At 37.9% G+C, this 66,169-nt stretch overlaps 1 protein-coding gene across 9 annotated transcripts; it reads left to right on the top strand.

Moving 5' to 3' along the window:
- The first annotated feature begins 24,325 nt into the window (after positions 1-24,325).
- LOC129062295 (membrane cofactor protein-like) lies at positions 24,326-61,924 on the top strand. 9 transcript variants are annotated; one of them, XM_054563159.1, is made up of 14 exons: positions 24,326-24,543; positions 34,551-34,739; positions 35,830-35,923; positions 42,557-42,645; positions 43,411-43,605; positions 45,410-45,592; positions 45,965-46,009; positions 48,053-48,094; positions 51,321-51,362; positions 52,630-52,662; positions 54,008-54,043; positions 54,549-54,606; positions 59,818-59,903; positions 61,726-61,924. In XM_054563159.1, the coding sequence occupies exons 1-13, from the start codon at positions 24,390-24,392 to the stop codon at positions 59,867-59,869; spliced, it is 1,212 nt and encodes a 403-aa protein (XP_054419134.1). In that variant the 5' UTR covers positions 24,326-24,389; the 3' UTR covers positions 59,870-59,903; positions 61,726-61,924. The 9 variants fall into 9 exon arrangements, with proteins under 9 accessions (XP_054419134.1, XP_054419138.1, XP_054419133.1 ...); XM_054563163.1 differs by lacking the exon at positions 59,818-59,903 and adding an exon at positions 55,167-55,205; XM_054563158.1 differs by lacking the exon at positions 59,818-59,903.
- The last annotated feature ends 4,245 nt before the right edge of the window (positions 61,925-66,169 follow it).

The raw sequence follows: 66,169 nt of genomic DNA, 5'->3' as shown, positions 1-66,169 counted from the left end.
AATCTCATTCATGAGGGCTCCATCCTCATGATCAATACCCCTCACCCTCAAAGGCTTCTTCTACTAATACCATCACCTTTGGAGGTTAAGAATTCAATATGAATGGCATCAGGGAAAGGGGGATGGGACACAAAAATTCAGACTATTGAAGACGCTGTAGAGAGAGTGGAAAGACAACTCACAAATGAAGAAAAAATTGCAAATCCGGCATCTGACAAGGTGCCGAATATATAAAGACACTTGCAACTCAACAATAGAAAGACAAATAACCCAATTTAAAAATGGGCAAAGGACTTAAATAGACATTTTTTCACAAAAGATATCCATAATTCATCTGGGAAATGCAAAACAAATTTACTTCACACCTCCTAGGATGGCTTTAATTTTTTTTTTTAACAAACAAAGTACTGGTGAGAATGTAATGTAGAGAAATTGGAACTCTTGTACATTGCTAGTGAAAACAAAGTTGTGCAGCCACTAGAGCAATAGTAAACTGCCTACACTATCGATTATTTTGCAGCAATCAAAAATACTTAACTTGATCCTATATTCAGTCTACTGGGTGGATGTGATATTAATTCAGAAAACAATTTGCAGAGAAGCAGGTAGAGTTGTTCTCAACTGGAAAAGTAATGACAAATTTGGAGGAGGTATTCTATATGCATTTGTGTGTTTGAATATCTTGGAAAAAGTGGAGTTATCGGAGGTGGGGTGAAAGTGACGAAAAATAGTTGGTATTCTATGTGATACATATATTCTAAAATTTTGTTGTTAGATTACTGAAAAATAAATTAAACTTAAATAAGTATGTAGTCAAAGAGTGAATATTAACCTGGACAAATAAAATATACATTATTTTTTAGCAAATCATGGATAAATTTTTCTGTCAAGATGAGGCAGAAAACAGCATAGGAAAAACTCTGAGACTGCACTGCTCTTACTGGCCAGCGTCTAGCATCCTGGTTACCAGGAAACACCTTTTAGTACTTAGGTAGAATGAATAGTAAGCCAACCACGGAGGAGGAGGAAGTCACATCTCACCCCCTAACTCAGCAGTCCGGAGCCTCATCCAATAATAATGCAAGTATTCCAACATCACAAGAAACACTATGTTAGCAAGGGATGAAGACGTCCTTGAAATTCTATGTGGCGTTTCCACTCTCTGGGAAAGAAGGCCTGGACTCTGTGCTTTCATCTCAATGCCTAAAATGTGGGAAAGGGTCCACAGTGCCCATAGAAGCAGCCCATAAATGACTTAGGGTGACTGCCCCAACTTTAATTAACTGCCTCCTGTCACATATCTGTTTTACAACAAGATGACCAAATAGATTCTGGAGCAAGATAAGGATTCAGGCCTGCAGACTCCCACACATACTTAGTCATATCCCCCCAGGAAAGCTGGCACCACACTTACCCGTTAATCAATATGTAGCTTTTTTACTCCCATCCCACCAACTACATGAGTCTTCAGAACAAAGCACTCACTCTCTCAGTGCTCTCGGTGCTCTTGGCTCTCTGACCACCCGGCCTCAGGCCACCCAGGGGCTTGGCGCCCTGGCCTTCAGCCCTCCTTATTTTTGCCTCCCTGCTTTGCCCTGAACCCCTGCCTTTCACCCCCCACCCCCACCTTAGCTAGGTCTGTTCTCTTCCATGGGAACGGATCACTTATAATAAACTCTGATTGCATGGTAACAGATTTGCTGATATATAATTCTTTACATGCGTCAGCAAGAAGAACCAGGTCTCTCCCATCAACAAAGAGACAGATAATAATAAACACAGGGGTATATTTATCCTTATAAATACTGTGTCTCTATTTGTAAATTCTACCAAAACACTTGTAATTTCTCAAATTTGGGGGGACATATCCAGAAGAGGGATTGCTGGGTCATATGGTAGTTCTATTCTTAATTTTTTGGAGGAAACTCCGTACTGTTTTTCATATGGATGCACCAATTTACATTCCCACCAGCAGAGTCCAAGGGCTCCTTTTCACCATATCCTCTCCAACACTTGTTATTTCTTGTCTTATTAATAGATTTCAGGTGGTGAGGACACCATAGTGTATACAAGAAGTCATAAAGTTGTACACCTGAAATTTATGTAATGTTGTTAACCAATGTTATGTCAATAAGTTTTTTTAAAGAGAGCGGGACAGATAGTAAATACACAGGTGGGCAAAATTAGGTTTACAGTTGTTCATATGGAAAAAGACATGCAGGTTATGGTTATTAAATAAATCATAAAGTGGCTTTATTAACTGTAAAGAATGTGAGTTACCTTCACCATGCACTTAGGCACACTTGATACAGAGAGATCTGATCAGGTCACTGGGGAGGAGAAAGGAGGGGGCGTAGGAGGAGGTTGCCTGAGGCAATGGTAAACAGTCTAGAATGGGATTGGCTGACAAGCTGAATGCCTCCAGAGCACAGGGAATTGTAGGTGAGAAGACAAGATATAAAAGTAGGGCTCTTGGGAGGGCGGGCGCAGGCTCTGGGGCTCTCTGGCTCTCTCCTTCCTTGAGGACGCCTGCATGATGGTGCTGCAGCTGCCTATGTTTCCCAACAGACTGTATTTTGGATGGGAAGGAATGCTAGGTGCAGCCTCGGGTCGGGCTGGCCTGGCCCAGGGTGGCAGATTTATTCTTCTTTGGATGTTCTAGAGGGGACGACCTCTGAAGAAGGAGCCTGCCATTTTCCCAAAACTGTGTAGCTTTTATAACTTACCTTGTTTTAATCTGTGAACTAACCCTATAGAAATAGTATAATTAACACTAACAGGTGGAATGCTAGGAGAACTCAGGTGTTAGAGTTTAGCCTTATTGATAGGTTTAGGTGACTAATGTATGTAGAAAGCTGTTATTCCAAAATTGTGAAGCTTTTAAATAAAGACTGCTTCCCTTTATCACCAAACCTTTGCCTTTGGAATTTTGCCTAGGGGGTGGCGGCTGGCAGCAGGCCCTCAGCAGCTGTTTGGTAACACAATGTCGAAAATGCTCAAATTGTCAGCCTTCATTGCTAATAATACAAGAATAAACTGTGTTCTTATACTCACAAGTGTAAACCTACTTTTGCTTACCGCTGTATTTTCAGTTTTGTGGTCCATGCAATCTGTGCGGTTACTACTCTGCGAGCAGCAGGGCGGGGAGTAGCCCTGGACAACAGATGAGTGAATGTGTGACTATGTTCCAATAGAACTTTACAAATACAGGCTGTAGGATTTATTTGGCCTGAGGACTTAGTTTTCCAATGCTTGGTTAGAAGAAAGAATTTTTCAAAATCAGAGAAATTGTGAAAAGAAATAAAAAGATAAATTGGTAAAATAACAGTTGAAAACTTTATATTGGGCAAATAAAGATAAAAAATAAGATGTTGAGGAATAAGGCGGCTTTGGCATATGTGTTGAACTTTGCACCTTATACAAAATGTAAAATTTCGCCCTGGCTGGTGTGGCCCAATAGATTGCGCACTGGCCTGTGAACCAAAGGGTCAATGGTTTGATTCCCAGTCAGGACACATGCCTGGGTTGCGGGCTAGGTCTCCAGTGGAGGGCGTGTGAGAGGCAACCACACACTGATGTTTCTCTCCCTCTCTGTCTCCCTTCCTTCCCCTCTCTCTAAAAGAAAAGAATAAATAAAAAAATCTTAAAAAAAAGAAAATGTAAAATTTCTCTCTAGGAACTATTTATAAAAGTTCATATTGCTTCACAGAGTGTAGCCCAGTATGTATGAACACAGGAGAAATCAAAATACCTATTAACTCTCATCATAATAAAATAACACTAGAAAAAAACTGAAGAACAAATTAAAAATTCAAATGAAGGATAAAATTTTTATTTAAAAGAGGATTTAATGTTGTGGAGATTTTAGTTATCTCTGAATTAGTATGCACATTTTATGCAATTCCAATCCGAGGTCCAATGACATTTATTTTCATTTAACAAGATAATTGTAAATGTCATGAGACTAACCAACAGAATTCCATGAAATAGTAACAAGAGGGGTGTTTGATACCAGAATATATTACAAAACAGAAGCAGTGTTAGAATTTATTTAAAAGAATAAAATATCAACAATTGACATAATGCAGGAATAGAGACACAGATCCGGAGAGCAAAACAGAGAGCCCAAGAAATAGTACAAGTTTGAGGAAGATTTTGGCAGTAATAACATAACATTTCAAGGCATGGAAAACTGGCATTATATAATAATAAGGCAACTATCTGAAAAGAGAAGCTAGAGCCCTGACTCATATCATTCACCAAAGCAAAGTCCATATGGATTAAAGATTAAGTGTTAAGAACAAAACCATAAAAGAACTCAATGAATATATAGCCAAACGGACTTCTGATGTGAGACCTCTGTAGGTGTATATTAAGGAAAAATCTACTATAGACAAGATTGACAAAACTGAATTTAAAAAACCTTTGTACATATAGAAAATAGTTTAAAGATAAACAATAAATGATAAAAATATAAAAACTGCTCTTATATCTCAAAATACTAAACATCCGAGTTGAGAAATGGTAGTTACTATTGAATAATTTAAAAAAAATAAAAATAGTCAAAAAACATAGGAAAAATTCAGCTTCATTTGCAATATGAGAAATCCACTTTAAAATAAAAATGGAATGCCATTTTTGCCTATTAGATTGGCAAACTGACAAAACCTCGTAGAAAAAGAGGCTTAGAAAACAAATGCTCTGCCATGACTTACTAGTAGATCATAGTAAAAGTTTTCTAGAGGGCAATTTGGCAATCTGTACCAAAAGACTTAAAACTACAAATAGTCCTGGCTGGTGTGGTTCAGTGGGTTGGGCATTGTTCCGCGCAACCAAAACGTTGCTGGTTTGATTTCAGTTCAGGACATGTGCCTGGGCTGAGCCAGAGTCCCTGCTGGAGTGTGTGAGAGGCAATCGACCAATGTTTCTCTTGCACGTTGATGGTTTTTCTCCCTCTCTTTCTCCCTCCCTTCCCTTCTCTCAAATAAATAAATAAATAAATAAATAAGAAGCTTTAAAAAAATAAAACTGTGCATAGCCTGTTGCCCAAATCCACAAATCTCTCTGGATAGTCTTTAGAATCTGAATCATAAAGCTCTCTTTGAAGTCTTCGAAGTCAGTGAAATTTCTATCTCATTTCTTTTCATGTGTATTAAAATGTTCTTTCTAGTGTTTTCTTCTAGAAAGATGAGAAATGACTTCAATTTCCAACAACAGGATATAGGTAGATTATGGTCCATCTAAGTAATAACCAATAAACAACCACTAAAAATGCTGTGGGGAGTAATACAGAGCAACGAGGACGTTTTTCACAATATAGTTTGTAATATCAAAGAAAGTAATGCTATGCGAAGTCAGTCAGAAAAAGTCAAGAACCACATGATTTCACTTATATGTGGAATATAAAATAAAGCAACAAATAAACAAGACAAACAAACAAAAATTCAGAGACAACAGTGTGCTGGTTACCCGAGGAAAAGAGGCTGGGAGGATACTGAAGGGTCGAAGGGCTCCAGTGTAGGGTGATGAAAGGAGATTTGACTTTAGATTATGGCCACATAATGCAATATACAGATACTGTATTATAGAATTATACACTTGAAACCTATATAATTTTATTAAACAATGTCCCCCCAATAAATTAATTTAAAAGATAAACCTGAATTTGAAATGAAAAAAGAAATTCTAAAGAAAAGTACATATGAGTTTAAACATTAGTGAAATAAGCCAGTCAGTGAAAGACAAATACCATATGATCTCACTTATAAGTGGACTCCAATGAACAAAATAAACTAACAAGCAAAATAGAACCAGAGGCGTAGACACAAGGAACAGACCGACAGAGGTAAAAAGGGAGGGAGGGGGAGAGGTGGGGACTGGCTGAAAGAAGGTGAAGAGATTAGTCAAAGAACACATATGAATGACCCATGGACATAGACAATGGCGCGGGGATTAACTGTGGGAATGGGGGTAGGCCGGGTGGAGGGGAGCAAAGGGGAAGAAATTGGGTCAACTATAATAGCATAAGCAATAAAATATTTAAATTAAAAAAAACAAAAATCAACAATAAATAAATAAACTGTAGGTAAAGTTTGAAGAGGTAAAAATTTTACTCACCCTCTTAAGAAAGAAACTGCATTTGTTTGAGAAACTACTTGGAGAAAAAGTACAGGCTAAAAATGAATACGACAATTCTGTTACAGATAAATGTAAGGTATTTGTTACTCTGGGAGAGGGGGGCCCAGTTTAAGAGGCATGAAAAAAATGGCCAGAGATGCTCTTCAAAATGTGATCCCCTCCAAATATTTAGTAAAGGTAATAAAGTCATAAAATACTTGAGCGTGAGTGGAATTTTCACTGAAATCCCCAGAGGCCTTGGGCTTTGTAGCTGAGTATTGCATGAGAACCCTGAGCCATAGAGTAATAAAAACAGAGAGAAATATTAGAAAGTAGGCCCTAAGAAATCTGAGAACTCATGGCCAGTAGACAGGGGTTGGCGAGGGCAGATGGGAATTTGTACTTAACAGACTTGAAAGTATGCTCTAATTTAACCAACTCTCTCTTCTAAAGGGAAGTGAGCCTAGCTGACGTCTAGGTTATGAGTATATTTTTAGATAAAAAGACTAGATGGATTCATAGCAAAATATTAACTATGATGAATGGTTGAATTATAGATGGTGATATTTTTGGTCTTTGGGTAATTTATGACTTCTATTTATGTCTATAATAAATATTAACTTCATTTCCTATATAAAATTCAATATAGATTTCTTAAATGAAAAGAACTCTGCTGCAGAATCATAGCTGCAAGCTGCTTTTAATAATTAGCAGCCTATTGAATGTTTCCATAGATTTCCTCTACTGCTATAGCTCAACATATATGAATAGGAAAAGATAGAAATGGCACCCTATCCCAGCCCCTAATTCTCTCAGCCCTGATCTCACTTGATGGGCTCTCCAATGGCTTGGCATGCTTCTCCCCAGTGTGTATATTGGTTTTAGGGAAAGGAACCTCATGACTTTGGACAAAGGTTTCGCTTCATGGCTACCGAAATATCTAAAGCCCAGAGGAGCAAACAAGTAGGATCCACTAAAAGCACTTCACAGAGGTGGGTGATCAAGTCAGGAAAATTTACAATGTAATTGTTACTGTACCATACTAGTGTCTTGCATTACCTTCAAATCATTCAGTTTTTACAGCCAAATATAAACTGGAACCTGTTTCACATGGTTACTCCAGTGCTCTAGCTTAGTCATAGTCAGCAGGTTAAGAGCAACCTTTGTAAAGTCAAAAGTCAAATGACAGACACCATGATCCTGCGCTCTTAAGGTAACTTTAAAATGGATGATCAGAGACAGGCAGAAGGACACACTCCTTTACATGTAGCAAAGGTATTATTATCTTGGTTCTCAAATTGTTTGTTTGCAGAAATTTTGAAGATTAAGTGTTTCTTGTTGAAAAGATTTTACAACATAGCCTTAAACAGTTAACAATAAGTAAAATTCTATCTCTACCTAATATAAAAGTGACTTGATGTGTCTACAAAAATATTCACTGTCTTTGCTATACTCACATGGTTCCTGCCATCTTTATGTCACTCTCTTGGGATGAGATGATATATGAGTTAGGATTTAATTAAGCTATAAAAGATAGAGGAAAAAAATAAACAAAACAACAGGAACTTAAGATAGTAGTTTATTTCTCTCTCAGGTTAAGAACCATGGGCAGTCTAGGCCTCATACAGTGGCTCCACAATCCTCAGAAGCCTGGGGTTTTTCCATTTGAGACTCTGTCTCATCCCCTGGTCCAAACTTGAGACAGGGAAGATGAAGAATGGAAGAACAGGGACACTTTTCAGACACTCCACTTACATCCTCCTAGCAAGAAAATGGTCAGATGGATACACTGACTGTAAGGGAAGCTGAGAAATGAAGCCTTTACTGAAGGTGGCCATTGGCTAGGTAAAAATAATGAGGAAGAGGAGGGTGGATAATAGAGACCCAATAGTCTCTGCTACAAATGGTCATTGCCCTGACAAAGTGTCCTAAGTAATTATTACACAAAGTTCTGAGCCAGTCCAATAATCTCCTCACTGTTACATGACATTACATTAGACAATTTACCTTTCACTTAATCTAGTTTAGCCCTACTGTACTTTAGAATGCTTGATTAGCTTACTGAGTATCCTTTGTGACATTTCTTACAGTAACAGTATAGGGACATAATAAATAAAAAATAAGTAATGATTAAATATTCCACATTTTTGGCCTACTTTGAATGGTTTTATGACACAGTAAGTGAATACCCCTGCCTGTCATGGCTAAAGTGTACAGATGATTAACTACTTCATCTGAATTTTCAAGGTAGAGCCATCATTCTTTCCTTTACTGAATCTTCAGTGTATAGTCATCATCCTTTCCTTCAATCAACACATACTTTTGGAACACCCCATGTTTGAAAGTCTCTAAGCTAGGGCTAGAAAGGGTATGTAATTCATTAAGACCTCTACCCTGCTAATCATGAAACAAATTGTTTCCTTGATGAAAGTACATGTGGATAAAATAACTCTATGAGTTTCCCTAAAGACATGTACAAAAATGTCCCATGATGAATGGAATTATTGGGTTCAGTTGTGGGGGACTAGGAATGAAGATAGATAATGAGATAAGAATTGGAGCTTCTGCTTAGAAACAAAGGACTAAAATGCACATGTCAGTGGAGTTTCTTCTTCTAAGTATCCCATGTTTTAATCTATCCTGTAATGTGTAACATTCTCTTGCTATTACTTTCTTAAAATAATGGTAAGTCACATGAGAGTTGTTTCAGGAAATTTAAAGTTATTCAATAGTGGAATTTATAATAGTGTATGAGTGAGCACTTTTAACCAAATCATATACCTTTGTATCAGTAGTATATTTGGCATTGGGGTTAAAATAACCACAGTTATGTTTTCAGGTAGTACTACTAGTTGTTTATGTGGATCTAATACTTACAGTGGTATGCACTGTCTGTGGAAGGTAGCAAAAATATAGTAATTTCCAAAGAATCTTTGAAATTTACAGTCTACCACCCAGTAATGATGAGCAGATTTTAGAAAGACAAGAAGATCCAATAACAAGCTGGGCATTTCAGGGTAGCAAAGAACCTTCCTTCATCCTTCCCCCCCAACCAGAACACTTAGCCAGTACGCTTCTGTGAGCTTCTTTTGTACAATTACAAATGCAATGGCAAGAAAAATGATGGCAGGTCTCTGTAGATGTTCTCTGCTTTGCTCACGCAGGCAGAGAGCTGTTTTTCCTCATGACTCACTAATAAGAATAAATGGGGTCACAGGGCTGTCTGTGAGATGGGTCTAGGGTACAGGGAGGGGCCCAGCTCTGTATTCAGTGACTTCTGTAGGTGATATTGGGCTATGATGTCTGTAGGACTATTAAGTTACCAGCTCTGATTGCTTTGCCCATTCCAGTATACCATGATTCTTTAGAATAATTCGGCTACTGAGTTCCAGCGGTTACTGAATCTTGGTCTCTAATGAACAGAGACTTTTAGCTGAGCCTCAACCTAAGGACAAAACAGTATTCAGACTGAGGTGATAAAGCTGATATCAGGGATAACATGAAGGAAGAGATGGGGATTGCTCGCCTATTTGCTACCCCTTTTTCTTCTTTAGGCCCTAGAAGTTAGATAGAGAGCCCCACTGGTAGAGATACCGTAGGCTGCCAGGGCGGAGGAACTGAGGCTCTGCATTGGGTATTAAAATATTTTAAAATAAATCTCTCATAAAAACCATTTACTTTGTAAACTTGCAAAAACTTTGCAAAGATTAAGAACTACATAAAGAAACATTTTGACTGAGAAGAGAACATATGCAGCTTTTGTATTAGTTGATTTAATGAGAACAAATGCAGGTCGAAGTCAATGAGATCAATGTTATAAGCTTGATGAGCAAATTCTGTAACTCTGAAAAACAGTGTATCACTTTAAATGAGCAGTTTTCTGTAGTAAACAGTCTAAACAAATGTATTCTCCTACATTAAGCTTTACAGAAATTGACGTTTTGATATTTCACAGAGGATGCCAATAAAAACTTTTTTAAAGCAGAATATCACAGCAGAACTTCCTATAAACAATCTAGTCAGGAGCTCGATTTCATGAGAAAATGTTTAGTAGAGATTTAAATTGAGGGTAAATCTTTATCCTTCCTAACAAATGTTCTCTACATGTGTGGCTTGACATGTCTATATATGCTGCCTTTCTTCATTACAAAAAGAAAAGGGACATAGCCTGATAATTTACATTAGCAAATGTCCTGTGACAATAACCTTGCCTATTGAGTTTCTCACTTAGTACCACTAGAATTTATGAGTTCTTTTCTTTTCTTTTTAAGTTTTAGGCTTTAAAAAAGACTAGGGTTGAATTAAAGTAGTTGGGGCTTCTAATTTTTTTTTTTTTTCCTGAACCAGTCTCTATTTAAAGCCACACAGGGCAATGATTCCTTCTTCTTTGAGAAAGTCAAGATGACCTGCTGTCTCCTCCCTTCCAACTGCTTCATTCCTCACGACTATGACCTATTCCTTTTTAATGAACTGGAAGGTCCAGTTCCCAAGTCTGACCATTGATTTATTTCACCCACATAATTTAAGATCATTTTCTCACATTAGTCATCCTCAATGTTATTGAAATGTTCAATAACATTTTCAAGTTATTTAAAAAAGATTCAATAACTGTTTCATAAAGATTGTTTACACATAATTATCTTGCCTAATCTAAGCTACCTCAGATCATAGCTATTTCTTCATGTATTTGGTCTTCTACAACCTGCCTCCTGTTTTCACATGTCCTTTAAGTGCAAAGCCTATTGTGCCACCATTTTCTCTCTGATCAGGGGCAACCCGGAATGTGATCATGCTCCTCGTCACCCTGAAAGACCAGCAAGCAAAGTCCCAAACACCCAAGTATCTCCCAATAAATCCTATTATATATGTGTAATCCAAGAAGATTTCAAAACATTTCTAAATACTTATTTTGGACCTGTTTCGCTTTGACAAAATATCACTTTATTTTCATATTAGGAAAAATGCACAAATACCATTAGGGAGAGGGGGTATTAAGCTTAAATATTGAGAAGGTGGAAGTCCCTTCTTTTAGAAGCAATTGGGCTGAATAATCATTCAGTCATAGACTCATGTGTGGGGAAGGCTATTAAGCTAAGGAGGTGTGGCTACATTAGAAGGACTGATTATTCTTATCTGGAGTTCAGCTTTCCTCAGAAAAAGGGCAGGGCATAAACGTTCTCACAGTGAAGAAGGGGAAGCCATGTGAGAGACAGAATAGAAAAGTGGAGAGGACCTTAGTAGTTGTCTAGGGAGAAGAGCAGTTTATCTCAGAGCCAAAAATAACCCTGGCTGAGATGGAATAGTGTTGAACAAGATGGTATGCTCTGCTCTGTGGGAGACGCAGTATCAAACCAGGCCTGAAGGGAAGGGTGCAGGCTGAAGTCCACCTCTGACATAGGAGATAATCCAGAAACTACCCATGTTTTATAACCAAAAGCAGGTCCAGCTGTCTGCTGCTATGAAAGCCAATAGGCAGGTTCTGATGTAAAGGAAAGTGGTTTATTTTCAGGTGCCAGCCACCTAGAAGATGGGAGGCTCATGTCTCAATGCCCATCTTTTCCTCTGAGTGGAGGTAGAGATTTTCATAAGGAGGCAGAGGGGAACAAAACAAAGAGGTCAAGGAAGAGGGTTGAAAAGTTCTCTGTGTGCAGACGAGCACAATCCATTCTGATAAGGCAAGTATTGGTCTGGTGTACATCACCTTGGTTTAGTCATCCTGGCTTCATATCATCCTGGCTCCATAAATGAAGGTCATCAAATCTTGCAGAGCTGGGATTCCTGAACTTTGGAGTCTATTTCTTTTCAAGTTAGTTCCTAGGATTCTTATACAAATGTGCTGTTTATCTACAGCTACATATTAGTCAGAATCAGCGTGTAGAGAAACAATGTCAACAGAATTGTGGGGTGGGTTAGAATTCCCCTATGTTTAGCACACTCATTTTGTGTAGTAAAGATTTATTGAGCATCTCTTGGGCCAGAAAAGTTCTAAGGCTTGTTATGTATTGATCAATGAAGATAGGCTAAAACCTAAAACTCTGCCTTTTAGGAACTTTGCACTCTAGTGGAGGAAAAGTGACTATAGACAAGACACTTAATTATTTATATTAAAAGTGATAAAGATGATAAACAAATAGAAAAGAGTAAGAGAGATCAAGAATGTGGGTGTAACTTCCAATCAAGATGGCATCGTAGATAAATATGGCTTGCCTTCTCACACAGCCACATCAAAATTACAACTAATATATAGAACAGCCATCATACAGAACTACCAGATATCAAGCTGACTGCCAGTCCTACAACTATGGAATTAAAGAAGAAACCAACTATGTAATTAAAGAAGAAACCATATCAAGACTAGTAGAAGGGGGTGGAGATGTAGCATGGGCTGGTTCCATACCCATTGGTGGTAGATAAAAATTGGGATGGATGAAGGAGACACTAATTGAAATAAAGAACAATTTATAGGGAATCAACAGTATAGTGGATGAAGCCGACAATCAAATCACCAATTTGGAATATAAGGAAGCAGAAAAACAACCAATAAGAGCAGCAAAAAGAAAAAAAGAGTCCCCCAAAATGAAGATAGTGTAAGGAGCCTCTGGGACAATTTCAAGCATACCAACATTCACAACATGGGGATGCCAGAAGGAGAAGAGAGACAGCAAGAAATTGCAAACCTACTTGATAAAATAATGACAGAAAACTTCCCTACCTTGGTGAGGTCCAGGAAGCAGAGTCCCAAACAAGGTGAACCCAAAGAGGCCCACACCAAGACACATCATAATTAAAATGCCAAAGGTTAAAGACAAAGAGCGAGAATCCTAAAAGCAGCAAGAGAAAAGCAGGTAGGTACCTACAAGGGAGCTCCCAGAAGACTGTCAGCTGACTTCTCAAAAGAAACTTTGCAGCCAAAAAGGACTGGCAAAAAATATCCAAAACAATGAAAAGCAAGGATCTACAACTTAGCTTACTCTACCTAGCAAAGCTATCATTTAGAATCAAAGGACAGGTAAAGGACTTCCCAGACAAGAAAAAGCTAAAGGAGTTCATTCCCACCAAACCAGGGTTATATGAAATGTTAAATGGTGTTCTTTAGGAAGATGATAAAAAATATGAACAATAAAATGGCAATAAATACATATATAACAATTAATTCTAAAAAAACAAAATAAACAAACAAGTAGAATAGAAACAGAATCATAGATACCAGAGAGCATTTTGATAGTTGCCAGATGGGAGGGGTGTCGGGTAGATGGGCAAAAAAAGTGAAGGGATTAAAAAGTACAAATTTGTAGTTACAGAATAGTCATGGAAATGTAAATTATAGCACAAGGAACAGAGTAGCCAAAGAACCTATATGTATAACCTATATGGACATGGACGATGGTGCAGGGATTGCCTGAGCAAGCAGAGGGTTCTGGGTAGAGGGGGCAAAGGGGGAAAAACTGATGTAAGGTTTTGGGTGGAAGGGAAATAGCATCTTAAAATGTGGTTAAAGTCAGCATTATGGAGTAGTGTTTTAGAGTGAGGTCATAACTGTGTGTGCTTTTGTATGTTTTATTTAGAGAAAGGAGTAAGAATGAAGTGGCCAGAAAGTGACGTTAGCAGGGGAAATAGCTGCTACAAATACTAGGAAATGGGCTGGGTTAGTGTGTGTGTGTGTGTGTGTGTGTGTACACAGTTTCTAAAAAAAAAACAGTGTTCTGACAATTAGTGGTATCTTCTCACGGTTGTGTTGTGATCAATACAACTGTCACTCTTCTGCACCAGGGAATTCTTCCACAACTCTCTACCAAGTTAAATAGAACACCTTTAACTTGTTCTAAAATTAGTTCAGAGTTCCAGGATGTTCATTGTTTTAATATGCTAACACTGAAATTGGTGAGCAAGTCTGTTTAGACTCATACCACATTATTGACTTTATACGTCTCCTCAATCCTCAGCTTTCCCAGATTCACAACATCTCATTACTGTGTAGTTCCTCCCTTGCCCCAGCATTGGGCTTTCCCACATTCTATTAACTTATCTCTTGTTTTCTTGGTCTCTATTACACTCCTCACCATCCCCCTCCTGTGACAGTGAGGTCTTTTTAAGCAGGGACCCACTATAGGCACTCAAAATAACTTTTATTTAATGATTTTTGACCTCCAGTTGTACCGTAGTAAAGATAAATAATAAGAATAGCGACAGCTAACATATTTGTTTACAAAATGCTTTACCATTTATTGTCTTCTTCGGTCTCAAAGCAACTCTGAAAGGTAGGTAGGCCCAAAAATGTTTTTGTCTTACAGCACAGAAGACTCTGAGGTTCAGAGAAATTCAGCAACTGGCTTAAAGTCATACCTTTAGGAAGTTGTTGAGGATTAAGGTTTTAGGCCCAATAATCTGACTTGAATCCATTCATCTATTAATTTTAGTTGCTCATTTTTGTATCTGATTCTGTATCATTGAAATTCAGTATCCAGGGCTGGTATAGCACAAAACTGAAGTATTTCCTTTTTTTTTTTTTTTTTTCATATCTCCCTGCACCCCAACTCTATTTTGTTGAATGTTTTAGTTACTCAGGTATCTCCAACCAATATCCTTCTGTAGAACAGTATGCAAATAAAATTATTATATTTCTGTAAGGCCTTTGTCTATATTAAAATTTAGTGAAAACTTTCCTGTCCATTCACACTGATTTGCAAGTTGTTTCGGTGATTTAACCTCACTGGCTTGACATTTCACTAGAGAAAAAAAAGCTGTTATCTGCACATTTGATATTTCACTGTGTATTTACTACGTCAATAATTTGCGATAATGTTAAAGTAAGTCATGCACCAATATCTGAGGAATAATAATGTTAGACTGTTCCATTTGAACCTATTTGTTTTGCCTCTTGGTTCAGACTCTAATCTACTCCCATTTCTATAGAAAACAGCCTTCTTGTTCATAATCAGATAACTTTATCGTCTTCATTGGTATGATGCTTGGAGTGATAAATCTATTTTGGCCACTCTGTAAAAACTCCCTGTATTACCTTATGTTCACATTAACTACCATTAACAAACTGGATAGCCATTCATTCAACATATGCTCACTAAGGTTTTATTCTCTCACATCCGATCATTCCAGCTGACTTATAGACCATTACTCATCTGACCCCTTAGTCACTGATCCTTGGAAGCCCATCCCAGTGAGCTGTACAACTCTCAACTCCTTTATACATTGATCTCAAGTTTGCCCTTCCTCATCCTGTGAAAATTTTGGCTCCTGACTCACAGGTTTCTTCTCTGTCACAAGTGGTTACCTCATCTATTTTCCATGAGAGGGTAAAGACTGGGTAATGAGGAAGCAATGGAAAGTGGTAGAGTGCATTTACTCTTTGTGCTTCCATTCTTAAATACCTCATGCTAATACATACTTGAAATCTAAAGGTACTAGTATGATTTATCATTTCATGATTGTAAAATGAAGTACTCATTGAATAACCCCCAAAGAGGAAGGACAGCATATCACATAAGACCAAGGGCTTTGCAATCAGTTAAGACCTGTGTTCACACTCCCTTACTAGCTTCGAAAAGCTGGGCAAGATGCTTAATGTCTCTAAAGTTCATTTTCCTTGCCTGAAAAATAGGGGAAATAATAGCTCCTACCTTACTTAACAGAGTGCTTCACTTATGATGAGAGGCAGAAAATATTAGCTACTGTTATTTATACATGACTGTTAAATTATTGACATTTAACAAGCTTCTTGTAACTGTCAGCTTTCATACACCTTCATGAAAACACCAACAGTCTCTTAATTATGGGCACTAACTTTACAGAAAACAGAACTTAAGTCTTCATTGTAGGGGAAAAAGGAACCATTGTGTAAGATTGCAGTGCAAAATTATTTACATAGTGAAGGCGAAGGGTCACAATCTTGTTGAACAGTATTTACTAATCAAATTTAGTTTGAAAATAGGAAAATTTGTTGTTTTAATGCATGGGCCCTTGTCTCTAAGCAGTTCAGAGCTCTGACACAACATATAGGATGGATTTAGTATTATTTCCTAATCCAAGCTTTTACTTAATCTCGAAAAGTGGAATTTGATTGTTTTTCTTTTTACAGATCTTACAAATATTTCAGAAACATGGAGGAAATGGTGCCCTAACTTTCAAAATAAAAACTGCTGGCTAATTTTTTCAAAACTAAGCTGTACATAGTTATGTTTCCCACATTTCCCCCCTGCCAATTAGCAGTACTACAGAAGCAAAATCTAAAATGATTATCATTTTCATTCCCAAGAAGGCTGCTGTGATCATGCTCAAAGTCTGCAAACAAACCAAGAACATGGCAGGCACCTCATACACAAATAGAGTTCAAAATGTTTTCAACAACTCAAATATCGAAAATGGAAACGGGATTTAGATGTGACATTGCACCAGGTAGCTCACTGACACCAAACACATTCGGAAGTACTTCAGGAGCTGGAAACGCCATTGTTGTGGTTGCTTTTCTTGGATAACTGCTGTTTCAGTGATTGGGCGCGAGGACTCTTTCAGTGCTGTGCACGGGCACTGGTTTTCAAAGCATTGCTATATTTTTGCACATTTATGCTATGAACCTTTGAGAAGTAGTAGCTTTACTTTTCCTTGTAGAACCCAGGTGTTTGCCACTTGAGTGTGCCCCTGATTCCCCCAGCTTCCCTTTGATGTGCAGGATCTCTTAAGGATCTGGTGGAGACTTTCTCTTCCCCTCTTCCCTTGCTTTCCCACTTGCACTGACCTCGGTCCTCACCTGAACTCCTAGGACTGCTCTCTCCTTTCTCTCCTTCTCCAGCTGGGCTTGTTACCGTGTCTTATCCCTTCATTTCACCCACACAAATAGCCCTACCCCAAGCTGGGGTGTAGTAAATAAATGTCCAGCTGCTTGCTAAAGGTATGGCGTGAAATGGGAGATGACACTTCAACCCAAAGTGGCACCCAACGTAGATGTGAATATTAGAAATTACTGAACTAAAAAGTAACTTTTTGTAAATAAAGTTTTACTGGAACAGATCCACACCCCTTCGTTTACCTGTCATCTATGGCTGCTTTTGCATGACAACAGCAGAGATGAATAGAAGCCACAGAGATCCAGAGACTGCATAGCACACAAAACCAAAATATTTCCATTTTTCTTAATTATATAGAGCAATTCATTTGGCCCTTCCTTGCTCTGGCTATGCCTTGGAGTTCTAACATTTCCTAGCCATAAGATTCTCAGGGAATTTTCAGCAACAACAGCACCAAAAGCCCTGGAAAGGGACAAGGCCAGTCCTGTAGAAAGCAGAATAAAAAACACCACATTTTTTAAGTGCATTTCCTTTCTTTCTGTGCTACTTCTTTTCATATCGATGTGCACTAATCTAAACCTAGCATGTTATGACACGTGTCAGAAATCCTTAATTGAACAGAGGACAGGGAAAGTGGCCACAGGAAAAAGTAAGGGGGAGGGAGAGGCATTTATAGTTAACTAAAATGTAGGTCATTCACACTTTGCTAAACAAACCAACCAGAAAAATTAAAAAATGATTTGGTTTATACTCACTTTGCTGTTATCCAATAGCTTGTTTTTCATGACTCTTTATGGAAGCAAGCAAAATATGTATTGATTTTTTAAAAATTCAGAATTGGTAATTAACTTTTCTAGGACCTAATGATCATTTACCTTGACCTTTTTCAAATGGCATTTACATATACCGGGGGATATAGGGCCAGTACAGCAAGGGGGAAAGGGAGTCGTGAGTGAAAATGGCATGGTCACCTAGGAAAAAATTTTTCAATGTTATTCCAATAGTTTGAAGGAAAAACAGCATTATTTCTATATTAACACAAATACATTATAAGGGAGGAGAAGGCAAATAATGCAGATTTTAAAATAAAATAAGTCACAGAATGTTTTTTTCCCCAGGATGCTTAAGGTCAGCCTCCAAGGCTCACCTCCAAGTCTCTTGGAATGATGTGTTTGCTTCTCTCTATTATTAGGGCACTTTGATAGAAAAGTTGTGCAAACTGATTTATAGCAGCCATGCTGCCACCATAAACAGACTAAATAATTAGACTGTGAGGGCAATGTTTTCCTTTATAATATTTTATTTAAAAATATTCAAGAAGACTGCTTAAAATACAATTTTATTTCACCTTATTTCTACACATCTCTACCTTTCTTCTGATCTAAGTTGCATTAACCCAGCTCAGGGTTCACTGATCCAAGAAGCTCTCCCAAATAACTCCAGTTGAAAGTAATGTCTCTCTTTGGAACTCACAGCACTTCCTGTCTATTTCAATTTTAAATACACTATTTTCTTTTAAAGTAATATGTGCTTATTATTGAAAAATGGGAAATAACATAAAAAATACCTGTAATAGCCTTCTGCCACTGGTTAGTACACTTTAAGCTTCTTTGTATATTATTTTACATTTACAGGGGTACACCTTGAGATTTTGTTGACTGTATAATATTGAAGCTTGTTTCTCTTTCACCAAATGAAAACCATTTTCCTCATCATTAAAAACTGTGTATGAACACATATCATTGCCATCTAAATAAAAAATTCCTGTTATTTCAGTGTCCTTCCTTGACAAAGTACTTAAAGCTGGAGAACTCCTCAAATTAAAATGGTTGTTGGAAAGGAGCCAATTCATTTCAACAGAAAACGATCAAAGACTCATAAAACCTTTGAAGTGACTTCACAGAGATGCAGACATGCGCACTTGAAGATGCTGAAGCTCTCCCAATACCTAATGAAGCTCCATCTTCTCAGTTTGGCTACTGTCGCTCCTGCATCTTTCTTTGTGCTGAAAGCACACCCTGTGTAGTTGGGGGAAAGGCTGCACTTAGGATGCATAAATACTCTCAATTATTCAAAGGAAGAAGGTGTTGCCTAGGATTTCTGTTTACAAGTTTGCCATTTTTCTTTGTTTTTCAAATGTTTATAATATGGAATGGATTCATTATGGAGAATTTGGAAAATGCGGGAGGAATATGTAAAAAACTAATAAGCCACATTTAATTATACTACCCAGTGATAATCACTTCTAATACTTTAACTCACGTTTTGCTAATCTTTTTATGTTGTCTTTTTTTATTTTTCAGTTACAGTTTCCATTCAATATTATTATGTACTTGCTTCAGGTGTACAGCATAGCGGTTGGATAATAATGTACTTTTACAGTGGTCCTCCCAATATTTTGAGTAGCCATCTGGCCCCATACATAGTTATTATGATACTATAGACTATACTCCTTATGCTGTAATTTAAATGTCTGTGACTATTCTATAATTACCAACTTGTACTTAATCCCTTCACCTTTTTTCACCCAGGCTCTCAATCCTCCTCCCCACTGTGAACTCTCAGTCTGTTCTCCTTATAACCCTGTTTCTATTTTGTTTCTTTCTTTTTTTACGCACACATGTCTTTCTTAAATAACTTTTTTTTTTATAGTGCAGAATCCACTCCTTTTAGACAGACTGGTGTAAAATATAGGCTATATTTGTTTTCACTTCCTCAAAAAAAAAAGTAGTTTGTTTACTAAGAGAGCATTAAATGATTATAGGGAAAATGGGTCAAGATTACGTAAAAAAAAATCTGGAAAAAATCAAGCTTTGGCTATATCCTAAGCTCTATTTCAAAAACAACTTGTACTCTGTTATTTATAAAAATCATACTAAAATGGAAAGAAAAGGATAATTTTTATTATAAAATAACTAGCTTACTTTTAAATGAATTCAGAATTGCTAAATCAACTAAGGAAGCATGGATTTTAAGAACTTACCAAGTTAATAAACATGTACTGACACATTCTTACTAAGTAGCTGTAGAGTCTCTAAAAAATCCACACCCTTATAGATGAAAAATTCATTTGGTGTTATATTATGGGCCATGGTGATTAACTCTAGAAAATATCAGAATCTTTCTGAATATTTAAAAATAGATTTGTATATAACTACTGCTAACTCCTGTGCAATTCTGGTTTAAATAGTTGCTTAGAAGTGTATTCTGTCACACTTGAAAAATATAAATAGTGAGCTGGATGCCAACTTAAATTTCAATATAAAATCATGCAAGATAGAAAAAGAAAAGCAGAAGTCAAGTCAATTGACAAACTGGGGAAAAATATTGCAACTTGTATCACAGAAAAGGGTTTCAAAATTAAAGGACTAATCCTCCAGCACTTCCCCCAAAACAGTTGAAGGAGACACAACCAAATCACCAAAAAAAGAAATGTAAGTAGCCCACAAATATATGAAAATATGCTCAATAGTTTAGTTGGAATTTTAGGAACTCTCTATTATTTCTTGGGCTACTGAAGAACAAACTTTTAAAGAACTAGAAATTAATTGTTTAGTAACTGGCCTTTTTTTGAATTGAAATTCTCTGTATCAAGAAAAAATTTTCATGTTTTTCTCCCAGAATTAAGTCAGTGAGCAATGTGATTAACAAATACGTGATGTCTGTGACTTTTTAATTGCAAGAAATCAATGAGAGTCTATTTCTATTACATCAGTAGAGGAAATACCGTATATACCAACTGTGCATAAAGTATCATATTGCCTAACTTGGTTTATGTTACTGAGCAATTCTGTTAACCTCTGGCTTTACATTTTTCATCTGAACAGCAGGGGCTGGACACATTGCAGTCAAAAGCTATTGTTAGAGCTAGTATTCTAACTTGGTTTTGTTCGCCTTTTTTGTAACCTGTGATATGTAAGTTTAAGACTCTGAAGTGTAAATGAAATATTTTATATGCGCCATTATAATGAGAAAGGAATAAAAGGCTTTATCTTTGCAAATCTACTTATGGGCTATGCTTTATTACATACATACTTTCTAAAGCCAAAAGGAAACTAAAAGAAAATACATTTCTTCTGAGAAATGCTCTCCTTTCTGTGTTTGATTGGTTTCAGGATACCTGCATTGGGTGTGACAAACCAGTCTTGCTCTTGCTGATAACAGCTATTGGCTGGCAGGTGCTTACCAGGTGCAAACAAAGGAGGCATTTCTCCCAGGGCCAACATCAGAAAAGATAGCTTATCCTCCGTCTAGTCGTTCTCTTTCAGGTTTTCACAAACACCAAAGTTGAAATTCCCCAGGGTAGTGGAAGGCCTTCTCTGAGAGCACTAGGTCTGTTCATGCTGCTACCCTCATCTCTCAAAAGCATGATGTAGATATACTAATTTAGGAAGCAAAGAATCATCTAATGTTGTTTTATTTTAAAGAGATTGGCCTCTGTTTAATGACATCTACACACACTTACCTCTGTTCATAAAGCCTTAAAGAAGGTCTACCACACAGCTCAGAGCCTGGTCTACAAACATGCATATTTTCCATTCTCTCTTCATTTTCTTTTGGCAGTTTGGCAACATCTTTAGGGAAAGTTGGAGGAACCATAGTGTTTACTCTGCTGCTTCACTCAGAGCCTTGAGTCTTTTGAGTTCTATTCCTGTCAGGGCTTTAGAAAGTTCACTGTCGATGCTCTCCTGTAAAATACTCTCCTGTGAACTCAGTAACTAAAGTAATCTCAAGAGAAAGGGCTAGACACTAGGCTGCACCTTAAGGGTTGGCTTACCTGCTTGATTTAGGGGTGTTTTCTGTGCAGACAGTTAGATTCATTCCTTTTAGAGACAAATCTAGCTTTGTTCTTAGTGTCTAATTATTATTGCAATTAAAATCTCTCAGACCTTTCCCAGCATTTGGTAAATCCATGCTCATGGAGAATAGGCAGAAACATGTTAAATCACTTGACAGCAATGCCTACATATTTCATTTAGTAATTAATACATATTTATTATGCACCTACTACAGGTCTAGAACTGTCTGAGCACTGGAAAGAAAGCATGAAAACTCTTCCTCTCCCTTATGAAGCTTGTCCAGCAAAATATGGAACAAGGTTCACAACATATCTTACGGAGCCTCAGTTGAGTTAACTCAAAATAAGTTAAAGAAATCAACAAGAATACCATCAATTATATTAAGAATGGTTTGATGATTCCCAGGTATAGAAATTTCACTGATTGAAAGAAAGTTTGAGTAAAACCCAATCATTGACTCTAATTTAATACCTGTAATTTGGAAACCAAACACTAGCCATATTTTTTTCCCTGTTAAATTTTCTCATGGGAAAAAAAGAAAAGAAAGAAATTTACTTCCAAACCTAGAAATAGATGAGAAAATTTTTTTCCAGCCTTAGCGAGATACAATTGATATACAACATGATGTACAGATGGTTGTAGAGAATAGATTCTCTGTTTTCACAAATAACTGTCAACATTGAGCCACAGAACATATCTGTTATACCTATAATAACTAAAAAAAAGATAATTCCTCCTTACTGAGTTTCCTATTTGTTACCTTAATTATACCTCCTCCAGGTAAATGTCATCATTGAGTGCCTGGATTTAATAATCCAATTTTCTAAGGTCTTTATTTTATATATCTGCTCCCCACTTATTGTCATTTTGCTGGGCTGAAAATCCAAACATTGTGTTGGTCTGGGAGGAAGAGGAAATTCCATGATTGGTTGAACCCTGAAAGTCTTCAGTACATTTCAGATGCAGAATTGTTTAAATATATGTAAAATTTTGTAATCCCAGAAGATGCATTTGTATCAAATCCCAGAAGGTTTGTACTACGATCTTCCACTTCCTTACCATCCTCTTATTCCTTAACCCTTCTGATAGTTTCTATCACCATTTTATGAACAAAGTAGTTGTTGACATAAAAGCTGGGTTATTAAAATGTTTTCTTTACCCGATTCCACATATAACCTGGTCAATGTAGAAAACCGAAAGGCGCAAAAAATGAAATGTGCATAATCCTATCCACTATAAGTTATTTTGGTATATTTCTAACTAATCTCCCCTTAGGTGTATCAATAAACTACTTTTGTTTTATAAAAGAACATGTTTATAATATGTTCTTGCTCTTTGCTCTTAAGAACAAAACAGTTTCTTATATTCGTATTTTTTTACACTGCTTACTGCATAGAATTCCATCGCATTCGCCACCTAGCAAAAATTTCTTATACTTTCACTAGATACTTAAGAGCCTATATTTTTTCCCCAAAATTTTATGTCTTTGCTCACAGGTCTGATGAACTCTGTGGGATGAACTCTAAATGGAACTCTTGCTTTAAAAGTCATGTCCATTTAAAAACATCAAAAACACATGACAAAGTTATGTTAAAAACTAAACTGTTGTGGGTGCTGGTCCTCCCAATGTTTATCCACATTGTTTGACATTTTTATTCTTTGCAACTAATAGGAAGAAAATGTTAACTCTTTCTGTTCTTTTAATATTGGTCATTTTTCTTTTATTAGTCATACAGGTTTACTCGCAATTCTACAAATAAATGTTGCTCAACCTTATATTTTTAGCATTGAGAGGCAGTTTCATCAGAAAAAGTCTATTATTCATCCCTGTCTATTTCAACAATAATGGCATTCAGCGCTTCCAAGAATTTGATATTAACTTGTCCTTACCTTTTCCATTCATTTCCTCTTTTCATTCATATTTCCTCTTCAATAAAACTTTTATTCGCTCAATGGTAAGGGCCCCATATCCTTATGGCCAGGTATCAATCTACTTTTCCAGGGGTCCTCTCAAGGGGGGTAGGGGCAATCATTTACATGCGGATTTGGTGGTGCAGTGGCCAAACCATCTTTGTGGTTTTGAAATATAGCAGGCCTTGAGAGCGTTCAGTAGCGCACTTTCTAACATGGAAATCTCAAGTATTGTCCCTAATTATGTCTGATTAAGGCCAAATGTGGACCAAGGGCCCTGGCACTGCTGACAGTCTGGAGGCCCCTGGACAAAAGGGTAGTTTTGAAGGATGTGGCCCCAAGACAAAGGTGGAGCCTTGAATCTTGGTGGCACCTATGTGACCCACTGCCAAAGCGTTGGGGTTTCTATTTTCAGGTCGAAGCGCTTTATTCTTCTATCTAGAGTTCCGGAAATGGCGCAAAGATGGTTGAGCAAGCTCCTGTTTCCTCTCCGCCCTTCCTGGATCGGGGGCCTGTTGTAGCGACGCAGGGGTGAAACACCGCTTCCCGCAAAGCACAGCTGGGTTTGCGCGTAAGTAAACAGCAGTTACGGCCCAGGCCACGCCCCGTTTCTCCACTAGCAGCGCAACCACCCAGCGCGGAAACCCCGCCTTGCAGCTTGCCCTCGGCTCCTCCTCATCCCAGTTAGCTGTCACTTCCGCTCGGGCGTCGCCCATACCCAGTCCACCCCTGGCTGCAACGCTGTCTGTGTAGTGAGTCTGAGATGTGCGGGGTCTGGTACCCGCTAATCTCTCGGACAATGACGGCTTCCTGCGGGTCTCGACCGGCATTTCTCCGCCGCCCCGAGAGTCCCCTTTCTTCTTGGAGCTTCGTTGTTACGATGGGTTTAGTGTTCCTGCTTACAACACCCACCGTAGGTAAGGGTCTGGAGCGGTAATCCTCCGGGACGAACTGGAGCAGGTCCAGGAGTAGAGCGACTGGAGCCGAGGGCGGACAGGGGTTTGCTTAGTGGGTCGTGTAGGAGACGCGGGCCTTGGTCGACCCAGGTGGTGCAGAGTTGGGGTGACGGCGTGGCCCGAGCTCCCTGAGTTGTGCTGTGCGAGATTCCGGGGGGTTGGGGACCTCGAAGTGCCAGCCTTGAAGGTTGTTTCGTGATCGACCCTGAGCCTTGCGCGGTGCTGGGCGCGGCTAGTATTTGCCCTGTCAAGTACAAGTTTGCAAAAGCTTTCAGGTGTTTTCGGGACTGAGCCATGCGGTATAGGAGTGTAGACTCGGTGCTCAAGGTGACGGCTGTATCTTGAGTTCCCGGGCGCATGGGGATATTGCTGGGGCCTCACGGTGTTTCCTGCGCGGGGTGATGTTTTGGTATGTGGAGTGCTTGTGTCCTCCTGGGTTGGGTAGTGGGAGCCGACGCCCTGTTAGCGGGTGCATGCTTTAAGGAAGTGGCCAAAACAGCTAGCTGTGCGGAGTTTGGGGCTGGAAGATTACTGCTTGCTTTTGTCGGGGCTGGGGAGCGCACGTTTCGGACCATTCAGTGAGAGGTACGGTTTTGGAAAGACGCCCAGTGCTTTTGTACTGAACGTTAGCAGGTTCCTTGTTGCCCAAATTCATATTAGGATTAATTTGCAGGCTGTTGCGCACCCCGCCCACCCACCCTCCGCGCGCGCCCCGGATTGTTCTTGTTCCCATCAAGTATATGCAGTTACCCTATTTAATTACCAAATGGTTTTTTTGACTCCCCCCACCCTCATTAGGTTGAGTCATATTTGAGAGGATATGAGAAGTAACCTGAAAAAACATTGGTACACAAACCTAGTGCGAATTTAGTATCCTAAGACATGGACAATAAATAATGTTAATATGGTTTCGCCCTACAGGTTATAATCTAAGGCTGAAGGCCCATTTATTATAAATTTGTTTCCTTTTTCACTAAATAGAATAAGTACTTTATATGCTAAAAAAGACATGACATGCTTATTGTATAAAATCTACACAAAGTGTCATCAGATAGGGACCTGGGCCCGAGTGGTCTTCCTAGGGCCAGCTGTAGTGTGGAGATTCTTGACTTTGTGTGGGAAAGATTTCACTGCAGGAGTCTAGATGATTATGAGGGTACATTTTTTAAAGCTGGGGATGATGAAACACAAGGAAGAGCTTAGCATAGAAGAAGCAACAGGAGAGCCTAGGCTTGGCTGTCTTAGCTCACTCTGAAGTCAGAGAAAAGCCGGCCTTTGGGGTGGGTTCAGAGGATCAGCCTGGGACAAGCTGCCAGCAGCCCATTGCCTTAGAGTTTAGGAGACCTGTGCCTGTGAAGAAAGGAGTAGGGGAAGAAGAAGGGAGAGAAAATGGCGCAGGCTGCTCCCCAGAGGGAGAGTGCGCACTGTGTGCGTCCTTTTTCTTGAGTCTTTTATCTCATTCTTGCAAGCTGGAATCTTAGCGGACATCTCGGGGAAGGGTTTCAGTAGAATATTCATCAGTTCTCCAGGTGTGCCCTTTTAGGGTCGTGGTCCTTGCAGGTTGGTCAGTGCGGGGCAGGTCTTTAGTCATTTCAGTTGTTGGGGGTGGTCCACCTGGTTTTGCTGCTTTTCTGGGCTTGGAGCTGAACTATAACTGAGGCCTAGATGTTATCTCCAGGGAGGAAAGGTTACCCTGGGGGTGAGGTCCTTATTTTCCCAGTTTTGTCCCATGCCAGGCACTGGGGGCCTTTGCCCTGGAGACAGGCTGCACCTGGCTGCAAATTGCTTGGCCACTGTGCTCAGCTCTCTGTCTCAGTTTCCCTCTTCCACTTGCCAAGGCATTTTCCTACGTTCTCACTATCTTGTCTCAGAAGGACAACCATTGAATACTTTGGTGTATTTCCAGCTGTCTTAAATACATGTATATTTCTACACCCAATTTATTTTTAGGATCCTACTACATATACAGTTTGCATGCTTCATTCTGTCCTTAGCAGAATTCATTGAATAAATATTGCCATGAATGTGCCAGGTCCTGTGCTTGTTCTGGGGCTACACTGGTGAGCAATAACAAACCATTCTGATTTTTATGATCCTTTATCATTATTTGTCAGTTTGCACCTGCGTCTGCATGCATACACACGCGAACATAAACAGGGACTGTGTTTTGTCCACTGTTAGATCCCCAGTACCAGGCACACAACAGGCAATCAATCAATATTTGCTGAAATGTATTAGGACTGGCCGGCAGTAACCAAACTATAGTACTTGTATGTTATAACCCAAGACAAGTGCTCTGGAGGGAAGGAGCAGCATGGTTCTCTGACAGCATTTAACGAGTGGTAAAGGAAGACTTTTCTGCCCATGAGACAGGCCCGATTCTGCTGCTTTGGGGCCTCTGCACTTGCTCTCCCTCAGTCTGGGAACATTCTCCTGCCGCCTCTTGCATAATTGGCTCCTTCTTACCCTTCAAACTCAGTTGTGGCCTTAACCCTGAGGGACCTTCTGTGACCACCTTATCTCACGTAGACACGCATACACACATTTGGCTCCAGTCATCTCTATCTCATAGTCACCCTTCCAAAACTATGTCCTCTCCCCAGTAGAATATGGCGGTCTTGTGTATCTTGTCACATTGTGGTTCCAAATACTGCATTTTTTGCTTCAATGTCAGCACTCTTGTATCGATATGAAGTAGCAGGAAGTTAAATATAATATTCAGCTGAGCCTTAGAGCTCAGGAAAAAGATTCTCCTATTTCTAAGAGGAAGATTCTGTTATCTGTTTTACTTAAACAAATGGACAGCGAGGTACTAACCCAGGAAAATGGGTTTATTTGGGAACAACAAAGAATTGCATTTCAGGGTAGGTGGTCTAAAGGTAAACTAAGAACAAGTACAGAGGAAGAAAGAAGGGGAACTGAAAGTTTGATAGTAACTTTTCATTGGTGGAGTGAATGGGCCGAGAGGAATCTTCTTCCTTCTGTTGAGGCAGCAAAATAGTATCACCTACTGTGGGAGATGCATGGTAAGGTGTCTAACAGTTGGGATCATGAGTGTGTATTGATTGTTATGTGTGTGAGAGTTTTCTTTTCTAGTTTTCTGACTCCATTTTATTTATTTTTATTTTTAAAAATGTTTATTGATTTTTAGTGGTGGGGGGAGAGAAAGAAACAAACATCAGTTGGTTGTTCCTCCCATATGCACCCCAACCGGGGATTGAACTCACAACCCACTTATGTGCCCTGACCAGGAATTGAATCCCCAGTCTTTTGGTTTAGAGGATGACACTCCAATTAACTGAGCCATACCAGCAAGGGCTCCTGACTCTGTTTTAAATGTGGTATCTATTTATTAATTTTCACATACCCCCCTTAAGATGAAGATATTTCTCTGAAATCATTACTGATTAAGAGTCAGGTTTCTCTGAATTCAGTGACCTTTTTTACCTCGATGCCAGGAGGAACCTTTCCTGGGTGTTATGTTTCACGTCAGAGGAAACCGTAAAAAATTGTAAACCCATTGTGATCACATTTGAGTAATGCGGGGGTGGGCAGGAGAGATCTCTCAGGAATTACCCCTCTGAAGTTTGTATTTTAGAATAGTGAATCTGGCAGACGCTCACTCAGAACTGAAAGAATTAAACAAGAGCTTTGGGAAGACACAATGCATAAAAAAACATGAAACAATTAAATAGTATTGTTATCTCAAAAGAAACTGTTTGGAACAAAATGTATTATCAGTAGTACAGCCAGTAGGTTGCACATTCAGAGACTATGAATTGGGTAAGAATCCATGATCAGATCAGAAATAGCCTAGATGAAAGAGAGACTTCTGTGAATTTTAAACCTCCTAACTGGCCTGGTCTGAACAATCCATCAGGTGTACCCTGCATCGATTTTAGGAAATTTTTATGTTCAGGTCACCAGATGGTGTGCAGATTCAGCCAGGATCAGGTGCTTTTTATAAATGTGTTGTGGAGCTTGTTGCCTGTAATTTGGCAGCAGAAGGGTTGGTTAGCAGGACCTGATGGGGCCTTTGTAGCAAGGTTGAAAAGAGTCTTTCTGGAGGTGTCTTTTCTAGTAGATGAAGTGTCCAGGGCCCCAAGCGGTGTCTAGGGTCTTCTCCCTGGCCTGCACTGTGAAAAGACTTTTTTTTTTTTTTTTAACTAGAACATGGTTAATTTTGATAGGAGAGCTTAGGCCTTTAAACATTGAAATCTACTTCCTTTCATAAGTTGTGGATCAAAAGAGGCAGGGCCCAGGTGCATCGGGCTCTGTGTGACGGTGACAAAGAGTGAGAGTTTGAGACCCGAACGAGGTGGACCTGAGATTTAGAAGGACCAGCCACAGAGTTTTTGGCCGAGGTATTTAGAGGATTTCTGCAAACTTTCCCATGTGAGTCTTCATGCTGTTAGTGCATTTGGCTAAACCTGAGGCTTGAGTGTGGTCAGCACAGTGGAAGTGTTGTCCCGCTGGCCACGCAGCACAAACCTGTCAAAGCACCTGACTGGTAAAATGGGTTCCCTGATCCCTATGGGTTCTGGAGGGGTTTTCTGCTTAGGGATAAACTTTTCCACGAGGACTTTAGCTGCAGAAGAGGCTGTGTAGCCTGTTTACAAGGGAAAGCTTCATTCTAGTAAGAAAACATACAGGCTATGACTAAAATATATTTATATCCATGAGATGGGGAAGCTGTATGAAATCCATCTGCTGGGCAGCAAAGTGTCCAAAGCATTTGGATCAGGCTTTCCCGGATTGTACTTTGGAGAAATAGGTGCTTTTTGTGGCCTTGTTAATGGTTCCCCACCAATATGGATTCATAAATTCTATCATTTTGTCAGTGAACTGATGGTTTAATGTTTGTTACAGTACTAGGGAGCAGGAATTTTAGAGCCTCTGGTTGGACTGGGTTGTTATTTGGCCCAAGCCAGAGCTTCGTCTTTTCATCAGATCAACAATTTTGTTGCATTTCCAATTTTGTTTTTCATTTTCTGAGGCCAGTTGTTGGGCTGCTGTAGCCAGTTTTCTAAGTAATCATTTGGAGAAGTGTCCCTATCACCGTACCAGAGGTTTGACTGCTCATAGCCCCTTTTAAGGATGGCATTCCTTGTGGAAATGTCAGCAAGGTGATTTTTCTTTAGCTTCCAGAGAGTCAAGTTTAGAAAGCCCTGGGATCTTAGTGATACCTACAGCAGTAGGTAAGAGTGTAGCATCTAATAATTTTTGAACATACGGGCCATTTTTAATTTCATTTCAGCCAGAAGTAAGAAAACCCTGTGGCTTCCACAACATTCCAAGTCATTAACTACTCTGAAACACCCCTACCATCAGTAGAAAGGTCAGCAGTTCCGCCCTTGGCTAGGGTGCAGGCCCCTAGGAGCCTGGCTGTGGTAGCCAACCAGCGCAGATGCATCAAAGGGTGTTGACAACTGCATTCCAACACAATGTTTGCCATTTAAATAAGAACCATTGCTAAAACAGGAGGAATCAGTCTTACTTAAAGGAGCTGCCTCCAGATCTCATTTAAGGCTTCATCCTTTTTTGGTTAAGTCCGTGTTTTGTCTCAAAGGACTCGGTTGGCCTTTCTGCCTGACTCTTGAAATCAGGCTGTTCAATTGCAACTGGGGTGCCTTCAGACCGATTCCTTTTGGAACCAGGCTGCTTGTGTCAAAGCTGTGCTGGCCAGCAGGCTGCCTTTGCTAATGTTAAAATGCCATTTCTAATAACAGAGGTAATGGAGAATGGGTTCGTATCAAACCAAGCATAGATATTTGGACGTGAACGAAATTTAAAATGTCAACAAAGGGAAATAACTATAGCTTAACCAATGGGGAAAAAAACTGAGTACAGGCAAAAACTGAAGAAAACAATTAGGATTTGCAGATATCTCTGGAACAAGTTGGCTGAATAGTAAAGAATTTGAGTTTTGATCTGACAGTACATAGAACTGATCAACAGTGGCCATTCAGCTCTGACACTAGGTATTAGACATGCAGTGATGAGTGAGACGAGGTCCTCAAGGAGGTGACAGTCTTGTGGGGAATAAAAATAATAAAGAATTACAATATGAGAAGTAAGAAAAGTATATTGGGGTATCATGATGACATCCCAGTATTTTGAGTGAGAGATGTCAAGAGCCTCAAGGAAGATTTGGCACCTAGGATGAAACTGAAACTGAGCGGGTGGGAGGAATGACAAGGTCTCTGGTCAAAAGGGAAGGAAAATGACACATGCAGGCCTGGGTGCTGACGTAATTTAAGTAGTTTAATGGCCGCTACAAGGAACTGCACATGGCTTTAGAATAGTGTACAAGAGAAAGCAGGATTCAGATAGTGACAGATTCTATTGTAAAAGACTGTTAGCCGTGCTAAGAAGCCTTAGACGTTAACTTGAGGGCATCGGGTGTCCATTGAAAAGCGTCTGACTCGGGAGGTCCTTGGTCACTGTGTCATATCAATATTACTCTGGTAGCATTATGAAAAATGAATGAATAGTACCCAAAGTAGGTGAAGAGACCTGTTCAGAAACTCTGGTCACAATCCAGATAAATGATAGTGGCTGTAGAAGTAAAGGACAGAGCTAGAGGGATGAACAGGCATTCAGTTGTGGAAACAATATAAGTAGTTTGTTGGGTATATGTGGGTGTGAAGAATCAAAAGAGTACATTCATTATGTTATTTAAGATAGTATGACACTTTCCAAGTGGAGCTGTGTGGAGCGGCAATTGAATATGTAGACTTAGCACCCCAAGTAGGGATCTGGGATGGAGAAGGATTTGGGAGGCAGCTTTTCTCAGGGGTAATGAAGTCATGGGAGCATATCTACCCACCCAGGGGCTCTGCAGAATGAAATAACAGTGGGTCTGCAGAACGAAATAACAAGAGTTCCCAGATGGACCCATTAGGAACATAACATTCTCCCATTCATTATCCGATCAGGCAGAGAGGGAAGATGAACCAGAGGACAAGCTGAAAACTAAGGTGGTTGTGCTGTCCTGGAAACCAAAGAGAGAGTTTTTCGGGTAGAAAGGAGCGAAGACAGAGCGATCAATAGCTCCAGATACTATAGACAGGGTAACTAAAATTACTGAGGAAGAAAATGTTAAGATTCATTGAAAAGCAAGGAGGCCATTTAATGACTTTGAAAGTAATTTAAATGATTTTGTAAACCTAGAAATGAGGAAGTAAAATAAAATTGACAGTTGTAGATGCCAGAGTCTGCATTTTGAGAAGCAAAGAAAGTCTTTAAAAAGACTGTAGACAGTGGGAGAAGGAGCAGGATGGTCAGGTTTCACTGGGTTCCCATTTGGTCAGAGAACGTGATTTTCTGAAAGCGCCACTCGGGGCAGGGCTGCGTGTACTCATGTCAGGAAGTGATTTTAATTTCTGGAAGCAGGTAGAGAGTGCTTACCCAGTTTTGCCAAATGTAGAGAAGATGAGCAGTTCTCTTAGCAGAAAACTATTTTATTTTCCTGAAACTCATCTGGGACATTGGTGAATTTTCTGAATGCAGCCCGTCATATTACATAATGTCATTTATTGGTAAAGCATAGCATCACAGCCAAGTAATAATTGTATTTAAATTACCTAGAAAAAAATAAGTCAAGATGCTATGTTTGTGGGTCTGGGAATGTTTAGTTTGAACATCCTCATTGGAAGAAAATTTAGTGTTCTGAGCTAGGGTGGAAATTTGCTTAGTAAATAAGTGTAATATTGGACTCCATTATTACAGTGTATAAAGCTTGTGATCAACTGGTTTCCAAACCAGAATTTACACTCTGCACATTGGTGGAAGCATGGCTTTCATGATGCATGCTAGTGGGAAGAAACACTTTAAGTAGTTGAATGGATTAAACTGTCTTACTGATTTTTCCTTTCCCATACAGAGAATATATGTGGAAGTCATTAGGAATCCCCTTTTCTTTATTGGCTTTTGAAATAGTTACTGAGCTTGAATGCATGAAACAAAGGATACTTGTATAACTTAATTACAATCATGCTATTACTTGATTTTTTTTCTTGTTGGTTCCAGGAAATTCTAGAATGATGTTATTCATTTGTATCTGAATGGAATTGTATAGCATCTCTAGCCCATGTTTGTTTTCCCGTTGAAAGTGACAATATCTAGCTCAGAGTATTCAGTAAATGTAATGTTATAAATTCACCTCTTTTTAAACAACGCTTTTAACTACTAATCCTCTTTTCCAACAGTGTTTTTAATTACTAGGGCTTTCGGTTTGCTTTTTGCTCTCTTTTGAGCAGTTGATTGGGAAATACTGAGATACCAAGGTCAGCATACTGAAAACGTTGAAAACTTTTGATGGTAGGTGGATTTCAGGACATGATGGAAATGAAATGTTGGACTGTGTATATATAGAGAATTTTAGAATTTAGAATATGATAGGAAAGAAGAGTAAAATTTCACTTGTTTAGAGTTATCTTTACTGGTCTCTCAATCTGAAGAAAGACCAATGCAGGGAGTACGAAAGGAAAGGTGCCTCAGGGATCAAAAGAGATCTTTGTCTTTAGGTCCCTCACCTAGTAGGATAGGCCTCTACATTCTGCTAGCTCTTTAGGACTTGATGTGTCTCCATCACGTTATTTTATGTAATTGTTCTAACAGATCTGTGAGGTTTTTCAAGCCCACAGATAATTTAAAGGACAAGGAATTGCTAACGTAGAAATGATACTATTCAAGGGAATGAAAACACCTCTCCCCCAAAAAATCAGAAGTAAAAAATTCTAAAAGCATAGCAATATCGTAGCTTTACTGTAGGGGATGTATTGGATACACAGCCTAAACAGCTAGTTACCTCAGGGAGCTTCTGAGGTCATGAATGATTCATTGCTCAGGGAAGGAAGATTAAATTACTGTTGACCCTTGAACAACATGGACCCTTGAACTAGCCGCATTCACTTACATGCGATTTTTTTCCCTGTAAATATATTGTCTGCCTGCTCTCTGGGTTTCACACCTGTGGAAACAACCAACAGTATTCGCCATCTGAGGCTGGGAATTTGACAATGTGGAGAGCATACTGTGCGCATCATTCCCCACTCCATCACTTCTCATACTTGGGCACGCAGAGACTGTTGTGTCCGCAGGGAGTCCTGGAATCCACCCTGCACTGATACACAAGGAACACTCTACTTAGGTTTTGGGGAAGTCAGAAGTTATATGTAGATTTTCGGCTGCATGGGGGCCGGGGAACCTGAATCCCAGCATTTTTCAAGGGTCAATTATATATTTAAAGGAATGTCAAGAAGGCAGACTTTTGTTTTTCCATATAAAGCCTATTCAAAGTAATTAAATTGGATTCTGAATGGCATCTATTCACTTATAAAATGTTCATTTCACTAATATGAAATTATCTTATATTTTGAAGTAGTTTAGTCCATATTTATTTTGATCTGTAAAATCCGCAATGCTTAAATAATAATTACCTCTTACCGTAGTATTTCTCGAGTAGCACTGGGTGCAGAGTGTAGAAGCAAAAGAAGGCATATGACTGATCTCTGACCTCTAGGACCTTACTTCCCGAGATGAGACTGAGCCTAAAGTGACAAGTCTTCATCAGTTTGTGTTTCAAAGTGTGGAAGAGTAATCTGACCAAGGGCTACATATATAAAAGTCTTCTTAGGGGAATGAGGAGTGTGACATGACCTTTGAAAAATGGTAAAGGTTGCATACCTATAAATATATTTTAAAACCAAAAATATTGCTGCTATCTCTTTAATTTACTGTTGAATGAATATTCACTTTATAACCCCAAGAAACTGAAAGCTGATAGAATGTTACTTAAATCAGGCGAGGCACCTCGTCCGGTAAAACCACAGAACAATCACTTAAAATCTTGCCAAGGACCTTTCCATGTATTCTGTCCTGCCTGCCTGCTGCCAGGCCATAATCCGTGGTTGCTGAAAAGGAGAAAATGCTTTTCTTCCATGTTCTCATTCTGTTATACCCAGATTCCTGTGGTGCTCCACCGAGATTCAACACTATGGCGCTCAAAGGCTCTTCTCAGGATACTTACCAACCTGGGGAACAAGTAGAATATCAGTGTCGCCCAGGATACATGCGCCGTTTTCCTCCTCTTCCCTTGTCTTCTGTTTGTCAACCTGATGGCACATGGAAACCTCTCCAGGAGGCTTGCAAAAGTAAGTACACAAAACTGTTTAAATTGCACTAGAGGTTTCCTCGCATTTAGGATGCATATTCCACTATTAATAATGGTGGTTTTCTCATGTGAAAGTGTAATGGGGCACAGCCAGGACCCCCCACAAAGGGTATTTGTAATGGAGTACAAAACTTCGGGTGTCCAAGAAAAATATAAGATATTCTCCCCACCAAGACAGGCCACCATGGGGGATGGGAGACCAGGAGCAGGGCCATTGAGAGTCATTTGCATGTCAATAACAGGATAGCTTTAGACCTGTGCAAAGATGGTTATTTTGCATCTCAACAAGGCTAACCGGGAAGGTTTGAAAACCTTTAACACAGGATGTAACTAGGAGAGGGGAGACAGGGTCTGCGGGAGAGATAAAGGGACACAGGCTCTTGGGGAACAATGTGAAGACCACGGGGGAAGAAAAGGGGAGAAAGGACTCTTGCTAGTGGGACATGAGAAGGTGCCACGTTATTTGCATTAAGAGCTGGAGATCGCGGCAACACAGCGGATGGTGCTGGGCACCGTGAGAGGCCTGCCTAGCCGGCCCGGGCTTTTGTTCTTTCTCTTTTGAAGGACGGTACCCTGACTGGCCTGACTGGCTAAAGCGGGGAAGGCAGGACTGTGTGTGTTGGCAGGTGTTTTAAAGGGATTTTTGGATTTAAGGGCAGCATTTAGGCATTAATCAAACCTGTATAACTTTTGAATAAATACGTCTTTTCCTTTTCACCAAACTCTGCCATTATTTCAAGGGTGGCAGGCAAAGGACCTACAACTGAGGGACCCTTGAGGAGGCGGGTATTGTTTCGGTAATAGCATCTGGGCACCCTTCCCCCCATGGGTCCATTATTTGGTAACAAAAGTAGGTTTTAGAAAGTAATGTATTTTTTCAGGCTTTGAAAAATTTCCAGAAATCTTTTTCTTGGCAGTTGGTTGTCTGGGTAAATGTGAATATTAAAAGTTTTGTCTTTCAATGGTTAAAATAACATTCCCGTGAATTCAGTAGAGCAATATGGAGTTCTGGTTTTGATTCAAACCTGTTTTGAAATTTATATGAAACAACAAATTTCAAAATTTTTCAGAAAAACAATGTCAACAACTAGGAGAACCCATAAATGGCCAAGTCGTTGGAGGCTTTGAGTTTGGTTCACGGGCTAACTATTCTTGTAATGATGGGTAAGTAGAAAAAATAGATAAATAGAATATAAATAATTCTGTTTTTGTTTTGCTTCTCTTCTAAGCATTCCCATAATGTTGACTTCATTTTGCTTTCTGTGTGACCAGTTGTACTTAGAGCCGATCAACTCTTGGGCTTATAATGGAGACTAAAATATGTGTAAAGAATAGAAAGAAATTTCAGTTAAAGTAAAGCTAAATTGTGTAATGATATATATAATAATAAGCCTGTCAGTACTAAAAAATGTAATCATGATGGCTTTTCCTTGACAACAAAGCGCACCCTATTTATTTATAGTTTTTATTTTTTATCTTCACCTGAGGACACTTTTCTCATTGCTTTTTAAGGGGTGGGGGCCATCATTTGGCTGCCTTCTCATAAGCTGGGTGTGGGATGGAACCTGTGGGATGGGCCTGGCCAGGGATGAAACCTGTGACCTGTTGGTCTACAGGACCACACTCAACCAACTGAACCACACTGGCCAGGGCCAAAGTGCACCCATAAAATGAGCAACACTCAGAGTTGAAGAAAGGCTTATAGAAACGGGAGGTAGAATTGCCAACCAAAAATAATCCTATATTGAAATAACTCATGTCAGATGTTACCAGATGAAAATTGACCTGGTAAACTTGGACTATAATGTTAATCAAGGTCCCTTAGTAGAAAGCCTTGTTTTTGAGACTGCTACAATGGAGTGAAGGTCTCAAAAAGAGGTACTGAGCACTTAATAGCAGCCTTTGTAATATAGTGTTCTTTTTATAGTTACATTCAGGATACTGGAAATTTATGAAAAATATGCATTATAGAGTAAAAGTAGTACATTATAAAATGCAACTGATTTTTTAATATTAACTTTGTGTCCTGCTAATTTACTGAATTCATTTATTAGTTCTAACAGGATTTGTGTGTGTGTTTGTAATCTTTAGAAATTTATACATATAAGATCATAGTATCTACAAACACTGATGATTTACCTTCTTCCTAACCAGTTTTGATAACTTTTGTTTGTTTTGCCTAGTTGCTCTGGCTAGAACTTTCAGTAGTATGTCAAATAGAAATGGTAAATGCAGGTATCCTTGCATTGTTCTTTATATTGAAAATCTTTCGGCTTTTTACCATTGAGTATGATGTTTACTGTGAGTTTTTCATGTGTGGTGTTTATGATCTTGAGGTAGTTTCCTTATTTGCCTAGTTTGTAGGTTATGGTTACCATGCAAGAGTATTAAATTTTATCAAGTGCTTTTATTACATCAGTGGAGATGATCATGTGTTTTTTCCCCTTTATTGATGTAGCATATTACATTAATTAATTTTCATGTGTTGAGCCATCCTTGCTTTCCAGGAATAAATCCCACCTGGTCATAGTGAATAATACTTTTAATAGGCCCCTCAATTCTGTTTGGTCATCTTTCATTGAGGAGTGTTATTGATACATGTAGGTTCATCAGGGATGTGCATCTGTAGCCTTTTTTTGTGTGGTGTCTTTGACTAGCTTTGATATCATGACAATGCTGGTTCCACAGAATGAATTCAGAAGACTTCCATCCTCGTCAATTTTTAAAAAATTATTGAGAAGGCTTGCAGTTCTTTAAATATTCACCAAGAAACCATCAAGTCCAGGGATTTTCTTTTTTTGGAGATTTTTGATTACTGACTCAATCTTTTTACTAGTTATAGGTCTACTTATATTTTTTATCTATGTAATTTAGTCTTGGTTGATTTTGGGTTTCCAGGAATTTTTCCATTTTATCGTAGTTACTTAATTGGTTGGCATAAAATTGTTCATAGTACTCTTATAATATTTGGTATTTCTGTATAATTGGTATTAACTCTGTGTCCCCAGCTTGACTCAGGAGGTGGCTGTGTACCTTGGGGGTATTTTTTAAAATATTATTTATTGATTTTTTTTTTGAAGGAGAGAGAGAGGAAGGGGGAGAGGGAGAGAAAAATATCAATTTGTTGTTCCATTTATTTATGCATTTGTTAGTTGATTCTTACATGTGCTCTGACGGGAACGAACCTGCAACCTTGACACATCAGGACGATGCTCTAACCAACTGAGCTGCCTGGCCAGGGATATATAATTGATATTAATGTCCCTAGTTTCATTTCTGATTTTAGTAATTTGGGTCTTTTTTTTTTTTTTTAGTCCATCTAGCTGAAGGTTATTGATTCAGAGAACTAACTTTTGGTTTCATTCATTTTTCTCTATTGTTTTTATTTCTGCTCTAATCTTTATTACTTTCTTCCTTGTGCAAAATTTGGGTTTAGTTCTTCTTTTTCCAGTTCCTCAGGTTGTGAAGTTAGGTTGTTGATTTCAGATCTCATTTTTTATTATAAGCTTGTATAGCTATAAATTCCCCCCATGGCACTGTTTTCACTGTCTCTCATACATTTTGGGATGTTGTGCCTTTATTTTCATTCATCTGAAAGTAATTTTTAATTTCTCTAGTGATTTCTTCTTTGAGCCAATTGTTTAAAATTGTGAATTTTCCAGTCTTCTTTTTGACACTGATTTCTGACTTCATCCCATGTGGTCAGAAGATACTTTGTATGGTATCTTTTAAAAAATCTATTAATTATTTAATATTTTAGCCAAATATAATTGTTATTCATTAGGTATTTATTAATAACATTAATTTCTGTGGTTAATTTGTGGCCTAAAATATTGTCCCAGAAAATGTTTCCTTTGGACCTGAGATTGCATGTTCTGTTGTTGGAGAGTGCACTATGTCTGTGAGATCTAGTTGGTTTATTATATTGTTGAAGTTCTCTAGTTTTTACTCATCTTCTATCTGGTTCTACTCATTGTGGTGAGTAAGGTATTGAAGTCTTCAACTATTATTGGAGAAATGCCTATTAGGTAGAGATGTGTGTTTCTCCCTTCAGCTCTGTCAGTTTTTGCTTCATATATTTTCAAGGCCTGTCATTAGGCCCATAAATATTTATGAATGCTAACATCTTTTTACAGTATTGGACCCTCAGTAAAATAAAATGTCCTTCTTTGTTCTTTTAACCCTTTTTGATTAAAGTCTATGTTGTATGAATTAGTGTGGCCACCTCTGCTCTCTTGTGGTCACTATGTGCATGAATATATTTTTCTATTTTTCTGCTTTCAACTTGTTTGTGTCTTTGTATCTCAAGTGAGTCTCTTGTAGACAGCCTGTAGTTGGATCCTTTGTTTTTATCTATTCTGCCAATTCCTGTCTCTGGATTGGAGGATATAATCATTTTCAATTTAAAAGAATTACTGACAGGAAGAACGGTTTCTGTGATTACACTACCAGTTTTCTACATGCCTCATAGTTTTTTAATCTCTCCTCTGCTATTGAGTTGATTTTTATAGTGAAATGTTAAAATTTCTTTTTTATTTACCTAAGAGTCTGCTTTATAGGTTTTTTGTTTGTGGTTATCATGCATGTTACATTTAAAATCCTACAGTTAAAATACTCTAATTTGAATTCATACCAACTTAATTTCAGCGTATTATAAAAAGTGCACCTTTACAACTCTACCCCCGACCTTTTAGTTGTTAAATGTAATATTAGCCCCTACACTCAAAATTGTAATTCTAGCCTCCACAATAATGTATTTATTTTTCTTTGAAGGATTACTTTCTTAAACACTATAGAAAACAAAAATTATAGGTACAAATCATTCTTACAATCATTCTAGCTTTAATAATTGCCCATGTAGGAACCTGCAGTTAAATGCTTATTTATCCATATGCCTTTGGGTTACTTTTTTTAATTTCACCTTTCAGGACTCCCTTGTGCTTTTTATAGGCAAGATCTAGTGTGAACAGCTCCCTCCGCTTTTATTTCTGGAAAAATCTTAATATCTCCCTCATGTTTGAGCACACTTTTGCTGGATTGAGGATACATGACTGACAGTTTGGGGTTTTTTTACATCACTTTGAGTATATGAGTTTACTGTCCTCTGGCCTCCAAGGTTCTTGATGAGAAATCTGCTGGTAATTCTATTTAGGATTGCTTATACCTGATGATTCACTTTTCTCTCACAGCTTTCTAAAATTCTGTCACTGGCTTTTGAAAGTTTGACCATTATGTTTCTTAGTATGGGTCTCTTCAGTTCATCTTACTTGCAGTTTGTTGAGATTTTTGAATAATTATATCTATGTCCTTCATCAAATTTGGCAAACTTTTCAACCATTATTTCTTCAGATATTCTCTTCACCTGATTCTTTCTGTCTTCTCTGAGACTCCCACAATGCGTATGTTGGTCTGCTTATTGGCGTCCCACAGGTCCCATAGGTCCCTTAGGCTCTGTTCACTTTCCTTCAATCTTTTTACTTTCTGTTCTTCAGACTCGATAATTTCCATTGTCCTTCTTTCAAGTTCAGTGATTCTTTCTTCTGCCCACTAAAAACTGCCTTTAATTCCTCCAGTGAATTTTTCATTTAAGTTACTATACTTTTAAATTCCATAATTGCCTTTGGGTTTCTTTTTAGGTTTTCCATCTCCTGATTGGTATTCACATTGAGTACATTCATTGTTTTCTTGACTTTTCTATATTTCTTCCATTATTTCTTTAAGCATCTGTAAAAGTTAGTCTTTTTTAACTTGATCTGTAGTATGGTCTTTTTCAGGGATAATTTCTGTTAATTTATTTTTTTCTTGGAAGGCTCCATATTCTCCTCTTTGCGCCTTATTTCTTTCTTAAACTGGACACTTCAATCTAATAATGAAGTAACTCTGGAAATTAAATTCTCTTTCCCAGGGCTTGTTATTTTCTCTAGTTTATTTTGCTGTTTTGATGGTTGTAGGGCCTGAGGATCAGCCTGATACATAAACTGAAGGTCTTCTGAGGTCTTTTCTGAGCCTTTCCCTGGGCATCTGTAGTCACTTAATTTAACCCACATATGCATGTCCTAGTTTTTCATCCTCACCCAAAGACATGCATATGTGGGTTAAATTAAGTGACTACAGATGCCCAGGGAAAGGCTCAGAAAAGACCTCAGAAGACCTTATTGATTTTAGAGAGTAGAAAGGGAGGAGAGTGAGAATGCAGAGAATCATTGATGTGAGAGAGAAACCACACGGGTCTTGTATGTGCCCTGACTGGGAATCTAACCCACATCTCTTTGGTTTACTGGACAACACTCCAACAAACTGAGCCACGCCAGCCAGGGTTGCATGTCCTTGTTTTAATGTTGGGCTCCTGAAAGAGGAAAAAACAAAAATTGGAGGGAGGAGCAAAGGATGCTAGATCTTTAAATTTCCAGAAGTCACTTCAGTAGGCAATGAATGGGCTTGTGAGAGTAGGGAACATGTGATAATACTGGCTGCCTATTTCTTTATCTGCTTTTCTGTGTCAGAAGCAGCAGTCAGTAATACGAGCATAGATCCTAGGTATTCGTGAGGATGGGGTTCTCTTTCCCTTCTCTGGTTCCTGCAACCTGCTTATACGCTACCCCAGGAACACATGCACAGCTGCCTGCTGTTGAAGTGGGATGGGTAACCACCACTGTGCTAAGAATTGAAAGTGACCAATGTTAATGCAGTCTCCTTGTCCAAACCCTCCCTTAGAAATTGCAAGCTTTCTAGGGGGTCCAGAGTTCCAAAATAGTTACATCAGGTAGATTCTAGCATTATAATTGTGGTGTAGGTGTGAAGACAGAATTCTTGTTGCTTCCTACCCTACTGCCATCCCCAAATCCTCTCGTAATACATTCTGATATAGAACCAATGAGTGAGCCTTGGAGGAATAGTCAGCTGGAAGCAGCTAGAAGCAGTTTCATTGACTATGTTTTTACTTAAGTAAAAATATCTAGTTTAAAGTTAGAAACTGGTAAGCACTCTGAGGAGTACCGAAAGATTAAGACAGACTCTTTTCGAAGAAGTTTTTGCCTTATTGAGGAGCACAATATACATAGACAGATGTCAAAGCAGATGTAAATGAGAAATACCAAAGAAATATATGTGTTCATCGTAATTACAATGACAGTCCAGAGGAGGAGAAAATACTGTGAATTTGAATCATTAGAGATTTCATCAAGTAGGGGTCTTCCTGAGCTACTGCTGGGAAGATACACTGATCTGAAGAATATTGATAAGACTTAAAGCTTACACAGTGCTCACCATGTTCCACATGCTGGCTCATCTACTACTCACAACAACCCCATGAGGTATATACACTATTATCTCCTTTTCATAGATGAGGAAACTGAGAGAGAGAACCAGCAACCATTGCCCAATTCAAATAACAAGTCAGTTGTGGAGCTGGGACTCAAATCCAGGCAGGGAAACTCTAGGGCCTAATCTGTCTACACAGTCATTGTCCTGACTGGGCAGAATGACATGAATTAGGGCACAGAAGGGAATGTTGATGGGCCTGCTGGAGAGAGCAAAGAGGCCAGATTGACAGGCATGTATGTAGATAATTTGCTCTAGGTCAGTGTGTGCTCAAAGGCAGAAACTCTTTATTAAATTGTAGATTTAGTTGGTACCTTCATTATAGGGTTTAAGAAACTTCTCTCTCAAACTACTGTAGTGCAGAAAAACTACCATATAAAATTTTCCTTCATTATTATGTGTATCATGTTAACTAGTAAAAAAAAAAACAAACAAAAAAACCCCCCAAAAACTACTCTTTTTTTTTTTTTTTCTTAGTTATTACTTAGTTGGACCGCCAACTCTATATTGCGAACTTTCTGGTGACAATAATGTGAATTGGGATAATGAACCCCCACGTTGTGAAGGTAAGTATACTCTGTCTTTGGAATTTAGAGCCTTGGCTTGACTTTATGCTTTTAAATTAAAAAAGACTCACCCTGGCTGCTGTGGCTCAGTGGATTGAGTGCCAGCCTGCAAACCAATGGATCCCCAGTTTGATTCCCAGTTAGGACACATGCCTGGGTTGTGGGCCAAGTCCCCAGTTGGGGGTGCGCAAGAGGCAACCACACATTGATGTTTCTTTCCCTCTATTTCTCCCTCCCTGTCCTAAAAATAAATTAAAAAAAAAGAAAGACCCCACATAGCTTCTCTTCAGGTGGGGTATGGCTATTGCTATTCATTATTTTGGAATTAAAACTAAAATGTTTTAAAAGTAATATTAATTCATTATCGAGAACAGTAAGCAAAATACATATTAATATATGCAATATATTTCTTATGAAAAACAACTATTTTCCAAATAGTGAGAATTGTGGCACTGTTTTACATGTTTGAAAATCTCATTAATAGCTGGCTTTTTAAAGGAAGACCTCAAGATTTTGGTTGTTGCGTTAACACACCATTTATACCTTTGGCAAATTTCACTGTATTCTCTTATGGATGAAAATGAAAAAAGATAATACATTTTTTAAAAAAAAACTTTCTTCTAAAGGGATATTGGATTTACAATTAGATTGTGGAAATCATATGTTAATGGATTTACTGAAGGCAGTTCAGAGGACATGGTTAATTGTGTCCTAATCTTTTATTTTTTCTTGTGCCTTTCCTGTTCTCTTTTTTCTCTTTTTAAGCGATTTACTGTCAACCACCTAGACAAATACAAAATGGTGTCACCAATAACCATAAGGATGCATATGTATATGGTGAAGTAGTAACTTACCGTTGTAGTGCTTCAAATGGACCAGATGAATACTCACTTGTCGGAGAGAGCAAGCTTGTTTGTTCTGGGCCTAACAAATGGAGTAGTGATCCTCCTGAGTGTAAAGGTAATAATATTTTTATTTATTTATTTATTTGTATAGTATGGAAATATTTTGTAAATACTTTACCAACAAGTAAACAAAATAGCCATATGTGCTTGCTCACCCTGTTGTTGGTTTCTAATTTAATTTTTAAAAAGTAAAGTTCCCCACCCACCACGCATGTTCTTGGTATTCTGATTTATACATAGTGAACTACTGTGTAGATGCATGAGTTGGGATTTTTTTTGCTTCAGAGTATCAAAAAGCTCACCACACATTGCCTTAAAAATAACGGATTTATTTTTTATTACAAGATGGTTAAGAATTCTGGCTAGAGGAAATGGTAGAATAAATCATAAAAGACTAATCTTCTCACCAGTAAGATTGATAAATTCTGGATGAAACATACAGGCATACCTTGTTTAATCACACCTGGCTTTATTGTGTTTTACAGATGTTGTGCTTTTTAAAAATTGAAGGCAAGGCCCTCACTAGCAAAAACATTATACCTTGCTTTATTACGATACTTGTTTTATTGCTGTGGTTTGATACCAAACCCGCTATATCTTTGACATATGCCTGTACTTTAAAAACAATGTTTAAGGCATTAGAGCATGACTTAAGACAAGGAAGCACTGGAGAGTATTTGACTCTTGAAAGAAAGGAACCACTGAATAATACCAAAGTAATTACTCTTGTCGAATGCAAAGAGAACATTCTTTAATTAAATATTCTAGGCATTAAGATAATTTTTAACAAATATCAAAATGTTGAAATCATTTACTGTACATATTATTATCTGATCACAATGGAATGAATGTAGAAGTCACAAAATAAAGATATATAAAATCCCCAAATATATGAAAATTATGCAAGACACTTCTAACCCATGAAACAAGACTTCACAAGCAAAATTAGAAGGTGTTTTGAATTGAATAAAAATGAAATACAAAATGTCAATTTATCAAAATTTAGGGGATACAGCAAAAGCATTGCTTAATAGGATATTAATAGCATGAAATACTTATATCAGAAAACGGGGAACATCACATTAGTAATCTAAGCTTCCACATGAACCTAAAAAAAGGAGCAAATTATCCTCTAAACAAGGAAACAAAAGGAAAGAATACAGATAGAAATCGAAACTGCAAAGAGAAAAAAGTAGAGAATTAACTAAACAAATAGATCTTGAAGAAGAACAATAAAATCTTTTAACCTATAACCAGTCTGACAAGAAAAAAAGAAAACACAAATTTTTAATATCAAGAATTAGCCCTGGCTGGTGTGGCTCAGTGGATTGAATGCCAGCCTGTGAACCAAAGGGTCACCAGTTCTATTCCCAGTCAAGGCACATGCCTGGGTTGTGGGCCAGGTCCCCAGTAGGGGGCAAGCAAGAGGCAACCACACATTGATATTTCCCTCTCTTTCTCTCTGCCTTCCCCTCTCTAAAAATAAATAAAATCTTAAAAAAAAAAAATTAAAACAGTGACATCACAGAATATATCCTAAAGATATTTAAAGGATAATAAGACTACCACAAACACCTTTATGCCTAGAAATTTGACAACTTAAACCTTCTCATAAAAAGACTCTTCTCCCTGGGGAATCCTTCAAACATTTCAGGAATAAATATTAGCAGCTCTAGACAAACTCTTCAAGAGAAAATAAAAAGGGGTGCAGAGACTCATCTAACCACATTTCATGAGAATTGCATTACCCTGATACTAAAACCAGACAGAAACATTTCAAGAATATTAAAAACTATCCATAATGAACATCCTAAGTTTAAACAGCTTCCCATTAATTCTGGAATTTCTTCACTTTGTAGTGGTCAAATGTCCGTATCCAGTCCCGGAAAATGGAATGCTGTTGTCAGGAATGAGTCGAAAATATTACTACCAAGCAGCAGTTGAAATTGGATGCAAGGAGGGTTTTTACCTTCAAGGTCAAAGTAGAGTTGTCTGTGGAGCCAACAGCATGTGGGAACCAGAGCTGCCACAGTGTATTAGAGGTACAGTGTCTTTTTCTTTCTTTTTTGTTTAGATTTAATTTTTTTGACATTAAATGTAAATGATACAGAGTAGTTGAAATGAAGCAGTTTTAGTTTAATTATGTCTTAACATGACACGTAAAATTCACAAAGAATTCTGCTTTTGTTATTTTGCATGTTTTCATAGGGTTAGCATGTTATGTATTTCACACAGGTATATAAATTTTTCTTCAGCTTTTTTTTATGTGTGACATTGGGTAGCAACCTTTGAAGAAAATTGAAGCATGGATATTTTCATCTACACAAGTCAAAAATGAAAGGTGTAATTTATATAAATGACAGAGCAGTAATTCCTAAGTGGTTAATCCAGTCAACATTATTTTTTTTTTCCAGTGCCCGCTCTAACCAGCCCAATACCTCCAACTTCCAGTGCCTCAGGTTTTGTAACTTCCTGCTTATATTATTCAAAATCTTTTAAATATTTGATGATTTACACCCATTCATCATTTCTAGTAATGAAAGGTGGAAGAACAAACGTATTTACAGCCATTCTAGTTGTTCTACTTAGTGATTCTAAAATGATTTGCCATAGTCCTCAGATATAAACAGCCATGTTGACTTGGCAAGTCACATGAACTTTAAATGTGTTTATTTATATTAAAATTATTTAATACTTTCCTCACTGGATGGTAGTAACCTTTAAGTGGGATGCATTAAAAGCAATTAGCACAGTGCCTGGAATATGGGAAGTTCTTAAAGGAAGCTCATGTGACTTTGACTTAGAGCATCACTCCAATAAGGCTAGTGAACAAGGTCCATGGCTTCTGTTTTTTTAATACGTTTTCTGTCCTCAACTTTGCTATTTTATTCATTTTAAACGTGATCTGGCAACACCTTCACAGGGTATCTTCCAGATCCAGGACTGCTTCATTTCTTGGACTGGAAGCAGTCCCTCCCTGCTTCCCTCCCCCTGCCCTTATTTCCGCCCCCCAACATTTAGTACCATTTAAACCCCCCTCCCCCCGCCCCATACAAGTATTCTTTTTGTCTTTACTGGGCATTTTTATCTGGGAATAGAAACTAAATATCACACCAACCGACGGGCAGGAAAAGTCATTATTTAATGAAATGAAATGGAGGACTTCTTGCATGGGCTGCTCATCAACTGCTCTGCTTAAGACTTGAGAGATTATTTTGATGTGGTGGAAGGAACTTTCTACCTGATTTCAGTGCTGCTATTTCTGTCTTCTTCTTGGTTTCAGCAGAACAAGAGACAAGAGGAATAGTGGGAAGAGCGTTAGCCTGGGCTGACGTCACTTGGGGCCCTAGTTTGGTTCTGCTTACTCATAGAATATCATTTCTGTGGGCTTTCATTTCCCATTGTTTAATGAGGGTGCTTGAACTCAAATCTCAATCATTGTCTTCTAATTTGCTTGTATATTTTCTGTTGTCCTAATACTTTAAAGCATTGGGGGGAGTTACGCATGTTAACATGGTCATTAAACCACCTTTTTTAATTCCTGTATACATGGTCCCTGGTAGCCTCCATGAGAACCTTGAGTGCTGTGAGATTTTGGGGTGGGGGGAAGAGATGGTTTTTTGGTGGATATATTAAGATTGCATGTGAATTTTATACTCATTGACCGTTCCTAGTGGGTATAAGCACTGTGATAGACTGTTTGTTTTTATAAAGATTTTATTTATTTCTTTTTAGAGAGGGGAATGGTGGGAGAGAAGGAGAAAAATATCAGTGTCTGGTAGTCTGTCATGCATTCCTTCCTGGTGACCTGGCCTGCAACGCAGGCATGTGCCCTGACTGGGAATTGAACCAGCAACCCTTTGGTTTGCCGGCTTACACTCAAATCCACCAAGCCACACCAGCCAGGCTAGGCTATGTTGTTGTGCTCTTTTGAAAGAGTGGACTGTAAGAATTCACAAAGGATTTATAAAACATTGATTGTGAGGAAAATTTATAACTACAGGCTTATTTAAAAATAAGAAAAATCAAAATTCTTACTGGGTCTGTACATTATTTTTTGTTACCAGTTAAAGGAAGGTCTGTATAATGGTGAGAAAGTAGCTCTAATTCTGCTAATATTAAAAAAAGGATCCAGGAAATACTAAGGGAAAAGAAGAGAATAGAAATTATGTACTGTAATACAATAATACTTGAATGGTATTTTTTAAAGGTACATATGTTTATTCTGAACACTTTTTTATGATTGATTATTAATTGACTTCTGTGGTTTCCATTATAAAATACAAAGCTAGTGAAGCTTGTTATGCAGACATCTTATGTATGTTTGGGAACATATATTTAGGTTAAATTCCCAGAAAGTAAGAGTTGCAAAGTTCAGACAGTGCATGCATTTTTCATTTTAATGACTAATCAACCTTTTAAAAAAAAAATCAGAAATCAAAATTAAATCCATAGCATTGTATTGATATGGCTGGTGAATGGAATCAAATTGATTTTTCTAGGTCCTGTTCCTCCTTCCACGGCTCCAGTTCCCGGTCAGCCAGGTTCAGAACTCTTTATTCTATTTCAATTGTTAAGAACTGTATAACCTAATGGGTGGAAAATGATGTCATGTATTAATTTGCATTTCTTTAATTATCAGTGGAGAAGAGTGTTTGAGTGTACATTATTTATTCATGCCCTTTGTTCATTTGTCTATATGAGAAACCAGTAACTTGGGTTTCTAAGTTATGGGTGTTGGTTTGTCAGAACTCATAAATTAAAGCCCTTTTAACCTGAGGTAAACATTTTTCTCTAGGGTTTTCTTTTTTTCTTTTTCTTTTCCTTGCCTTATTTTTACTAGTCAGTTTTCTCTTAAGACTCTTATACTATTAAATACAGATTTATTTTTATAACTTTTACATAACTAGTTATGTAAACTAGTTACATAACTAGTACATGACTATAAGTTTTTAAAATTTTAAACATTAGGAAAGCGTGCACAGTAAAAGGTACTCTCTTTCTCTAGCCCATGACCTGAGTTATCAATCCCTTAATAGTTCAGGTGCCTTTGTTTCTATACATCAGTAATCCTGTATGTGTAGATACACATATTTTGGCATCTGTTCTTTTTTTTTTCTGAAACAAAAATGGCATCATGCTGTTATTATTTTTCTAAAACTCTGACTTTTAGTCTATCAGTGGTCATTCACATGTGCAGAAGTTTTACAGTAGGAGGTAGGTAGATATATCGATCATTCTTAATGGCTGTGAGTGTTGTGTCTTTCTTATAACCATTATAACCATTTCAACCATGTGTTCTGATTGCATTCTTTAAATTTAAATTGTTGGTACATCTGGAATTCTTACAGTGTATGGAATGAGACAGAGTTCTTTTTTACTCCACCTGCATCGATTTCTTGAATAAGTTGGCTCTCCAACTGTTTTGAAACCCCAGTTTTCATTATGAATTTTACATTCCTCTTGGCAATACACAGAGCTTCCAATTTCTCTACCTGTTTATCAACACTTGTTGTTTTCTGTTTTTGGTTACTAGCCATCCTAATGTATATGAAGCATTCCATTGTTGTTTTGTTACCATTTCCTAATGACTAATAATCACATTTTCACGTGCTTATTGGTGTGTTTTATATCTTTGGAAAAATGTCTATTCAAGTCCTTTGCCCATTTTTGATTTTGGGGTTTTGTTGTTGTTGTTATTGAGTTTTAAGGGTTCCTTACGTATTTTGGAAATAAATCCTTTGTCGGGTATATGATTTGCAGATGTTTCCTCCCATTCTTGGATTGCCTTTTCACCCTTTTGATAAACAGAAGTTTATAATTTTGAGAAGACCAGTGTATCCTTTTTTTCCCTTTTGTTGCCTGTGTTTTTGGTGTCACATCTAAGCAATCGTTGCCAAATCCCAACATCATGAACCTTGTCCTCTATGTTTTCTTCTAAGGGTTTTAAAGTTTTAGATCTATGCTTAAGTTCTTCAATACATGTTGAAGTAGTTTTTGTGTATGGTAAAAGGCAGGAAACCAACTTCATTCTTTTGTATGTAGATATCCAGTTTCCCCAGAACCATTTGTTGAAAAGACTGTCTTTTCCCCATTAATTATTCTTAGCACCCTTTTGGATATTTGATTGTATATGTGAGGGTTTATTTCTGGGCTTCCTATTCATTTGGTCTCTGCGTCTATCTTTATGCCAGGACTACTGTTTGGATTAGCTTCTTAGCAAGCTTTCAAATCAGGTATTTTGAGTCCTTTCAACAATGCTGGTTTTTTCAAGATGGTGTTAGCTGGTCTTAGACTCTTGGTTTTCATGAATTGTACATTTCCATTTTTCTATTTATGAAATATGAATATTCAAGATGGGATAGGGATTGCATGTAACCTCAAGATTACTTTGCGTAGTATTAGCATCTTAACAATATTAAGTCTTTTTATCCATGAACACAGGATATCTTTCTGTTTATTTATGTTGTCTTCTATTTCTTTCAGCAATATTTTGTAGTTTCCAGTGTAGGAGGAGTCTTTCACCTCCTTGGTTAAGATGATTCCTGAGTATTTTAGTTTTGATGCCATTGTGAACGGAATTGCTTTCACAATTTCCTTTTGGGTTGTTTATTTTTAGTGTACAGAAATGCAACTAATTTGGGGGTGTAGATTCTGCAGCCTGAAACTTTGATGAATTTATGTATTCATTCTAACAGGTTGTGTTTGTATGTACACATGTGTTTGTGAATGTAATCTGCAGAGTTCTCTATATAAAAGATCATGTCATCTTCAACAGAGATCATTTTAGTTTTTCCTTCCCAGCTTGGTGCTCTGTATTTTTTTTTCTTGCCTTATTGCTCTGACTAAAACTTCTAGTATATGCTGTTCAGCAGAAGTAGGAAATGCAGGCATCCTGTCTTGGTTTTGATCTTAAGGCAAAAATTCTCAATCATTCAACATTGAGTATGATGTTACCTATGGAATTTTTTTATTTTTTAAGAGGGGAAGGGAAGGAGAAAGAGAGAGAGAAAAGACATCGATTGTGTGAGAGATGCATTGATCGGTTGCCTCTCACATGCCCCGAACTGGTGACCTGGCCTGCAACGCAGGCATGTGCCCTGACTGGGAATTGAACCAGCAACCCTTTGGTTTGCCGGCTTACACTCAAATCCACCAAGCCACACCAGCCAGGCTAGGCTATGTTGTTGTGCTCTTTTGAAAGAGTGGACTGTAAGAATTCACAAAGGATTTATAAAACATTGATTGTGAGGAAAATTTATAACTACAGGCTTATTTAAAAATAAGAAAAATCAAAATTCTTACTGGGTCTGTACATTATTTTTTGTTACCAGTTAAAGGAAGGTCTGTATAATGGTGAGAAAGTAGCTCTAATTCTGCTAATATTAAAAAAAGGATCCAGGAAATACTAAGGGAAAAGAAGAGAATAGAAATTATGTACTGTAATACAATAATACTTGAATGGTATTTTTTAAAGGTACATATGTTTATTCTGAACACTTTTTTATGATTGATTATTAATTGACTTCTGTGGTTTCCATTATAAAATACAAAGCTAGTGAAGCTTGTTATGCAGACATCTTATGTATGTTTGGGAACATATATTTAGGTTAAATTCCCAGAAAGTAAGAGTTGCAAAGTTCAGACAGTGCATGCATTTTTCATTTTAATGACTAATCAACCTTTTAAAAAAAAAAATCAGAAATCAAAATTAAATCCATAGCATTGTATTGATATGGCTGGTGAATGGAATCAAATTGATTTTTCTAGGTCCTGTTCCTCCTTCCACGGCTCCAGTTCCCAGTCAGCCAGGTTCAGAACTCTTTATTCTATTTCAATTGTTAAGAACTGTATAACCTAATGGGTGGAAAATGATGTCATGTATTAATTTGCATTTCTTTAATTATCAGTGGAGAAGAGTGTTTGAGTGTACATTATTTATTCATGCCCTTTGTTCATTTGTCTATATGAGAAACCAGTAACTTGGGTTTCTAAGTTATGGGTGTTGGTTTGTCAGAACTCATAAATTAAAGCCCTTTTAACCTGAGGTAAACATTTTTCTCTAGGGTTTTCTTTTTTCTTTTTCTTTTCCTTGCCTTATTTTTACTAGTCAGTTTTCTCTTAAGACTCTTATACTATTAAATACAGATTTATTTTTATAACTTTTACATAACTAGTTATGTAAACTAGTTACATAACTAGTACATGACTATAAGTTTTTAAATTTTTAAACATTAGGAAAGCGTGCACAGTAAAAGGTACTCTCTTTCTCTAGCCCATGACCTGAGTTATCAATCCCTTAATAGTTCAGGTGCCTTTGTTTCTATACATCAGTAATCCTGTATGTGTAGATACACATATTTTGGCATCTGTTCTTTTTTTTTTCCTGAAACAAAAATGGCATCATGCTGTTAATATTTTTCTAAAACTCTGACTTTTAGTCTATCAGTGGTCATTCACATGTGCAGAAGTTTTACAGTAGGAGGTAGGTAGATATATCGATCATTCTTAATGGCTGTGAGTGTTGTGTCTTTCTTATAACCATTATAACCATTTCAACCATGTGTTCTGATTGCATTCTTTAAATTTAAATTGTTGGTACATCTGAAGTCCTTATGGTCTGACCTTTCGGTTCACAGTCCAGCAGGTACTCCATGGAGCCACACCAGCCAGGGCCACTGTGGATTGTTCATAAATGGCCTTTATCCTGTGGAAGTTTCCTTCTACTGCACATCAACTTTTAAATTTTTTTAAGGATTCCAGTTTTTTTTAATCCTACGTATAGTCACATCAACCCATAGGCTAATTTTAACAGTAGTGTAATGATAAATCATGCTGTACCACCGAATATTATTATAGGAAATATTACTGGACTGGAATAAGAATTCTGATGGCATTGAATATAAATTTATAATATTTTATGATTCTGCTTCTAAATAGAAACATTAATTTATATAAGGAAAATATAAGAGTTTTCGCTCAAAGGCGCATAAATTCTAAACCTATACTTTAGAGGTCTTTAGTCTTAATTATTGTCTTTTTTTCTTTTTTACTTATTTGTGTTTTTTTTTTTTTCTAGAACCTTCCTCCGTACCACCACCTCAGGACCTAGGTATTATTTTGGTTATTAATGCTCTGCATTATGAGACCTTAAAGCTGGAAATATCGTATTTTGATTATCTGTAGTCAGAGAAGAAACAACCTGTCACAAATGAGTAATACTTGACATTTGTACTTATTTTAATAGTGCAAACATGTCAGTAATACAGTTTTTAAGAGAGGTACCTCAAATTAGGATTTCTTGTAGGTGAGGATTGCTGTGTTCATATGTAGGTTAAAATTTATAGAATATAATTTGCTTTCCATTTGATAGTGTCATTTTGTGTTGGCAATTGGTAGATGAGTTTTCTTTCTCATCATACCTTGTACACCCAAGCCTTAAAGTGCTTTAAGTTGCTTTAACTTTTTTTCAGATCGGGCTGGTGTAACACACTTCATGTAGGCTCACATAGTTCATATAACACATGTACAAGAAAATGATATGTTGTGTCATTTACATGAAATACAAAGATTACTTGGTAAGTAAATGAAGAGAAACATATATTTTCTTAATATTAGGCTAGTTCAGTAAGGTGAATCTTTATGAAATGCACCTTAGGCTTGCCATGTTTTCTCTCTGAACACTGTAGTTAAACTCTCATTGTGTCAGTAAACCCACTGCCATCCTAAGACATTAAACACTTGATTATTTTTAGTGAAATGAAAAAAGTAGAGGTAAACATGTCATCGTGTGCTTTGACTTACAGAAATTTAATAAATATAATGCCAGTTTAAAAGCAGAGGTGCTATTAACCAACATTTGTAAGGATTAAGATTCTGTAGGATTATTTATTACTCCTTGGATAGTCAAACAATGTATGTTTAAGTTTCTAAGCATAATTTTTATATTTGTGCCTGGGTGTTTCTTTTGCATTCTTAGAATCTCCTTGGTATGTCTTAATTTGGGGGTGGAGTTGCTTGAGGAAGGATTGATGATAGCATATTGTTTGTGCAGATTTGTGTAATTAATGGAACTTCATTATGGCTTATTGCACAGATCCACTGTTGGTGGGAAAATATAAATTAATTTTGTAATAAAAATCATAAACAATAGATTGAAAACAGAACTAAATCAACTATAATGGGATAATACATTTTTAAAACGATTTTCCACTAATCTAGTGAATTCTGATTTTTCTAATAGTGATATTTTGTAAATAACCTGGTGTGGTAGCTACAGCACAAAACATTGTTGCGTCCTAAGCCTGAATTCAAACTAGAAGGGTTCTGTGATCAAAATAGCTGGATGCACTAGCAGTCACACCAAACTAGATTGATAAGCTTTTCCTTTGCTGTAGTTTATAGATGATCTGATTAACTAAAATGTAATTGCTTCAAACGGTTTAATTTTTTCTCAGGTGGAGGACCAATTGCTGGGATTGTTATTGCTATATGTAAGTATCCCAATTTGATGCCACTTAAGTCAAAATACTAATGTAAAGAAGAGCGTTATTTGTTTAATGGATTTTTAGTTTCTATAGATTTTATAGCTTGAAATTAAGTTAACCAATCTAGGAACACCTCTTATATGATATACTACCTTGTATTGGTGATTACATGTTCATTTATATTCTATATGTCTGCTTATTAACAAATCCTAAATAATACATGCTTTGTCAAGATGATTAGTCACATGTGTTTGTATCCCAAATATGTTTTGGGTAACTTTCTATATTAAGCAAGGACTCTTCTCTGACTTATTGTGGACTGTTTAAGCAATTCCAGGGAATTGGATTTAGATGGTGAAGAGTCCAGCTGGATATAGATATATATACGTGCTTAAATAAAATAGCATTTCCTGCCTGCTGAACTGTAACCAATGTTAATTTCTTCTGCTTGATTTTGAATATTGGTAATTAGTTGTCACTTACATTTCATTTGTTCTTTGGTTTATTGTAGTGGCAGTCGTTGCGGTAATTGTAACTGTCGCCTGGTACTGTCTCAAGAAGAAGAAAGGGTAAATTTAAGCGCACTTCTTAAACACATTGGTGCTTCACTCTTTACATACTTCTGTGCAGCTTTTATTTGCATTTTGTATCGCATGCGTTTTTAATGTCTGTGCATGACTGTGCCATCAGAATTGCATTTCTTTACTAAAAATAGTTATAGCTACTTTTGCTATCATTGTAACAAGAAGTCTGCAGTGTTGCTTCAGCTATTACATCTGTAAGAAAAATTTCTGTGGGATTCACGGTTTAAGTTCTGCAATAAATCGTGGACCATGATGGGGCCTTCCCCACCCTAGGTATATCCTACATTCTAAATTGGGCCGGTGGCCAGGATTTAATTTAAAATTTCTCACTCGGAAATTTTGACAGGTATAATTATTGGAATTTTTTAATGAAAATTTCCATTTGTCATTTTCACTTAAGTAGTTGTTAAGAAGCTTTGTAGATGTCTTCAAACACCCAGTTTGATTTTTTTTTTTCCCCCACTTGGAGTTATTTATACAAGCTAAACTGGGGAATTAAAAGCAACATTATTTGATTTCCCTCTTATGTTCTCTTAATTTACTAGGTTGCAGAAAAACTGATGGGGTTAAACTTGCTGAGAGGGGTAAGACTAACAAGGCACCTCATTAACTTTATCTATCTATTTATTAAAATCAGAAAGCTGGGAGACTTAGAAAAGAAACAATGTACAAATTCATCTAAGGTCATGGGTTTTTAAGCATCAAACTTAAATTCTAATGAAATAATTTACAATTTAATGAAAGAATAAATCCTGGAGCATAAATCAAGATTATGTGCTTTAAAGCATAGACCAAGATAAGATGCTTTGAAATTTTTGATTTTTACATATTTGTTCTTCCCAATTATTTTGGAAGTAGCCTGGTAATCAAACCCCATTAATTTTAAGAAGTTTGGTATTCATGATTTTATGACATATGTATTTTTCTTTCGTATTGATCATTAGGTTTGGGCTATGTAATAAAAGTACATCTGCACTCATAAAGAGTTCCAACTTCTTTTATATTATGGGTTATTTGTTTTAAATACCCACAATTCCTTCATTTGAATCTTAAGTCTTACATTTGTAGAACATATGCTATGCATATATGATATCTCTTTCAGTAATATTTTTTAATCACATATACACATCAGTTCAAGTAGAAAATGCTATCAGTTAAGTACTTTCACAATTCCAAAAGTTTTAAATAGAAATGACTTCTAAATAAAGCAAAACAATATAGCTTTGCTATATTGTTCAAAATATCCCTTCTTTGTTTAAAACATCAGTGCATCAAAATGCACTTTTTTTTCTTTTTTAAGATTTTATTTATTTTAGAGAAGGGGGAGAAAAACGGAGAGAAATATCAATGTGTGGTTGCCCCTTGCACACTGCCAACTTGGAACCTGGCCCTCAACCCAGGCACGTGTCCTGACTGGCAGTCGAACTGGTGACCATTTGGTTTGCAGGCCGGGGCTCAGTCCTCTGATCTACACCAGCCAGGGCAAAATAGTTAAAAGTTCTTAAACGAGCTTAAGTCAAACGCTCTAGCTATCACTTAATGGGTCTTTTAAAAGTGAAGAATTAACTGAGCATCAATTTCAGCACCATTAGCAATTGGAGACTTCCATTTGTAGTGAGCTCCAAGTGATGATGATACTGGGCCTGCATTATACTTTGAGTAACCAGGGTGAAGGCTGTTACCGATATGCCAATACATTTGAAATTGGAAGAAATATCATGAAGTTTATAGGCAAGTTTTCTCCTCTTCTAGGTATTGGATTTTTAAAGACCTCTTACCTATGTATATATTCTAAAAAGTATGTGGGGTAATACTTAGTAACTTTACTTTGCTTTTAAAAAAGTGAATATTTATTTTATATTCTTTGCACTGTTTGATGTTCATAGTCTTTGCACACCCCCTACAGCAAGCTGACCGTTGTTGCCTTGGAAACTGCTTTACAAAACTAAAATGCATGCAGTGTCTTTTCTATTTGTAGAGGTAACTGTGGAAGCAGGGCACTATGCACGGTAAATCCCCAGTTGCTGTTACAACTTGGCACAAAATGGACTTCATGTAAACTTGTATTTGTGATGATTAGGAAATGCAGGTGCCCTTGTACAGACTTCATATCAAAGTACAAAATAGTGAGGAGGTTGACAATGTCTGTGGTATAGGTGGAGGCCAAACTCCCCTCCTGCCCCAAGCACATCAAAATATGCACCTGTATATAAATCAGAACTCCTGATAGGCAACTGAGAGCTGATTGAAGAGCTTCTGAAGAACAAAAGAGAGGAGGCCAAATAGAGTAATCTGGGGAACTGCAGGGGCTGTCGGGGATCTTGAGGAACTTCCAGATAGGAAGTGCTGGTAGACTCCATTGTATACACCCCCCCTCCACCTAGATAAGGCAAGTGGGCGCTCCGTCTGGGTGCTTTGTTATACATGCAAGATTACTGCAGTGTGTTCCCAATCACACTCCCCGTAGCCCATTTTGGGTTCGAGTAAAAGGAGCAAGCAAGATGAACAAGGTGTCCCTGATCGGGGCTCTTCCAGCCTGACAATGTAGAGCCCCAGACACCTGCCTGGCCCCAACGAGGCTGTCCAAACTACCCAGCACTCCCAAGCTACGCAGGGTCACCTCTATACAAGACCAGTTTCTATACAACAGAAGGGAGAGAGATCTAATAGAGAAGGCAAGCTGCAAAGCAATAGGGAAATCTCTGAGGTGGGTGCTGCCAGCGAGCACTATTGTATATGTCCCTCTACACCTTGATAAGGTGGATGGGACCTCTCTCTAGGTGCTCTGGCCTACGTGTAAGTTTGCTGAATTATTATCTGAGCCAGTTTCAACTCCAAAGAGGAAGCAGGATCAACAGAGCACACAACTGACCTCCCAGCCTGGAGCCTCCCCATCTCAGTCGGCCCACATCTCAGACGCTGTAGGCATCCGCTCAGCTCCAAGCACCCTGCCAAAAACCACCTGACATACAACTTACATAGAGGTCACTTCTGCACAAGGCCACTTTATTAAGACTGGGAGAAATAGCTGTTTTGTCTAATTCATGTTAACAAACATAGGAAGTGAAACAATGAAAATGAAAGGATGTCTCAAATGAAGAAACAGAAAGTGTCAGAAGAAACCCTGATGAATGGAGATAATTTGCCTTTTAAAGAATTGAAAGAAACAGTTACAAGGTGCTTATCAAACTTGAGAGTTGGACAGAGGAACTCATGGAAGACTTCAATGAAGAGAAAGTATAATGAACCAAGCAAAGCTGAAGAATGCAATAACTGAAATGAAAAATAAACTAAAAGGTATCAACAACAGATTAGTTAATACAGAAGAATGAATCAGTGACCTTGAAGACAGACTGGTAGAAGTCAAACAGCAAAAAGATTTTAATTAAAATCTTTCACAAAATTAAAATACCATGTGATTTCACTTATAAATGGAATCTAAAAAACAAAACCAATGAATAAAGAAAACAAAACAAATCCATAGATCTAGGGAACAAGCTGGGGGTTTGCCAAAGGGGCAGGGGTGTAGAACGATAAAGGAAGTGAAATTGAAATGAAACATGAAAAGGGGTGAGACATAGAATAGCAAATTTAAAAACTGCCCATATACATGTAAGGTTTGATTACACCTTAGACTTCTCGGGGAAATTACTACTAAAGTATGCATGGCAACATGTGGCAGGGGGTATATGAAAGTAGGAGAATACATTAGGGCCCTTGTAGCATTTCCTAGGAAGTATATGATTGGGGAGTCTATGGGAGAATGTCACCCAAAATTATTACATATAAGGAAACCACTGTCAAAATAGAACTGTCCCTCATCCGTTGGCTAAATAAAGAGGGCAAACCAAGCAGCAAAACAAAGTACAAAATAGTACAAGTAGTCATTTTTAAGGTCATTAAACATCACTTACATTATGTTGGAAATGGTCACAAAATTGTTGTAATGCCACTTTCTGCTTCTTAGCTCTAACCTGAGAACAGGATCCCCAAATCGGCCTGAAATGGGCCCCATCTTCACGCCCCTTCCTTTTCTTACCCGACTCTTCCACCGCACTCTCTAACCCTGGAATGCATGGCCCTGCCCTGTCCTTTGCCGCCGCTGCAGTCCCTTTTTGCATGTCACGGCTGTGTGCTTCCCAAACTCAGATGCCTGTTTATTTGCATGTTTTAACTTACTTGTAGTGACTATTTTTTCCATAGATGCATGATTTTCTTTATCCTGGTTATATCATTCCAGGATAAGTGAGAGTTTGCTAAGTTCATTAGAATAATTTATGTTTCTTAATAGTTTAAATCATTGTGACAATCTTTTTCTTTTTTTGTTAAGGATATTTGGTATTTGTTATAAACCTGTGTTTAATATTAGGTTAATAATGACTGATTCAGTAACTTTGTAATTTTTAAGCCATCTGCTTAAATGAACATCACAAAGTTTTTGGGATCTACTGTATGTAGAGGCCAGCTCAGGCGAGGGACAGTATAGTGACGTGGAACAAAAAACTGAAGAGTCAAGTGAACTTGGGCATTTTTCTAGTTGGTTCTCAAATTCTTGAACATTCAACAAGCTCTTTGAGAATTTTAAATAGAAAACTAATAATACACATATTTTGTAGAGTGAGCGTGTTAATGAAATTTAAACACATCCCAGGAAAATCCCAGGAGGTCTTATAATCAGTTTTACAGAGAACCTCCCTCCGGTTGAAAACAGAGGTGCCCCAGGAAGAATCTGTACTCAGTGCAGAAGTCAGAATGTATCCGGAAATGTGTGACTTGTCATAAAACGGGTTCCTGGGACAGTGTTACATGCATTTAGTACGTATGCTCTGTGTATTCCCTAAAATCTAAGGCCCTAGAGGCAAGGGCCGAACCTCCCCCAATCTGTTACTCTGTGAGAGAGAGTTTACATAATCCACTTCAGGCTAAATGTTTCAGAGATAAACAGATTGCACAGAAAATTAGAATCTTTATCTGCTAGATGAACTATAACACTTCAAACTTAAAGTAGCTTCCTGCACAACAAAGTTCACTCTTTCCAGTTCCTAAATAAGAATCAGAAAAGCCATCATGTAGGAACGAATCATCAGCTTTCCTTCCCTTCTCCCCTATCACTAATTTTACCCCAATTATTGTGCCAGTCTTCCTTTTGGTTTGTTGTCACTATTTTATTCAGGCTTTTTCCCTTCCTCTGTTCAGCACCTACCTAACTGGTGAGAGCCACAGAGAAGTAAAATTTATTTCTCTCTGAGAAGAGATGAAAGGTTTGCTTTCATCATTAAAAGGTATCTGCTTTCTGTGTTTCTTTTCAGATGTCCTTTCTTTTGAAAAATGTTCGATAAATATATAGATGTCAGTAGCCCCATCTAAGATACAATGACAGTAAACATTAAAGAGGACACTTAGATTCCTGTTTCCTTTGCTAAATTACCTATTTTTTTTATACCATTCCATTTTTAATAATGTAAAATAATGTGGACTAACAGGCTTTGTCTTTGAGGTGGGCTCTGATAGAGTCATATCCCCATGTCCCCTAGCTTCTAGTTGCTGTGAATCTGAAAGTGAGGGACTTTTTTTAGCTAAGTATCAAGTAATCGTAGAATCTGTTCATTTTAAGGGCAGGGAAGAAAAATGTCCATTTACAGAAGCCAAAATACATTTCACTTAATTTTTTAAATGTTTAATTTCAACTTGTAAATATGAACTCTGTAAAGGCATTTATCTTTTTCTTGACCAGAACTTTTTTTTTTTTAACCATATAAAGAGAAACCAGCAAAAAAAGATCCCTAGATTTTGAAACCTGGATTGCATTTCCTGACACCCTTTGACCCCTCACCTTCTGTTTGAATGAGATAAATGGGAAGTGTCCCTCTATTTGCCAAAATGTGTCTGCATAGCGGGAAAGCGCGGGAGAACGTACCCCAACACCTGCACTGTCAGGCGCTACCCTAGGTTACAGTCAAGAGTTTGGGAGCAGGTTCTGCAAAGCCCAGTGGGAAGGGCAATTTCTTGGTAAAAGTGAAGCGGTGTCTTTGATAACCATGGGCAAAGGGCAAGACAAACATTCCTACTAGAAGGGCAGTCTGGGCCTCCCAGCCCTCTCTGTCTTGTTCTCTCAGGATTCCTTTGAGGCAGAAACCAAGTAGGAAAGTAGTTTTCAGAATGTCATGAGCTTCCAGGTGTCTGTAAACAGTCGAAGTTAATTTAGTGAATGCCGAAGTTAATATAAAATAATAGTGCTTAGTAATTGGGATTCAGACTTTTATCATCTTCAAATAGCTTCATTGTTATATCAAGTAAATGTCAGAAATGTGTTAATCCTTTTTATCTTTTTCACATAGGAATTATATTTTAAATTCTAATTTAAAGAAAAAGATACCACTTTTACAGAGAAAACATGGATTGACTTCAAAAAATAGAAAAATGTAGCAGTCCTGGAGAATTCAGGGAGAGGCCTAGCCACTACGTCACCGCCCACAGTAGTTTTTAGGAAGCTGCTCTATCACAAGTGCGGTCCTGTGACAGTGGTGGCTCACGTGGTGGCCTCCCCACAGAGAGAGATCAAGAACCCAGGTCTGACTGCCGCTCTGACACTGGCTAGGCCTCCCGGGAGTGCTTGCTGTGACAAGCCTGCTGCAAGTAACTGGCTGGGCCCATTTTAGCCCTGGTCCGTCAGTTATGGTAGGTTGACTGAGGCGGGGAGTACAATGACATCTTCTAATTCAAAAAGTAATGGCCACGTGTGGCTGAGGACTTAAGTGTGGCTAGTCCCATGCAGGATGTGCTAGAAATGTAAAACACATGGCAAAATGTTAATGTTTTCTCTGTATTGGATCAAGTAAAATATATTAAAATTAATTCTCTTGTTCCTTTTACTTCTTTAATGTGGCTTCTAGAAAATTTAAAATTACTTATATGACTCAGTGCTGTACTCAGAGATTCTGAGGGAGGAGAGTTGAACATTTGATACTGTTTTAAAACGACTGTTTCTTAGATCAGAGACTCCTGATATTAGTTTAATTGTCCACTGTCTAAGTAGGCTTCTGAATTTAATTTCTGTACTTAATTATGGTGATGTCTGATGCTGCCTCTTTGTCTTGTCTTTAGGAAAACAGAGGTTAATGCGGAATACAAGACCTGCCGGGATAAGTTACGCACCCCAGTAGAGGAGACCCACTAAATGGCTTCCAGAAACAGATGTAGGGCATTTTACCTTTTGATTTTGCTAAATGTCAAGGTCTACATTAAGTTCACATAGGAACTATGCAAAACAGTATGGAGATTCCTCAAAAAGTTAAAGATACAACCACCCTATGATCTAGCAGTTCCACTTCTGGGTGTCTATCTGAATGAAGTGAAATCAACGTGTGGCAGAGATATTTGCCCCTCCTTTTGTTGCAGCTTTATTTACAATAACAAAGACGTGGAAACAACCAAAGTGTCTATCGATGGATCAATGGCTAAAGAGAACTATGCTTGTACAGTGAAACGCTATTCAGTCAAAAAAGGAAGCCCTGACCTTTGCAACAAGGATGGACCTTGAGGGCATTTTGCTAGGAGAAATGTCATACAAAGGGAGGCAAATACTGTGTGATCTCATTTACATGTAGAATCTATTAAAAGACAACAACACAAATCCATTTTGGAGGGACCAGAGGGGGGCGATGGGGGTGGCGAGGTGAGGAAACTGGATGAGGTACTCAAAAGGTACCAACTTCCAGTTAATAAGCATGTATTGGGATGTGGTGTAAAGCATGACGACTATAGCTAGTAATACTGTATAGCATATTGGGAAATTCCTAAAAGAGTAGGTCTGAAAAATTTTGATCATGAGGGGAAAAAAATTTTTTTTTTTATTTTGTAACTGTGAGTTGATGGGAGTAAACAAATTACTGTGCTCATTTCATAACATGAAGTCATCACGTTGTCCACCTTAAACTTACACAATGTTACCACATATCAATAAATCTATCAGGGAAACATTGATAAAGGTGCTCGGTGGTTTCTTTGTCATTAATGCTAAGATAACGCTGATGTTTTAATGTCATTTGAATGTAGTCGTTGTCCTTTGATGCCCCTTATAAATGGGTATGAATTTGGATATGATTATCTTGCTTGTTTTACCTTAAACACCCCTTGGATTTGTAGGGCAAGTCAACACAGGGTCCCTGATAGTATTAAGGTGGGGAAATGATGTTTTTATAAAATCTCAAAATTTAGAGAAATATACTTCAAAATGAGATTACATTTCATCTGTAAAGAACGTGATTTTGAAAACTTTTTTCCAAAAGTTAGTAATACCAACTCTTGATTCGTTCTTTGAACTGTTATATGTATGATGATATATAGTTTATTGTAAAAAGTCTATAAATGTGTGTATACTGCTTCAGTCCTTAAATGTTAAAAAAGTCACTGAAAACTGAGAATTTGAGTAAATTTGATTTCCTTAACTAAGAATATTATTGGAATATACTCAGTAAATAGGGTAAAATTCTATTAAAAAGAAACACTTGTAACTTCTTGGTAATATAGAGAAACCATAAATAAAGTTAGTATATGACATTTGCTCACTTTTTAAAAAAATTTTATATTTAGAGAAGGGAGGGAGAGGGAGAGAAACATCAGTGTGTGGCTGCCTCTCACGCGCCCCCTACTAGTTATCTGTCCCCCAACCCAGGTTGATGCTCTAACTGGGAGTCCAACCACCGACCCTTTGGTTCATAGGCTGGTGCTCAGTCCACTGAGCCATGCCAGCCAGGGCTTTTCACTTTAATATCAAACACGTCTAAATCAATAAAAATTTAAAAACAGTTGCATACTTCTGTAAAAAGTTAGAGCACACTCGGTAACAAGAATGCCAGCTTAGTACAAAGTGAATGCTGTGGCCTTATATAGTTTTCTCAGGGAGAATTTTACTCTTGAAGGGACGCAAACTTCTGCCCTTGGTGGTCTTCTCTCCCTTCTTGAATAAAAAGATAACCACTCCATCACCTAGCCATAGGCAGTTTCATGGGGAGTAAACTTAGATAACCTCAAATTGCATCAGAATTAGTTTTTGTGTGCATCCCATCAGAAAACTTGTTGGTCCTAGAAGGAAGAAAAATCACCTAGCTCAGGTAGCACGTTATGCTCAGGGGGAAGAGATTCCCCCTCTTCTGAGTCCTCATACCAGTCAGGGTCTCTTCCAGATGAGCCAGTGGGCAAAGAGGAGGGACTGCTACTCTAATTCATTCTTACACGTTTTCTTTTACACTTTTATATTTAGTAGCCCAAGTTGGGCCAAAGAAACGTTGCCCTGAGTTGGACATGATTGGGGGATCGGTGGACCAGAGTGAAGACTATTTCACTCTATCGAGTGTGCCTTCTGCGGTCTCTGGTGAGGGGCATTAGGAAGGTGAGTTTGAGCGGGAATAAGCTAGAATTCTGAAATATGTCTGCTATAGCTATTTTCAAGGATTATGTACTATTAAAGCCTAACAAGTGCTTGTCAACCAAAGATTGTTATGCTTACCAAAACAAATGCCCTTTTATAATAGTTTCTGCTTCAAATTTACTTTTTTCAATTTAAATATGAGATATATATGTCAAATAATTTTTCAGTTACTGAAATATATGAGGAAAGCACTTTTTGTTGAGAAGTTTGTTCAAAAGGATATTTGAATGAAAAGTTTCTTAAATTGGGAAAATGTATTTGCAGTGAAATGGAAAGCCCCATGTATGGTTTTTATTGTTGTTTTTGAAAAATATCTTCAAGTCTCCTAAAAATAAAATGGGATTGGTGAACTTTCATTTGGGCCGGCGTGTTTATTTCCAATGTGTTTTATTTCAATCAGTATGTTTCTGATGGGTCCCATCTTCTCTAACCATCCCCGCCCACAAGTCATCCTCCCCCTCACATCTGAGCCTAAAGCGCATCAGGCTTCTCTACTCGCAGCACATCACGTGCCTCTCCTGCTCACAGGTGTCCAGTGGCACCATGTTACTTACAGCATGAAGTCCAGGTTACTCAGAATGATGCCTGAAGACCTACAATTAAATCCCAAGTTTTCTTTGCAAGCCACCTCTTTCTGCTGCAGTTCTTCGTGGAACCTACTGTCAGTCAAGCCGTACCATCTGCCTAGTGCTATATTCCTAGTTCACTGGTGCCTGAAACACTTATGGTCCTGTCAGATCCTGGGCTTCTTCCAAGGCCATGCATAGTGCCCATTCCGTGAAGCTTTTCCTGATTTCTGCCCAGCTATCATATTAACTCACTTGAGTCAACCACATCGAAGGATCTATAAAAACAAGGCTGCTAGAAGACATCTTCACGTCGGTTTAATGCATAGGTATGGCTAAGTAAAAACCCAAGTCCAACAGTGAAATTATAAAATTTGTGTAACTAATAATAGCATTTGTTTTTGCTTATGCCAAAACAACAAAGTCCTTGCTCTTGGCATTAAATCCGATTGCTAAACCTCTGAGGTCAGGCCTCAGCGTGTGTCAGTCAAGGCCGCGCTGCAGTCGCCTGGGCGCTCTTGCCCGGAGTTCTCTCACACCATCTGCAATGTGGCCTGGCCACAGGGACCTTTTTTAAAGCTCCCCAGGACTTCTAACATGCAGCGAAGGCTGAGAACCCCTGCGTTGGTGACTCGAGTCCCAGGGTCCGTTTCTACATAGAAACTTAAAATGCGCAGAGGCTTCCGTTTACCTGAGGTTTTATTAAGTCAGCCTGTGAAATCAGAAAATGACTAAGACTTGAATTAAGGCCTTGTTGCCTGGCTAACCAAACAAGATTATCTGTGGTCTAAAAGTACGAAAACAATCTTCCTAATACCAACACTGGATGAAAATCAGGTTAACTACAAATTAAGCATTTGATCAAAATTTATTTGGCTTTAACTTGAGATTATTTCTAATACTTGTATATTGCTATCTTACACACAGGGAGAACATTCTGGGTGGCAGTAAGTCTGCGAGGATGCTGAAGATACCTGGAACAGGAGGAATTTGAATTTGCATTGTTAAGGCAGATGTTAGGTTTAAGGAAAATAGGCAACTCTGATATTCTAAAGTTCAGTGACAGCTAATACTGTAACTCCAAGTGAACTTTTTCATATACTTTAAGGATTTGCATATTTGTACTCGAGCAGGATTTAAAATAGTGTACTGACTTCCATAAATCATGCAAAATTGAGTGGCTGTGCTCTTTTTCCCCCTAAGCCATATCGTTTCATCGTTTCCAGGCCCATGAAAGGGTACGCGGAAATGAAGCCGCCTTTGTAAATCGTAGCACTGCTGCCCTCATGTGGACAGTCAGGGCACTTACAACCCCTTCCCTAGCTTTTCCAATCGTCTTTATTCAGAGGTTTTTAGTCATTAATTACCAGAAACTACCTAGCTTTATCATTCTTTTGGATCTGGTATTAACTAGCTATTTTCTGGTTTCCTTCTGTGAAATTAACATTTTAAAAATGTCTAAACTCTGTCCCTTATTGCGTAATATGGGGCAAGTATAACATTGGGATCTGTGGTCAGTAAACGATTTTCCCTTCCCTGTCGTTTACATACC

This window comes from Pteronotus mesoamericanus, unplaced genomic scaffold (assembly GCF_021234165.1).
Source record: "Pteronotus mesoamericanus isolate MK-2021 breed Mesoamerican mustached bat unplaced genomic scaffold, CSHL_Meso_final scaffold_705, whole genome shotgun sequence".
NCBI classification, from domain to species: Eukaryota; Metazoa; Chordata; class Mammalia; order Chiroptera; family Mormoopidae; genus Pteronotus; species Pteronotus mesoamericanus.
This window is presented reverse-complemented; position numbering and strand designations above follow the sequence as displayed.

What these genes read in the sequence shown, in the direction of transcription:
- LOC129062295 (XM_054563158.1), top strand. Translation starts at nt 24,390, where the DNA reads ATGTGCGGGGTCTGGTACCCGCTAATCTCTCGGACAATGACGGCTTCC. An exon ending in GCTGCCACAGTGTATTAGAG is followed by an intron (nt 45,593 to 45,964) that starts GTACAGTGTCTT and finishes TTTTTTTTCCAG; the next exon opens with TGCCCGCTCTAACCAGCCCA. An exon ending in TCCAGTTCCCAGTCAGCCAG is followed by an intron (nt 51,363 to 52,629) that starts GTTCAGAACTCT and finishes TTTTTTTTCTAG; the next exon opens with AACCTTCCTCCGTACCACCA.